Source organism: Oreochromis aureus, linkage group 3, assembly GCF_013358895.1.
Source record: "Oreochromis aureus strain Israel breed Guangdong linkage group 3, ZZ_aureus, whole genome shotgun sequence".
NCBI classification, from domain to species: Eukaryota; Metazoa; Chordata; class Actinopteri; order Cichliformes; family Cichlidae; genus Oreochromis; species Oreochromis aureus.
The window spans coordinates 106,416,493-106,488,581 of NC_052944.1; the positions used below are offsets into that span (position 1 = coordinate 106,416,493).

At 43.0% G+C, this 72,089-nt stretch overlaps 4 protein-coding genes across 5 annotated transcripts in view; 2 read left to right on the forward strand and 2 right to left on the reverse strand.

Moving 5' to 3' along the window:
* Positions 1–13,909: 13,909 nt before the first annotated feature.
* Positions 13,910–17,403, reverse strand: LOC120434925. The gene is made up of 6 exons (XM_039603601.1): positions 17,316–17,403; positions 16,970–17,011; positions 14,794–15,075; positions 14,465–14,707; positions 14,163–14,381; positions 13,910–14,085 (listed from the first exon to the last, which is right to left on the reverse strand). Exons 1-6 carry the CDS (start codon positions 17,401–17,403, stop codon positions 13,994–13,996), a joined length of 966 nt encoding a protein of 321 aa, XP_039459535.1. The 3' UTR covers positions 13,910–13,993.
* A 4,589-nt stretch (positions 17,404–21,992) lies between these two features.
* On the forward strand, positions 21,993–34,099 carry LOC120434928. Its single transcript, XM_039603604.1, has 8 exons — positions 21,993–22,054; positions 27,523–28,065; positions 28,824–29,162; positions 29,418–29,699; positions 32,695–33,036; positions 33,166–33,498; positions 33,613–33,960; positions 34,056–34,099. The coding sequence occupies exons 1-8, from the start codon at positions 22,024–22,026 to the stop codon at positions 34,097–34,099; spliced, it is 2,262 nt and encodes a 753-aa protein (XP_039459538.1). The 5' UTR covers positions 21,993–22,023.
* On the forward strand, positions 24,879–25,451 carry LOC120438667 (uncharacterized protein K02A2.6-like). Its single transcript, XM_039609138.1, has one exon. The coding sequence runs from the start codon at positions 24,879–24,881 to the stop codon at positions 25,395–25,397; it is 519 nt and encodes a 172-aa protein (XP_039465072.1). The 3' UTR covers positions 25,398–25,451.
* Positions 34,100–70,577: 36,478 nt separating the features above from the next.
* The window catches only part of LOC120438625, a 335,811-nt gene continuing 334,299 nt past the window's right edge, over positions 70,578–72,089 (reverse strand). For both annotated transcript variants that reach the window (XM_039609046.1, XM_039609047.1), the window contains one exon: positions 70,578–71,801. In XM_039609046.1, coding sequence (XP_039464980.1) covers positions 71,563–71,801 — 239 coding nt within the window. In that variant the 3' untranslated portion in view covers positions 70,578–71,562. The remainder of the gene's footprint in view (positions 71,802–72,089) is intronic.

Here is a 72,089-nt window from a genome sequence, read left to right on the forward strand (position 1 = left end):
TAGAGTGTTCGGAGTGAAGCTGCTGCAGCGCCCTGATGATCTTCCTCCTTTTATCGTTGCTGTTAAAGCAGAAACAACTGGATGAGAATATAAAGGAGTCTCACTCATGTTTCTGCACTCTCGTCCAAAGACGGTTCGGTACTTGGACCGTCGTTGTTTATTTATTACAGGTTAATGTTCAGTCTCATGTCTCTGAGGTGTATCTTCTTTGCTGATGACACAACTTTATTGTAGTCAGAAACATTTACAGCAGCTTCTGGATCCCATGGAAAGTGAACTGGTGACTGTTAGTAAACTGCTTTGATTGTAACACATGCTATTCACCTCTCTCTTCACTTTCATTAAATATTCACAGAAAAATGTAATAAATGAAGTTTCACAGCAATATTTGTGAAGCGGTGCCAGGAGACCCGAGGCAAACATCAGCTGAATCATTTTACTTTGAAAAACTTGAATGATAAATTTCTTTTGCAATCTTCTGTAATAGGTTTCTTAATTTCTTTGTGGATAAGGTTGCCAGTTTGAGACCCTCCACTTTATCTTCTGTTGGCCCGCCTGTGCATGTTCCCTGTTTAAATTTGCTTATTGCTTTCCAACCAATTGTTCTACCAGAATTAGAGAAGCTTGTGTTAACTGCTAAACCATGTGGTTCTCCGAATGATGTCGTTCATCCCCGTTTTCTGAAAGAGGTGTTTCCTACTGTTGGACCACATATTCTGAACATAATCAATACCAGCCTCTTGTCAGGTCAAGTACCAAGTGAGTTTAAGCATGCAGTTATTCATCCCTTACTTAAGAAGCCAGGCTCAGATATTTCAGTAATGTCAAATTTTAGACCCATTTCTAAACTTCCTTTTCTGAGTAAGATCTTGGAAAAGGTTGTTCACACTCAGCTGATGGATTATCTAAACAATTCTCAAATGTTTGAAGTTTTTCAGTCCGGCTTTAGGCCGTTTCATAGCACAGAGACAGCTCTCATAAAGGTTATGAACGATATCCTGGTAGCGACAGACTGTGGTAAACACGTAGTGCTTATGCTACTAGATATGACTGCTGCATTTGACACAGTGGATCACGACCTGCTGATCTCTCGATTACAGCATTGTGTGGGCATTTCTGGCTTGGCTCTCCTGTGGATAAAATCATATCTGTCAAACAGGAGCTTCTGTGTTAAGTTGGGCTCGTCATCGTCCTCTGTGGCCCCTCTGTCATGGGGTGTACCACAGGGATCTATTCTTGGGCCATTACTGTTTTCATTGTATCTCCTGTCACTGGGTGCGATCTTTCGTAAACATAAAGTTTAATTTCATTTATATGCTGATGGTTGCCAGCTTTATTTTCCTTTCAGTCATTCTGATAGCTCCCCAATAAGACTCCTGCTTGATTGCCTTAGTGATGTTAAGTCATGGATGGCTCAAAACTTTTTAAATTTGAATGAAAGTAAAAAGGAAGCAATTCTGTTTGGCCCAAATCGTTCCTCTGATATCCCTGATGTTGACCTTGCTGCTCTGACCCCTCACCTGAAGAGCTCGATTACCAATCTTGGGTTAAAAATTGACTCTGCACTTACCTTTGATGGCCACGTGAATGGGGTGGTGAAATCATCATTCTATCAACTCAGGCGTCTGTCGAAGGTTAAACCTTTTCTTTCAAGGCGTGACTTGGAGACTGTTATCCACGCTTTTATAACCTCACGCCTGGATTATTGTAACTCCCTTCTAATAGGGGTTGGACCGGGCACTCTGACACGCCTGCAACTAGTACAGTAGCTGCGGCACAGTTTTTATCTGGTAAAAGGAAATTTGAGCACATTACTCCGGTCCTGGCCTCCCTGCACTGGCTTCCAATTGAATTTAGGATTCATTTTAAAGTTCTTTTATTGGTTTTTAAATCTTTAAATGGTCTGGCACCTGCATATATGTCTGATTTGCTGAAGCCCTATGTCCCCACTCGTTCGCTCTGGTCAGCTGAGCAGCTGTTGCTCTCAGTCCCCAAATCACGGCTGAAACTGAGAGGAGACCGAGCGTTCTCTATCCTGGCTCCTAAGCTTTGGAATAATCTTCCTCTTCACATTAGTCGAAATCAGTGCTGGTTTTTAAATCCAGATTGAAAACGCATTTTTATTTACTGGCTTTTGACTCAGTGGTTGACTGACTTGTGTTTACTTGTATTTTATTGTTTTCGCTATGTTTATTATTTTATCGTATTTATTATTCTTATGGTATCTAGTATGTTTCTATTGTTCAGCACTTTGGTCAGCCTTGTGTGTTTTTAAAGTGCTATATAAAGAAACGATGATGATGATGATGATGATAAATTAACATGATAAAGTTGCTGTAGTTTTAGGACACTGACATAGTCGTGTCGTCAGACTCCTGAACACTCAGTGACTAGACTGACACACACACACACACCAAGTTACTTTTGCAAAATACTTAGCATTTTGCACATTTCCATTGCACTGTGTTGTCTTGTTTATTTGCAATTTTTTGCACATTGTACTTTACGTAGTCGTCTGTTTGTCTGTTATATGTCATGCGTAGCACCAGGGTCTCAGAGGAAAGCTGTCTCATTTTACTCTGTACTGTACCACTGCACATGGTTGAAATGACAATAAAGCCACTTGACTTGTATATCTGTACATTGTCCGTACTACATCAGTATATTTGCTTTTGGTATAGTAATATAAACATCTGCATACTTAGCTTATTTGTACATATTCTGTTCATAACTGTTCCCACCTTTCACACTATCCTTATCTGCATATAATCTGCTCTTATTGCACTTACTGCTCTTGCACGTCTGATTAGATGCAAATTATATTTCAGTCCCTGTTTATACATGTGTAATGACAATAAAGTTGACTCCTAATTCTAAAGTCAACAAATTCATCATTTATTCAATTACATGCAATGAAATTCATGGATTTATTAGATGATAATATTAAAAGACATAGTAGACAGTAGCCAGGTAACATCCAGAAGCTGTTTGAAACGAGGGATAAACGAGGGCTCGAGCGACAGGCAGAAGTGAATGGATGGATTTAGTGTTTGAAGCAGAGGTTTTGTTGGTTTGGTGTCTTTCTAACGTGTTTATTGGGAAGACAAACAGATGCCTGACCTGACCTGTGCACTCTGTGTCACTGATGCCTTGAAGAAGATGATGGCGGTTAAAGCACCGTATTAATAAACACTCACAGACGGCTGAAGTCACCACACAGAACAGACTGTGTGAAACAAATCAACAGTGTCAAAATAATGAATGATTAAATACTTAATGGAAAAATTAATTGAAAAAACAGAGCAGAGCAGTGTGATGTTGACTCATGTCATTGCATACTGACCTTGGATGACTTTTGTTTAGCTTCTGTGCCGTTAAAAACATTAACTATGAAATAATAGCCAGAAAATAAAGTTTTTTTTATTGAATGTTTATTGAGCCTTCTGATGAAACATAAAAAACAGAACTTAAAAAATGTAAAAGTCATTTCTCTATTTGAGTTTTAACTTGTATTACATTTGCTGCATCCAGCAGGTTATTGTTTAAAATGTAAAATGACATTGACGATGTAGAAGTGTGAAAAACTCATGCATCAAATATGAGACACTTGGAGTTAAAGGGTTACTATTTTGCTTTTCTACAATCTGCTATTTGCTGACATGTTCAAATAATTTGTTTGTTAGTAAAGAAACAAGTTGATAAATAATGTGTTAATAACCATCATCATCAGAAGTGAGATTAGGATACAGTTTGGTGCATTCTGACTGCTTTCTGTCATCAAACAGGACTGAGGAGGAAAAACAGCTCAGAGAGTTTGAAGGTTCTTCGATGACACAGTAGAAGAAGAGCTGTGAGGCCACAGTAAAGTTTCAGAACTGAACTAAGTCTGTCAGAGCTTCCACAAACACTGATCAACACACTTATTAAACCTCCTGTCATCAAACACTTGTTTTCGCTGAGTTCTCCCTGTATTACCTTTTGGAAACTGAATTTGTTTTTTATAAAACCAAATTTGAGCTGGCACACTGGACTTCTAAAAAACCCCCAAATGTAAAGTTCCTCTTCAGAAATGAAAGTAAAAAACTGTAATTTGGAATCTTAATGGAATACAATCCGTTTTAATTTTATCTTTTTATCCATGGAACCGAAAATTCATGGATAACAACAATATTGAGATCTGAGCATTAAAATATCTTTTTTTTTAAAGAGGTCATGCACACTGCTGGTCCTGGAGAAAACTCAGACGCAGATGAAGGTCCTAGCATGAGTAGTGGTCAGAAGAAAGTAAAACTGGTACACTGGGGACAAACCGAGCCAGTACCACTGTACCTGGTGTGCAGGGAAAAGCTATCAATATACTTTCTGTGACGTTTTTGTTGGTGGTGTGATTTTTCTAATGTGAAACGTGCCGTGGCTCCCAAAGGTTGGGAATCAGTGGTAAATACTTAAAATGCAGTAAATAACTTTAGAGAGGTGCACAGAGATTTCAGTGTTTGAAGATGCTAACAATGTCAAACAAAGCTTTCATCCAATAATTCAGTAATTCATCAGTAATTTGAGGGTTATTGATCGATCAGTGAACAGATCAGGTTCTGATTGAGAAAATCAAGAGTAGTTAAAAATGGTCAATTATACCCTGGACCCCAGAGGGTTAAACGTTTTTTTTCAAGTAGCGCAATAGTTACTTTTCAAGTAATTAATTACTTTTAGAATATTGTAACTCAGTTACTAACTCAGTTACTATAATTAATTACTTTTTCAAAGTAACTTGCCCAACACTGTTAAAGACTATAAAAACATAAATCCTTTAAATCATCAAATATAACTGTCAAAAACGCGAATGTGTCATCAGCATAATTAACTTTGTTTATGGATTTTTTCTTATATTACTTTTAAAGACCATTTTAAAATCAGTACATAGTTTTGAGGCACAGGCAGATTTTAAAGGACCACACATGCCTCTGACACATCGTCAGATATTCATATTCTGAGTTTGAGTCAATGCTTAATGTAAATAAAATAACTTAATTTGTTCTTTGGTGGTCTTTTGCAATTATTGTGCAAATCTATTCCAAATCAGCAAAGAATCAGTCTGCAGGAAATTGTTCTCTCAGTTTGTGGAGCACAACTTAGCTGCAACATTAACTCTTAGTCCTGTTAACTAACTAGCATTCATGCCAAAAAGAAAACAAGTTATTCTTACAGTAACTGAACTTGTGGACCTGAAACTTCAAGTTTAAATGTCTAATAGTTAAATAAAACTTAAAAAGGCCAAACAACAACAGATTTGATGAAGCCGCACTTCCATCTACTCACCTGCAGAAACATTCTGTGCAGACAGCAGCAGCACACACACACCTGTAATGGGAGGTCAGAGGTCACTGAGGGTTACAGGTCACAGAGCATCAGAGGTCAGTGACTGACATAGCCTGAGTATATCATGTTGAAGAACAGTTCCTGTTCCATCAGTGAAATACAGTAAAGAGAGACGACTGAGCTGATTGTAACAGAGGAGGCTGTTACTCTGTGTTCCTGAGAAGCATCACAGCAGACAGCTGTTCTGTGGACACAAACATCTACAGACAGCTCAGAGTAAAACAATGGGCCCAGTTCCTGTGTGCACATACAAACAAACAGGTGTACTACCTTCAGCTCTTACTAGAACTGTGAAAAAGAGTCAGTACAGTCCAAAAGCACCAGTCACAGATGTTGGGATTCTACCTTTAGGAAGTGACAGGACGTAAATGATGGTCACTGAGTTTGACACAGTGGCTGTATCCCAATTCAGGGTCTGCAGCCTTAAAGGCCGCATTTAAGGCCGACACGTCACAGCGCGCTACAAGGCTGTCCCAATTCAAAGGCTGCTCGAAATGCGGCCCTCAAATGCGTCCTTTATTTCCTGAATTTTAAGGCTGTGGCGGTGTAGACTTCATGGCCCAACATATCCCACAATTCATAGCGCGGCAGTCACTGTGGATAATTTTGCGCAGACGGCAGAAGCGGAGCGGTCAAGAGTAAACTGTTAAACGTAAGTACTGAATATGATGTCACTTATTTATGTGCGAATGTTTAATAATGAGGAACATTAAAACATTACTGTTGGCAACATGTCGGCAAAGTTATGTGACATTAGCGATGTTTGTACTTTCAGCGTTTACTTGGTTTTAAAGCCTTTAAAATATAATAATACAATAGCTGACTTTAATCTTACAGAGAATGTGATGATTTTATGGATAATTAAAGTCAGTCATATATCCACAAACACAACAAGCTGAAAGTCAGTGATGCTGCTCGGTTTGCAGTCCTGAATATGACGGCACAAGCAGGATTCACTGCACTGTTAATGTTAGCTATGTTATATTGCTGCCTCTGTTCGGTGGTGTCGAGCCAAACGGACTTTAACGTGTGTTTGAACGAGCTGACGGTTCACTCGTTAAGCTGAAAGAAAGATGCTTTAATCACAGGAGTCACACATGTGTCCACTGGACCATCTGGGAACTCTTCTTGTTTAGCACTCGTAATAACACAAACACTAAATCCTCCTTCTCTTGTGCTGTTTTGTAGCAGTGTGTACACCTGAGACTGTCACCTGTCTGTCTGTCCTGCACTCTCTCTCTGTTTCTTTCTCTCTGATTGTGGAATAAAAGTATGAACATGTATTTATAAGTTACACTTGTGTTTGAATCCTGCAGCTTATCACACATTTGATTTCCATGTGTGACAACTGCAAGTGTCCAGAGTGAGGACAGACTGAGGGACCCACTGCTGCACATCATCTGTGAGGCTTTGCACCCCTGATGATCCACCAGGACCAACTCAGCAGTGTGTGAGGAAGAGGAGGAGGAAGAGCCAGCAGCAGCTGACAGATGGAGAGAATAGACAGACTGTTCCCTGTTTGTGAAGGACTGCTAGGAAAGTTTAACATAACTAACTGTCTGTCCTGAATCAGTCTTATTAGGTAATGTTCAAATAATGTTATCATCCCAGTGTTTTCAGTGTGGGAGAAAGTACTCAGGGCCTTCAGGTTACACACTATGAAAGGCAGCAACAAGTTTAATATTCAGAAACCTAAAGTATGTATCAGCAGCAGAATGGAGCTAAAAATAAATGTTTGTTTCAGTTCTATGAAGCTTTGAGTATTTTGGATTAGTAGCACTGCTGTGTTTGTTGCATCATATTGTTGTAATTGTTTAGATGCTTTATATATTCTGAGGTAAGTTGATCTATAGTGTTACATCATATTCTATAAGGATGTTATGTGTTTGTAGACTTTCTGCCCAGTTTGACCCATTTAGCAGAAGTCAGCCTGTTTAAGGCTCTGATATCTATTCTGTATGACTTAAAGCAGTTATGACATGGTCTGATTTTCTCACTCAATAAGGGAATATTTAATATATCAGTCTGATCTTCATTCTATCAGAAACAGTTATCACAGCTCGTACATTTTCTTTTTACACATATATGTAAGCATTGAGCCAAATTTAGTAATGCCAACATATTAAACGAACAATATTTGTCTCTTATATATAATACATCTGTATATACACTGTCAGAGATACTTGAGTGTCTTTGAGTGAAGATTTAAGGTGATAGGAAATATAAATAACTGGAACTTGAATCTTTACTGAAGCTCAGTATTTGACACAGAGTTCACTCACATGTGCTGTACCAGTGTACCTGCACATGTGATGTGACAATAGAAGTGATTTGATTTGAGAGTTCAAACTCACTGCTGTAATAACTTATGATTAATATAATAACTATAATATTGGCCATATCATATTTACACTGACTTTAGTCTCATGAACAACATTAGCTAATTGTTATTTACTAGCTAATCTTAAATGACTGTTCAGTACAGATATGAAGGCCAGCAATCATGTTTTACAGTCCTGTGGTCTCAGCCTCAGATACTTATTAAATCACACAAAGCTCGTGTAGAAATAAACACACGAACAAAATATGTTCTCCTTCATTTCTGTCAAACAAAGCTGTATGAAACGTTTCCAGCGGTTGGTGTCATGGTTGCTAGGCAACCTGGGCAGCGCCACGGAGGCTAGACCGTCCCATTTCACAAGCCTCTCACTTCCGGCCTCAGCGGTCTTTGAGTACGCGGCCCTTGAGGATCGTTGAGGCTGCGTACTTTAAGGCTGCAGACCCTGAATTGGGATACAGCCAGTGTCCGTGTCCTCGTCCTGTCATGATGAAATACTCCCACACAGACTGAAACCATCAGCTGGGTCATGTTATCCACATAAACTCTGACATTACATCCTTTATGATGACTGACTCGCTCTGAATCACATATTTGAATCGAGCAGCTGCTGTAAACAGGGCAATGTGACAGTCAGAGGTCAAAGGTCAGACTCTGCTGCAGTGAGAGTGAAAGAATGAAGGTGGGACTCACCGAGCAGGAGCAGAGAGGCAGCTGCAGCCTTCATGCTGTCTGGATGCTGACTGACTGTGTCAGACGCCTTCAGCTTCCCTTTCATCACTTCCCTTTGATCCCATTGGGTATCCCTGTGTGCTGTTGGTGGAGCCTCACAGTACTGCATGTATCAGAGAGTTTAGCAAAGGCCGGATCATTGCGGTTTGTTTTCAGCCTGACAGGAACACAAACCTGACTCTGTAACTCTTTGTGTATTTGCTCAGTGTCAGTGTTTTCTTTTTTCATTTATTTTAATCACTTTATATTGTTATACTCTTGGTTTTCCCCATTTTATAATGATTTTCATGAATGAATGCTTGTCACAGAGTTCCTCAGGGTTCTGTGCTGGGACCAGTAACTTTCCACATTGTACATACTTCCTTCAGGCAGTATTATTAGAAAACACTGCATTTGTTCATTGCTATGCAGATGATACCCAGCTTTACTGATCCAAAAGCCAGATGACACAAATCCACTAGTTCATTATACAAACATTTTCTAAAGACATAAAGACCTGGTTTGTGATTCATTTCTTTCTTAATAAATTCATGAAATATTAAAAAGTCGATGGGGTGGGTGTAGTTTTCTCTGTGGTGGGGTCGGGTGGACTGTCCCGGGCTCTGTGGGGCTGGGCGGCGCTGCTGCACTGGGCCCCGGTCCGGATGGGCCTGGGCCCCCTTTCCTGGCGGGTTGCAGAGTATGGGGTGCCTACTGGGGTCAGCGGGGAGCTGGCCCCAGGAGGGGTCACTGCCCTCCCTTCCTTCCCTCCCCATCTCCAGCTGCCTCCCTCTTCTCGCTCCACCACAGTCACCCACACATGCAGGGCCTTGGGGTAGGGGTGTGTCACCAGGGTGCAGGGAGGCATCCCCCTCTGTCCCCTTCTGGCTGCCTCTGCCTCAATTTTATCCCACAACTTAGACATTCACATTACTCACACTCTCATTACACATACATATAGGATCTTGGGGTGGGCACGTCACACAGAATCCAAATTACCATCAGGGTGTACACCTCACCCCTGGCGTCGTTGCCCACCTCTCAATTTTAAATACACGTAGACATTGAGGGCTAGCAGGAGGGGCTATGCGCCTACCTGCTGCTCTGGCAGGTAGCTCCATGCCCTCCTGGGTTTTAAATGCACCTTAGAACACACCTACATCAACACTACATATGAGCGGGTGGAGGGAGGTTTGAGTCTTCACACACCCCGTTCTCTGCGGCCTGCTGGAGCGGGGGCTAGGAGGAGGAGTTGGCCGTCCGACTGGGGTCTGGAATGTGGGGCCTCCCTGCTGCTGCGGAGTCGGGCGGTCTGCTTCTCCCCACCGCAGGAAAAGGGTAACACCACCTGGGTCTGGGTGCAGTTTCCCCTCCAGGGCAAGGGTACCCGGACCCGGTTCTTAGAGTACGCTTGGGGAGAGTGATTGTGTGTACAGCGTCTCTTTATGTCTGTCTCCGCGTTGGTTGAGTGTGGAATAATTGCCTATGAGAGCATGAGGGTGGGAATGGATGTTTGTATCTGTGTGTGCCTGTATGTCTGTGTCTATATGTCAGGTTGGGTATCAGACGCCACCTCTCTGGGGACATCTCAGGCCCTCCAAGGTTTGAGGCCTATCTCCCCCCACCACTTCCCCTGCCGGTGGTGGACGCCCTCAGACATCGGTGCGTTGGTGGTTCTCTGTGTCCGGGGGTGGGCGCCCAGGTACACACCGGCTCACTCCTTGGCGGCTGCTTATCGGGGCCTGGAGCCTGGGGCTCGCTCGGGCCACGCCGGAGGCGGGTGCCCTCGGCCTCTCGGCCCGGGCTCGGTCACTCAGGCACAGCTGGCTGCCGGCGGAGCTCACGGGCACGCCACTGCAACCCCCTTGGCTTCTGCTCGCGGCTGCTGAGTGACCCCTCATCTGGGACTCTCCTCAGCTCTTTCTGGGATAGTGGCGGCGGCTGCCCTCTGTTGGTCTTCCTTGGTCTCTTGTGTTCTCTGGGGCCTCTGGATGTCTGGAGTTTTGATCTCCTCCATACCTGCTTCATGCCCTGGAGGACGGGGCAGTGGCCCCCACACCCTCTAGCAGATCATTACATGAAGGAACCTTTTAAAACAAGCGCGTTCATGCTCACAAGTGTACACACAGGTGATCACACACAAACTACACCCTTTTGGCTCCTACCTCAAAGCACACTGTGCGCTGTCGATCTTACGTGCTGCACAATAATGTTTAATATTTAGTATTTACTGTCATATTCCATAGATCATTGTGATGTTGTTTATTACTCTCGTTTTCTTCTGCTTGCTTTCTCTTTCTTTCTCAACAGGTGATCCAGATGATCGATATATGTATTTTTTTGTCTGCTTATTCTGTTGGTTTTGGTTTTTGCCCTTTTTCCCCGTCCCTCTTCCCCGCTGTTTTTCTTTCCTCTTTCTTTCTCCCTTTCTTTCCCCAGTTAAGTCTGTCCCGTATTCAGCAAGTGAAAATAAAATAAACAATAAAGGTGAATCAAATGGACCATTACGGCAAGGCTGGGATGGTCAATTTGGTAAAGTAAATCCGTTGGGCATCTTTCTTCGCCTTTAGACAATAATTCTGATGGCAAAAGAACCAAAGCGGGACAGGTTAAAAAAAAAAAAAAAAAAAAAAAAAAAAAGAAAAGCAAGGAGAAGCATAGTGTTATAGGGTCCTAGTACGGCATGGCGGTGGAGTACCCTCATTGGCTGATGGCTGCGCACATAGTGACATTCCCCCACGCTGACCAGGGACATTTACAATAGCCCGATGGCCAATTATGTTCCTCCCCTTTTCCTTCTTTGGGTCAGGTTAAAACCTGCCTCATCCACAAAGATCATTTCATGGGGAACAGGCCGTCCTTCAATCTCAAAGATTCTCTGCAAAACACATAACACAGTAGAGTCAATCGGTACCCTGAACCAAAGTTCAAGAGTGCTGAGATGGCAGCATAAACTGCCATGCTGTGATGGTACACAATACCTTATACAGTATCAAAACTCATACCTGAACATATTCCACACGTTGGTTTTTCACTCTGTCAGAGTTTCATTCGAAAGGGACTCGGTATGCCTGTTTCATCCGGAATTGATTCTTTCGGAGGATGCGGTCAATTGTGGAGAGGCTGATGGCATTTATGCAGTGGCGGTCCTAGCCTGTTTGGCGCCCTGGGCGAACACTCCCTCTGGCCCCCCCCACACACACACACACACACAGACAAAACATATTAAGGACTGTACATTAACATAAAACTGTTGTACACACACACACATATATGAAGAGAGAGAGAGTATGCATTGTATGCAAATGGCTACCAAACAGCCATCATAATTCGTCATACAATGACAACAGGACAAATCGACAATTGACAATGACTAATTAATATTAAAATCTGTAACATAATGTATTGTTTGGAGTATTTTTACCATTTCTTCTTGGAGCAACTGTAACCCACATAATTTCCTTAGGGATTAATAAAGTATTCTGATTCTGATTGTTTCAGGATGACCTGCCATTATCCAATGACACATCTGCTTACCTGTATCTTTGCTTGTTTCTTCTCCTCTTCTTTTCTCTTTTTTCTAAACTGAGCACCTGATGGCTTTGAACTTTTCTTGTCCATCTTCCATTGGTTTTTATTTTGCACTCCAGTATGAACACCCATCCCTCAACCCGAGGATCACCACAACATAATCTAACACACCTACTCCTTAGTTCACAGATTCACTTTGTCTAGGGTTTATTTCTGAGATTTCACACAACTCAGGATTCAAATCATGAATACATAATGGGTTTGGATTTACAACATTATAAATGAAATGTGCTCTATTTGGAAGCAGCCGGCCCCTCCCCTTTCAACGTGTTGTGTGTGAGACTTTAAATCATCAAACTGTAAATTTTAAATTGTTATTGATCCCTTTACCCCTGGTCCTAAAGTGTATATTTATTTTCTTACTCTTCTTATATTTATTGTTTGTTTACTTGCACTGCTGTAACTGGAGCCCCGTCGTCTCGTCTCTCTATATACTGGACTGTATGTAGCGGAGATGACAATAAAGTTTACTTTGACTTCAGCAGCGAGCAGGCGCACCGAGGGCTCTCGCGCTCACTTTTTGCATACGGAATTTCGAAAAAACATCGGTGCAAATTATAACTCTGTATCATAATGTCTGCTGTTTTCATGTTTGTTGGTTTGTTTTTATTTTGTTTTATTTTGCGAGTTGGTTATTAGATGCTGCTCCAGCCGGTCAGAGAATCCCCCGCCGCCCTGCCCTCGCCTCCCTGTGCCGCAAGCAGCAGGCGCACCTCGCAAACGGAGGGCGCCCTTACTCCCAGCAAATGGGCGATAGAAAACCGATCGGTGCCTATGCCATTCCCACTATGCGCTGGCTGATGTCGGGGCAGCATGAGTACGAGCATTTTTTTTGCCCGTGATGCCGCCACCACCACGATGCCGCCCCGGGCAACCGCCCGTGTCGCCCGTATCTAAAACCGCTACTGGCTGTCAGACTCCACAATAAAGACTTTTGCAGCTGATCAAACACACAAACCCACACATGTGCAATAAGACTGCTCTATGTGCAATTCTTCTTCTGACGAAGTTGTATTTTTGTATTTTCCTACTCAGTTGTATATAGTATTGTATTTCTATTTTATTCTATTGTATATATTATTCTATTTTATTCTATTGTATATATTATTCTATTCTATTTTATTCTATTGTATATAGTATTTTATTTTATTGTATTTTATTGCATTCCAGTGTTTTCTCATTTCTGCTACATAACTTTGCACTTTTGCTGTAACAAAACAAATTTCCCACCTGTGGGACTAATAAAGGTCATCTTATCTTAAAAAAAAAAAAAAAAAAAAAAAAAATATTAAAAAGTCATCATTATCTGAAACTGTTCAAAGGTTCCTGATCAACAGTTCCTGCTGCAGTTTCAGATCCTCTCTCTGCTCACAGGAGAATCAAACCACTGAAGGAGATGGCTGAACTTTGACCTCTGACTCCTCTCAGCATGTTTGCTCTGCACCTTATAAATGAGCATCTTATAATAAGATGATATAATAAAATATCTCATTGTAATAATGTCAGATGTTTGTGTTGTTGATGTTAAAGCTGCAGTTATAGACCATGAGAGCAGAAGTGTTGTGTTCAGGTATGACGGAGCTGTTTTCATAAGATTTAAATAGAAGTGAGCGTCCAGCCAATGAGATTAGTTCTGCTCTGTGTGCTCTCTCCTGGTTGGTCTGTGGATGTTTCAATGCGGTTGCAATTATAGGTTTTAGTGTGTTATGAGTGCAGTTTCCTGATGATGTTCCCCTTTAGTCCTGTGCAGCTCGTCTCAATCACACGTTTTTGATGTCTGAATCTTTTATTGTGGTTGGATCCAGTTAAAGCACAAAGACATCACAGAAACAAACAGGTGTGAATATAAATTAGTCGGATTTATGTTTTTACACTTTGATTCAATACTTCAGAAATCAATTTGACAGCTTATTGATTGATCAGTGAACAGAGTTTACAGCTTTGGACACTTTCAGATTCCTCAGAGGATCTATCAGCTTAGAAGACATGCTCAGTGGTGACATCAGCAACAATGTCATCATACTCCGCGTCACGCAGGGGCGTCTCCATGGAGACAGCATGTTTGTTACCTGCGGGCAGAGTGGAGAAATCAGGACGGTGTTGATGTGATCAAAGTGTTTATGTGAGAATCTGCCTGAGTTTGTACCTGAGCTCCTGCTGCAGCAGATGGACAGGAGCAGGATGGTGCAGATGCAGTACGGGCAGAAGGCCAACAGGTGGCAGATGACTCTGATCCAAGACACAGAGGGAGAAGAAGGAAGAGGAGGAGGAGGAGGGGAGGAAGAATTGTTTGGAAGAAGCAAAGTGGAAAGGGAAGAATTGGTCTCAGAAGAGACGGATGTTTTAAGAGACGTTATAGGAGACCCTGCAGGAGAAATGATGAAACAGGTAAATGAGTTAGCTGAGCAGGCCAGGTCTTTAAACAGGAAGTGATGTCATTGTACTGACCTCTGACCCTCAGAAAGCTCTGAGGAGATTCTCCAAACGTATCAGTAGCACACCAGTAGAGACCTTCATCAGAGTACTGGGCTCTTCTGATGTTGTACTCCGATGTAGATCCAGGTCCAACGAGGCGTCCATTCATGAAGAAATAAGATGGAACTGTGTCACCGTTCTTCTTCTTGCATTGTAGAATGACACCAGTTCCTGGTCTCACAGGAAGTACAGGGATCTCCAAGATCACACCTTTTTCTGAATAACAATAAAACAGAGTAATGTTTGAGACACAGTTCAGAGCAGAGTCACACAGAGACAGAGACACAGCTGGAACATCTCACTTTCTGTACTGGACACGCTGATGGTAACTTCATCACTTTTCTCTCCAGATAAGCTTTCACACCAGAAGTTTCCACTGTAGGACGAGTTACGATCCAGAAGACACAAACTGTCAATCATCACAAAGTCTTCAGCTGCTCCACAGTCCTCAGTGAGTCCTCCTCTGGTCCTCCTCACCGTCCATCCGTCAACTTCCTGTCCATCGTCATCATCAACGCAGCCCAAAGACACAGATGTGGGTCCACTGAAGAACTGCTGAAAGTTTGGACTGGCAGACAGATAGACTGGAGGACAGAAAGAGGAAATTGTTAGAACAAAGATCGCCAGCAACACATGGAGTTACAACTGTAAAGGAGGAGAAAGCAGATTCAGGGTGGGCATTAATCATGAGACCTTCAGGACCAGAAACCAGGACTAGAATCCTGATGGGGCCCAAGCTAACCTCTGCTAATAAAATACAAAAATATGAAAAGTCTGCTTAAGAGTCCAATTTCAGATCCTTGGGCGATAGGGCTCATGTGGACATAGTGCTTTGATTGGGAGAAACATTTTAAGAGAATCAATGTCTTTACCTGAATAATTTAACATGCATTAAAACATTCATCAAAAGTGGTTTCCTTCTTGACAACCTCACTCTTTCTAAAACCCACCGTCAAAATAAAAATAACATTGCTTCAGATTTTATTCATTATTTTTTTAAGCAAAACTGAGTTTCTGTTACTTGTTTTAAAAGTAAAATGGAAAGCAGCGCCTTTAGCTTTCAGGCCCCCGAGTGGTCGGGAAACACGAAGGTGCTCCCAGACCAGCCGAGATATAGAATCTCTGCAGCATGTCCTTGGTCTTCCCTGAGACCTCTTTCAGTGGGACATGCCCGAAACACCTAGCTCCAGTAGGCTTCTTTAACAGATTCCCAGACATCCTCAACTGGTTAATTTGACATGGAGGAATAGCAGCTCTACTGGATGGATGAATAGCAGATTGACGAACTCCTCATCCTATCTCTGGCTAACTCTGACAGCCACACCTTGGAGAAAACTCATTTCCGTCGTTTGCATCCACAATCTTATTCTTTCGGTCAAAGCCAGAGTTTGTGAGAATGGGTGAGGGTAGGGATGCAGATCGACTGATAAATCAACGGCTCTCTCTTCACCATGACGGACCGGCATCCGTCAGCATCTGCATCACTGCAGTCGCACTAATTCATACAGGAAAGTTGAATGAAAAAAGGATTTTCTTTATTTTTGTGTCTGAGAATTTTATGTTTATGTTTCATGTACAGTACAATTCAGGAACTGTCACTATGTGTCTTTGCAATGTGATATTTTTATAAAGTATCTTGAAAAGTATTTGATATATGAAGTTAAAAATCATTATAAAAGGTCCGTGTTATGTGACATGGAATGACTGACCGTCCTTTTCACAATTATTACTGTTTATGTCATAATAAAAGACCCGTGCCTGCGTAAAATTATTAACAAAATGTTTGCTTATTTTAATCATCTCTGTCTTAACACTGTTGATATTTATAAATTTGGACTTTTTCCTACGAACCATTTATTATACAGACGTCATAATACAAAAAGTAAAAGCGAGGATGTTTTATGCTTAACCCTTATTACCAAAAATATCAGATTATATTGTGAATAAGGGTGGATGTGTTGTTCTTTAATGCATCTGTGAACCATCCTGATACGTGGAAACAAGGGTGATGACAGACGGATATTTGCTCTGGTAAATTATACTCTCTACAAAATCTACAACTTAGTGTAAGTCTGTGACTACAGGGTCAATGAGGGACCTCTTTAAAGGGCTTTCCTTAAGATTAAGACCGGCAAACAGCAATTCGATTATTTTAAAGACTGTAAGGCAGTAAAAATGTATTAATGGAAAAATTACAGCTGGTGGAGAACATTGTGCATAAGGCCATATTTAAAAAGATTTATAACTTATATGAAGAACTGGAATTTTAGGACACTTCCAAAAGAATGAATAACTCCGTAAAAATAAGTAAACATGTAACTGTATTGTCCAGTAGAGTGGGATTACTACTGTTAGACAAACCTTTAGAAGTAAGTATTGGCTCAGTGTATATAAAACGCACTCTGTTCTGTCACAGAGGAATGACTGCAGACTGTCTCTGCACCTGAAATCATAAATATAAACTTAGAAAAGACTCACCTGCAGAAACAGTCAGTGCAGACAGCAGCAGCACACACACGCCTGCAACAGGAGGGCAGAGGTCACTAAAGGTCAGAGGTCACTGAGGGTCAGAGGTCAATGAAAGCTCAGTTAGGGTTCAGAAATGATGCTGTTTTAGGATGTTTATGTTCCTCGACTGAAGGAAAACCAGAACCAAGAACCTCATCCCGACTCTGAGCAGAACGGGTACATGATCTGAGCTCATGTACCTGCAGGCTGCAGATACTCAGGTGATACATCAGTGGAAGTTACCCTGATGCACTCATGCAGACGTGCTGTCTGAGCGCGTGTTGGATGAAGCTGTAAGGAATACATGTTCACTCACCCCGGAGCAGACAGACGGACGCAGTCTTCATGTCTGAGTGATAACTGAGAGTCTGAAGCCTGAGCAGCAGAGACGCTTTCAGCTTCATCACTTCCCTGTTACACATTCAACACGTCCCTCTGCTCCAACACTTTCACTACCCGTCTGACTGAGCTCAGTCAAAATGCGCCCGTTACTGCAGAAATCAGTCATCAAGTGAAGAATCTCTCTGTTACACCAACATCACAAGTTCATTATTAAATGATCTTTTTTCCATGTAATCCTGCATCTTAATCATAACAAGTGACCTCCTCCTGGTGTGTGGGTACAGATCCTGTTCTGCCAAATGGAGACATTATTTCACTCTTAGCTCAGAGATCAATTCAATTCAGCTTTATTTACACAGCACCGAATCACAACAACAGTCACCTCAAGGCGCTTTATATTGTAAGGTAGCTCCTACAATAATACATACAGAGAAAAACCAAACAATCATATGACCCCCTATGAGCAAGCACGTTGGTGACAGTGGGAAGAAAAAACTCAATTTTAACAGGAAGAAACTTCCAGCAGAACCAGGCTCAGGGAGGGGCGGCCACGACCGGTTGGGGTGAGATCACATTTTAAAGTGTCCATCATAAAACTTGCTGACAGTGTTTTAAGTCACAGATCTGAAAGAAACCTACAAAACAGCAGCATATCCATGTGACCTCACCTGTGCTTCATCATAGTCACAGTCAGAGAGAACGACAGGATCACTGAATCAGCAGAAATGTCTGGAAACTCACCTTAATCACTCCAGAACCTTTCCACCTTTAACTTCACCATCGCCCTGAACTGGGCTGGAATATTAAAGGAGATAAAATAAAAACCTACAATAACCTGGTTGCATTCAGGTGAAGACCCCTAAAGGTGCTTCTCAAACTCTGTAGAAGCACCTTTAGATTTTTGGCCATGTTGTTTGCAGGAACATTGCAGCTCTATGAGCGCCCTCATCAGGTCACCCCACAGATTTCAGATGGATCCATCTAAAACTTTCACCTTCTTCTGGTGTTTTCTGCTTTTGTTGATCTGGATGTCTGCTCTGGGTCACTGTTGGACTGACAGGTTAGCTGAAGGTTTGTAGTATTTGGACATGTTCAGATATTCGGTGTGGATTTAAATATATGTCCATTTGCTCTGCGGTGTCAGATTTTGGTCCTGCACAGTGCTGCGACTCTCAGTTTGTATTTTTATCCTGCACGTCTCTACATGATGCTCCTGAAACTGTTTCTGTTTCTTTTCCTGCTTCATCTTTTTCCTTTAAAGGTGTCGGGATGGCGAGCCGTGACTTATGATGGGAACTGATGAACTTTCAGTCTGTGTTGGTCGGGTCTGATTTAGAGGCGGTCATTGACTGCCTTTAGCATTAGCTGTAGCATCGTTTCGGTAAGCTGCGCATAAAGTCTTCTTCCAAATGTTCTCTGTGGGGTTCGGGTCTGTGGTGGTGAATCTCCCTGACCCACACTTTCACAGTTGGAAGCCTGGTGATGGCATCTTGGACTAGCCTGGACCACCAGAAAAGCAGAAATCCTCACATGGAACAAAACATTCATGTATTCAGGTGATCAGCTGACCTGCTTAAGAAATGAAAAGCCACTCACTGCATCAGTTAGGGTTATATATATATGTATAACCCTAACTGATGCTTTTCATTTCATTGAATCCAGGTGTGACTGTTTGGGCCAATGAGTGTACCTCTGGTTTGCTAACTTTGAGTTCTTCCACTAAAACCATGGTTTGGCTTCTGATTCAGAGTCTGAGTTTGACTCAGAGGTTGATGTTTACTGACTTCCACAGCTGCATACGTGCATGTGGTCAGAGAAGGCCAGGGTTTGGTGATGGCCTGTAAGTTTGGCACACCTTTCCTTTGGAGGCTCTTCTCCTCAGATCATTTGAGCTCAGCCAGGCTGGATGGACACCATCAGTACACATCGTTGACTCTCAGATATCTGCAGGAACAGGTCCAGATTATAGGGGGACCATCCAGGACTCTTACTGAATTTTTCTGGAAGTCTCTCCTGTGTTTCATGGTCTCACTGATATGGTCTCACAACACCTGTGCAGCATGTGTTTGACTCTGAGGATGGTATTAGTGAAGTCACAGTGACTCAGTCATGCTTCTTTGGGAATTGTGCCAAAGTCAGACCTGGAGTTCAGGATTTAGCTGTCATGACTTAGGAGTGCTTCAGGTGTCCTTTGGAGAGGATTGGCTTCCAGCTGGTGACACCGCCATAAAGGTCTGGTTGGAGGGGTTGGAGGGGTGCTGCACTGATGGTGATGTTCTCCCAGGGTTCACAGGCTGATGACTTGGAGAGTCCAGCCTGATCCTAGTGTGCCTGCTTGTGATCTTGTTTTTAAATGGAGCCATCTAAGAGGTTGAGGTTGGGGGTGACACTCTATGAGCAGGGGTGATTTTAGCCCATTTTTGGGGGTGCTTCAGCGCCCTTTCTGCCAGATCGATGGTGGCTGAGACGCAGCGGAGCGGAGGTGGAAGTGCCTGGCTTAAAACAGGACATATTACCTGCATATAACCTTCAGTTACTCTTTATAAATTTAGGTAGGAGTCAGACCATGTTTCTTTTTAGCTGAAAAACATTACACCCAGGTAACCTGCAGTGTTGGAAACGTGTTTTCCGACGATGTTTGCTACCCTACAATCCGTCCTACTCTGTAGTAAAATCAGCTACATTTCATTTTCCTGTGAAATGTATATAGCATATTTAAAATCTAAAACTTAAAATTGTCCGTAGCCTACTGTTGTTACCACTGTCCTGTTTGAAATGCAATGAGAGAAGCTGCTTATTTTGGCATATGTGCCGATATCAAACCCAGGAGCCACATTCAGGTAAAAGTGTAAAATCAAATGATCCGTCAATAAAGGATAATGTTGGATCAGTGTTTCAATATTTATATCTTTTATTAGATGTACATGTGGTTTGGTTATTTGCCTTTTGGTTGAAAGTACACTGAGAGAGGACTTTTTTTCATTAGTGATCTTAATAGTCTTTTTTTTTCATATTAATGTAATTTTTCATCCAATTGAATACAATCTATTTGTGTATGATTGTCAGTCCAAAGAGGGAGAGAGGAAAGAGGGGAACGTGAGGAGAAAGTACAAGGTCAGGAAGAACCAGGTAAGAAAACAGACAGGGAAACGTGACAGGCAAAACAGAAACTGGTAAACTGCTTGAGAGACTTGACCACCAAAATGTGATAGACAGATTTTCCAACCTCAAGGTGAGGCGACATAGGTTAAAATAAAATAAAAAATCTGCAGAGCCATAGTAGTATCTGCAGTAAAGCTCTTTTTATACATTGTACCATCGGCAAAGTTGCCTCCATTTTTATAATGTTTTTATTAATATTTTGTACATTTGTACATTTCAAGGACTCAGTTTTTGGAGTGTATTTTTATATATCTGTATTATATTATACAAACACATTAAAAGTGAATCTCTCTCCAAAAAATTCACTCAGTTTACTTTTTACTCACTATGATCATCATTCATCATTTCCCCAGTAATTAAGGTTAGGATATGTATTTTTTAATTCCAATCCATTCTTCGTTTGCAGCATCTAAATAAGCTTTATCAGATTTGATGGTTTTGTTACAGACTTTAGTGTTTTGCTTTTCTTTCACAACTGTGGGGATTAAATTGTGTTAAAATGTACAAAAGAGTGATGTCATGTGTTAGGTTTATATTATTGATTGTCATCTATGCTTAGAAATATATAATCATTTGTACATTGAAAGAATGTCTCATCCTAGGAGGTCTGTAACAACTCTGTACAGCATGAAGAGGGGAGTGCGTTCACTCCTCTTCAGAGTGTTCTGGCATAGATCACACGCTTCCCAGGGTCATGAGAGAGGTCGTATATGATATATGGTATAGTAAACACACGTATATCTGGTTAGGTGTAAGAGCCTTTGTTTAGGTGGACCACTGAACCCCCCCCCCACACACACACACACACGCACACACACACACTATGCACAGACTGGTATTCTTTGGTCACATGTATACTTATGTAAGACGTCATATGTTAATGAATCTATGCATATTCATGTAACCTCAATAGAAGAGCAGTGTTACGAGGGAGCAGACGAGAGCGACTGGGGTCAAGCGAAGGAACGGCGCTGGCACGGTTCTCTCCCTCCTGCACGAGTAACACAAAGAGCTCTGGGGACTTGCGTCTTGCTTTTGCTGTTGTAGTAAAATTGTCTCACTCCAGCAGTGGGCCTGTGCTAGACAGACCCATCATCATGTTTTGTGACGAGGACCCAGGCACAGAGAGATTTGATGAATTCAAGAATCTTATGATTTAATAAAGAAATCTGCAGACTTTCACAGAGATGGTAAAATTATGATGACTGATAATGGAGACAGGCTGTAGGCACAGAAGAAGGGAGTGTCTGAGCTGTGACCTCACGCCTGAAATCCACATAAATTATCTATAAAACCAGAATGAAAGTGTCACAGGACACAGAAACAAACATGAGCCACGATTCCCGCCCCCTGTTTTATTTCTGATTGATTATATGGAAATGCCCCAGCTGTGGAATGGAAAGTGAAAGTAAAGTGACATCTATGCAGCAGTCTCTGGGAGTGTCTGCAGAGGCACGGGCTGCTCACAGAGATGCTGGTTCAGTGAGCAGGATCAGCTCCAGCAGGACTTGTAACCGAAGATGATGATTATGCTGCTGCTCCTCATACCTGGTAAGAAAGTTGTTCTGATCCTGTTTGAATGCATGCTCATGTTTAAAGCTAGGATGATGTGATGTGTGCAGTCTGCTGAGTGAACCTACCTCTCTGCAGCTCTCATGCAGGGCAGACACTACAAATAATGAAGCATCATTTTGGTTTCAGTCCATCCATCTGTTTAAAGCATCAGTGTTTCAGGGTGAAGCAGGAAACTGACACTTAGATGCAGGCTCAGAGGCAAACAAACACAATTTGTGCTTGAGACGGAGACGGAATCATGAATTTCTAATAACGTTTGATAACAATGTGAGCTACAGAAATCTAAAAATCTAAATAGAACCTTTGTTATCCCACGAATGAGAAACTTGGGTATTACCACACAAAGTAGTCCTATATGCAGCTTTGATCCGAAGCCCAGTGAAATTTTGCAAAGGTATAAATTCGAATAAAGCTGAATGAAACCATCATGGAATATGTTGCGCAGCTGCATCATCTCGCAAAGGATTGTAACTATGGCAACACGTTACAACAGATGTTGAGAGATAGGATTGTCTTCAGAATTAAGCATGAACGCATTCAGAGGCATCTCTTGTCAGAAATAGACCTTACTTTTGACAAGGCCCTGTCAATTGCAGTAGCCATGGAGACTACAAATAAAAGTGCACAGGATCTGCAGACCTCAGGGGCGACAACAAAATTTTTCAGCCTCACCAAAGGACAACAGGAGAGTCGTACCTTTAATGGAGAAAGCAAAGAGTGTTATTGTTGCAAAGGAACCAAGCACACAGTGGCAGACTGTGCGTACAATCAAGGAAAATGTCATGCTTGTGGTAAAGTGGGACACATAGCCAGAGCTTGTAGAAGCAAGACTAAACTGAACCAGAAATAGTATGCATCGACATATGTAAAGAGTGACAAAAAGCAGAGTTCACACTACCATACTCTCAATGTGGGTGAGAAAGCAGATAACAGCAAAACTGATAGCTCTGAAGATGACTCTTTCACTTTGAACTGTGTCAAGGGCACAAAAGAAAACTCTTCAAGTTAGGGTCTGGCAGTGTGGTACACTTGAGAAAAGTAGATCCCTACACTGTGGATATGCAAACTGATGGGAAAAAGGTGAACTTTGAAATAGACATATGTTGCCTAACAGTCATGAACGAAGCGACATTCAGAGAAACAAGCAAAGACACCAAGCCCTCCAGCCTGCAGCCCATCAAAATCAAACTGGAAACTTATACAGGGGATCCTGTTAAGGTGATAAGGTCAAATATAAGCAGCAGGAAAAATATCTGCCCCCGGTGGTCGAAGGGGATGACCCCAGCTTGCTAGGTCGAGCTTGGCTCGAAATTAAATTGGACTGGAGTGAAGTGAAAAACCATCGTAACAATAGAAAGCTGCACCAGGTCAAAGCAACAGAAAAAACACTACAGCAAGTGTTAAGTAAACATGAGGATGTATTCAAAAAGGAGTTGGGCACCCTGAAAGGTATGAAAGCTGCTATTCATGTGAAAAGTGTTGCCACCGCACGCTTCTTCCGTCCATGTTCTGTCCCCTTTGCTATGCGAGCAAAAGTCAATGAGGAAATAAAAGAAGGCATCATCTCGCCAGTGAAATATGCTGAATGGGCAGCACCAGTAATGCCACTTCTGAAGCCCACAGGGACCATAAGACTGTGTGCGGATTACAAGCTTACTGTAAATACAGTGGCTTCACTGGAGCGGTATCCAATACCCAGAATGGAGGACCTGTTTGCCACACTATCTGGGGGTAAGCAGTTCTCAAAACTAGACATGAGCCACGCTTACCAGCAAATCCTCTTGGATGACGAATCGAAAAAGTATATCACAGTAAACACATCCAGGGGGCTGTTCACGTATAACAGACTGCCTTTTGGAGTGGCCTCTGCTCCAGCAATATTCCAGAGGACCACGGAAAGCCTTTTGAAGGGGATACCTCAGGTAGCCGTGTATTTAGATGACATCTTAGTGACTGGGGTGGATGAGGTAAGCCATCTACAGAACCTGGATGAGGTGCTGACCCGGTTGGAGGAGGCCGGGTTGAGGTTAAAGAGGTGCAAGTGTGCCTTCATGCAAGAGAAAGGGGCACATAGTAGATGCCCAGGGGCTCCACCCAGTGGAAAAGAAAGTTAAAGCAATCATGGACGCACCTACCCCCACAAATGTCACTGAATCAAAAGCATACTTAGGGTTGCTAAAAGACTACAACAAATTCCTTCCAAACCTGGCAACCCTGTTGGCACCCCTACATGAACCTTTGAGACATGAGGTACGCTGGACATGGCAAAAGAGACAAGAGGAAGCATTCCAGAAATCCAAGAACCTGTTGAACTCAGCGGAGGTGTTAGTTCATTATTCTGCTGACCGTGAGTTGGTTCTCTCATGTGATGCATCCCCATACGGCGTAGGCACCGTATTGTCACATAAGATGGAGGATGGTAGCGAGAGACCTTTGGGGTTCATGTCATGCACACTCTCTCCTGCTGAGAAAAAGTATTGTCAGTTTGACAAAGAAGGCTTAGCTGTGATATTTGGCATCGAGAAATCTCACAAATACTTGTATGGCCGAGTTTTCACGATTTACACAGATCATAAACCTCCGATCTCACTGTTCAATGAAAAGAAGCCTATACCTCAGATGGGCTCACCAAGAGTACAAAGATGGGCCGTGACATTGAGTGCTTACGAGTACAACATCAGGTACAAGCCAGGAAAACACCATGAAAACACGGATGCACTCAGCCGTTTGCCGGCACCAGACTCATACAGGCAGATCGAAGATGAAAGGCTTAGCAAGGTCTTATGTATGGTGGCCAGGGATGGATGAGACCATTGAAAGAGAAGTGCAGGCATGTGAGGAATGTCATAAACACCACAAGTCACCACCCACAGCACCATTACACCCGTGGGAGTGGCCGGAGTCACCATGGTCCAGGATCCATGTGGACTATGCGGGGCCTTTCCTTGGGAAGATGTTTCTAATCATTGTGGATGCTCATTCCAAGTGGATGGACGTTTACCCTGTGAAATTCTCTACATCACAGGTGACTATAGAGAAACTGCGACAGAGTTTCAGTGTGTTTGGACCACCTAAAATGTTAGTTTCAGACAATGGAACATGTTTCACAAGTGCTGAATTTGAGTCATTCATGAAGCAGAATGGAATTGACCATGTGAGGTCAGCACCTTTCCACTCTTCTTCAAATGGGCTGGCTGAGAGGGCGGTCCAGACCTTTAAGGAGGGGATGAAGAAAGTCAAAGGTGATACCTTGCAAACCAGACTGTCCAGATTCCTGTTCAGTTATCACATCACACTGCATGCCACTACTGGTTTATAACCTGCAGACTTGATGATGTCACGGAAGCTCAGATCAGTTTTGGACTTGCTCATGCCTGATGTGAAAACAAAGCACAAACAACTGAAACAGAAAGAAAATCATGACACCAAGAAAAGACTAAGAAGTTTCACACTTGGAGACAAGGTGTTCATCAGAAACTAGTCCTTTGGCCCAAAGTGGATTCCCGCAGTCATTGTGAGAGCATCGGGTCCAGTGTCTTACATTGTTACCATTGGATCAGGTCAAACTGTGAAGCGGCACGTGGATCAGGTGAGAGCAAGAGTGGCTGACACTGTTCCCAGTACACTGGACAGGGAGGTGGAGCCATTTCATGACACAGAAGCAGTTCCTGAGCGCTGCTTGCCATCAGAGTTAGACACATCGCCGCAACCGCCATCATCGCAGTTGCCTCATGCTCCGGAGACTCCCACTCCAGGAAACTCCTCAGTGGCACTAGTGTTGCGACATTCTCAGAGAGAGAGATGTCCACCAGAGACTTTAAAGGACTTTGTTAGATAGAGTGAGATCTTCCAGAAATAGACCAACAATGCGCTTTGATCTCACAGGAAGGACGTTCCTTCCTAGTTAGCAAAAAACAAAAACAAACCCAAAACCCATTAAAACATATGTAGAGTTGTATGGCTACCCTAGTTATATGTTGATTGCTTGTTAAGCATTCTTTAGATAAGCAGTTATTTATTAGTCAAGGGAGTTGTTGACTTAAGGGGGGAGGAGATGTGGTATCGCTAGAAATTAGTTGTTTATATAAATATTATTGGCATGCATAATAGTTATTATATATAGAGATACATACATCCTAAGTTCCTGTTATTCATATCAAGAAACAGATAGAATGAGTGTGTTGTTACAATGGTAATGCCAGGAGAGGCAGTATATTATTACATTACATTAATGTTGTAAGAAAGTGGAAGAAGTGAGTGTCCTGTAGGAGGCAGTGAAACGGACACTGATGCTCTGAACATGTACTGAAAAGAAGGTTCAGTAAACAAGTTGCAACGATACTCCTGTGTAAGGTTCACTTATTTCATTGTTATTTTTTGAAGATGCAACAAGTACTTAGCGGCAAAACTTGTGCTGGCAAGTTTGGCTCAGATGTGTCTTGTAGCTGACAACAAGTTTTGCACACATCCATGGGGGGATTTTTTCCCACTTCTCTTTGCAGATCCTCTCCAAGTCAATAATGTTTCATGGCTGATGTTTGACCACTTGAGCCTTCAGCTCCCTCCACAGATTCTCTGTGGGATTAAGTTCTGGAGACTGACTCTGCCACTCCAAGACCTTAATATGCTTCTTTTTGAGCCAATCCTTCGTTGCCTTGGCAGTGTGTTTTGGATCACTGTAATTCAGCAATGCACACCCATCACTCACTTTTACTTTGTGGACCAGAGGAAGCAGATGATTAACTTCTGAGAGAGGAACTGTGGTACTGCATGAGGAAGTCTGTGTGGGTGGTGCAGGACATCTACGAGGACAGAGAGAGGTGTGTGGGAGGAGCGACAGGTGGTTTTAAGGTGGGGTGGGATCATATCAGTTATCTGCTCTGAGCTCCTTCTTCTCTGCAGAGGTGATGGACAGAATGACAGATGAGGTCGGGCAGGAGTCTGTGTGGACTCTGATGTTTGCAGACGACACTGTGATCTGTAGAGAGAGTAGGGAGCAGGTGGAGGAGAGCATGGAGAGGTGGAGGTATGCTGTGGAGAGAATAGGAATGAAAGTTAGTAGAAGCAAGACAAAATACATGTGTGTGGATGAGAGAGAGAGACGGGTGGGGAGGTGATCATGAAGGAGCAGAAATACCTGAGGTTAACCATCAGAACAGAGATAAAGAAGACAGCACAGGCAGGGTGGAGTAGGTGGAGTCCATCAGAGGGACAGCTTAGACTCAGACAGGCTGACACATTTGCACATGTGCCGAGGACGTCTGCTTCTACTGAGTCGGTCACTTCTGTTGACTCAGTCGGCTCCTCTTTACCTGTTTAGTTCATCTGTGAACCATCAGGAAACACTTTGAAACTTTACCTGGTGGTGTGAAGCATTTGGGTCCCGAGTCTCTCAGCTAGTTGCAAAATCACAGCACCCACCTGCTTTATATTTTTCTCCTCAGTTTCCCAGCATGCCTCAGGTATGGAGGTGAAGGTGTATGATGGGGTGGAGTCTGTCCTGCTGCCCTGTCAGTTACCAGCTGATGTTTCCAGTGACTTCTTAGCAGCAGTGTGGGACCGTGAGGAGCTCAAGGACCCAACAGTCCACGTGCGTCTGCAGAGTGGTGATGATTTTAAAGATCAGAACGTTCGTTACACCAACCGAACATCACTGAGAGCCGACGCTCTGCAGACTGGAGACCTCAGCCTCACTCTGAGGAACCCCACAGTCTCTGACAGTGGAAACTACACCTGCAACACCCGAGTATTTAGAGGAAATCAGAGCCAGATCGATATCCAACTGAAGGTGACAGGTCAGTGCTGCAGACAGAGATCACGTCCTCATGAATACTGTTATAATTTCAGTAAAATTTATGTTTGTGCTACAGAACCTCCTGCAGTCTGGCCCATAGTTCTCTCAGTTGTCCTGGTTTCTGTGGTTCTCCTGGCTGCTGGCTTTGGTGTCTTCATGTATCATAGATATAAAATGATGAAGAGCAGAAAAGGTATATAAGTGTATATGACTGTGTGTGTGTTCCTCAATAAATAAAAGCAACAGCAATCGTCTCCCCATCACAACATGAACATGACACCCACAGTCACAGTGATATAGACAGAGACTTGGTTATAATAGAAACAAGTGTTGGTACCCTGGAGACTGATGCTGCTCAAGGAAGCAGCACAAAGAGGAGGACCCAATACTTAAACTACTCACAGGATAGCTGTTACCCCCCATTCTAGTGCATCTACTGGTGACCATCTGTAGGTCAATATGATTGAACTATAATTTCATATAAAATACAATAAAGTTCCCTTTAGTTCCAGGGCAGTCAAGGTCTTAATCACAGGCTGCAGAAGACCTCAAAATGTATTCCTCCAGCTCAGATGGAGTTATAGAGCTAACAATGTTTGATGGCACTCCCACATGCCTTACCCACCTGATCAGTGCTATACGTTTTATACACACCAGGTCATATTAACTCAATATACAAATGAACTAACATGATGATTTGACTCCACAGCAGCTGGTAAATAAAAGAAGCTGCTCATGTAGAATCACAGATCCTCATCAAAACCAGCTCCCACTCCCATTCAGGGGAAACATGAGTCTGTCCAGCTGTTTCCAGCTGTGTCAGAGTGAATGCTGCACACACGCAGTTCAGCTCCAAGTCAGAGACACACTGAAAACTGATGGTTACATAGCAGAGGAGATGATGGAGGACCTCACTCACTGATGTCATGTTCTGCTCTGTTCTTCTCTCAGTCTATCCAGTGGAGATGGTTGAGGTGAAACAGGGGGAGGAGTCTGTCCAGCTGTGCTTTCAGATCACAGAAGAAAAAAATGTTCCTCTGGACGTCAAAGTGGAGTGGAGACATCAAAACACGATGGTCCATGTGTATAAGAATGGTGGTAATCAGTCTCTATTAAAGGACCAGAATCACAGAGACCGCACAGAGATGAATGAAGATCCTCTGAGAAATAAAGACTTCAGTCTGAAACTGAAAGACCCCCAACTTAGTGATCGTGGAGTCTACACCTGCACTGTCTATGACAGAAATGCAGACATCCTGCTACAGAAAGTAGTGACTCTTAGTGTCAGAGGTGAGTGTAACAGCTGTTTGTCCACAGTGTGAATCCCAGATGTGTAAACCTTTGAGTGTGTCCAGCTGTTTCCAGCCATGTGAGAATAAAAGCTGTACATCTGTTTGTGCAGCCTCACACATCAGCACACAAGCAGTTCAGCTCCAAGTCAGAGAAACACTGAAAACAGGAGCTGCTGGTTACACAGCAGAGGAGATGATGGAGGATCAACCTCACTGATGTCTGTTTGTCTGTAAACCTCTGTTCTCCTCTTAGTTCCCGAGGTGATGGAAGTAGTTAAAGGGATGCAGTCTGTCATTCTGCCATTTACAACTGAAGTCCTGAAGCTTCAGGATGTCACCGTGGAATGGAAACACAAAGACAAGAAAGTCCACGTGCGTCAGAATGGCCGTAACCAGTCTCACGATCAGGAGGTGAATCAAGAGCCACTAACAAATGGAAACCTGCAACACACTGATGATGGTACCTACACCTGCACTGTCTACAGTGAGGGTGAAGAAATCCTGCTACAGAAAGTCGTGTCGATCACAGTCAGAGGTGAGAATAAATGTGTCAGAGTCCAGAAAGTAGCAAAAAGTAAAGCAGCTGTTTGTGCAGCCTCACGGATCAGACTCAGAATACTAATATCCCTGTTGAAGTTACCGTATTTTGCAGATCATAAGGTGCATTAAGCAATACAATACAGTCACTGTCAAACTTCATTCAACTCATTCAGAGTATCTCTCAACATTGTTAACATTGCATAAAATACTGCCTATCCCAGCTGTCATAGGGCGAGAGGCAGGGTACACCCTGGACAGGTCGCCAGTCTGTCACAGGGCTTAGCACCAACCGACCAATAAAGATGAGTGTGATCTGGGCATGCTTGATGCCAAAATCGCCCAACTGCTTAACTCCGACACTGAAGATGAAGAATTTGAAGGATTTGTGGAAGCAGAATGAACTGAAAAAGCTCCAGCACCCCCTGCGACCCTGAAAAGGATAAGCGGAAGTGGATGGATAGATGGTCTCATTGCTGTTACTTAGCTGTTTAGTGATGATTACATCCTTCGTAAAAGCTCGGATGACATTTGAGACTGATGTCTTAGCCCAAGCATCTGTGATCCATTGGTGTAACTCACCCGTCCATCCAGCCCTTTGGGTTAGTCTTGAAGAATGCGGGGAACTTTTCTTTTGGCAAAGACTTCCTCTTGAAAATGACCATGGGTGGTAATTTTGGCCATTAGAATGGCAACCGCGAACTACAGTGAAGGATGGCTTCTCCTTCCCTGTGGTGAGCATAGACACCGTACTGGTCCCTGTTTTCTTGACAGTACAGTAAATGGGGATTTCAAAGGTGAGGCGACCTCATCCATGTTGGTGATGTGATCGTCTTTTTAGTGATCTTATTCTTGCAGTAGGTGCGAAAAATGTCCAGCTTTTCTTTGTAATCCGTAAGCAATTGTTTCGAGATGGTAGTTCTTGTGCAGATTGAGAGATTTTGCCTTTTCATAAAACAGAAGCACCAAGAAGGTCTTCCTTGAAAGACGTTGATCTATGTCACGCACTACTGTTGTTGCCTTGAGTCAAATAGAGACCATAGAGATGCTTCTACCTGCTGTTCTTTGTTCAATAACCCACTGTTCAATTATGTCCTCTATCTGTGGCTGTCGCACCTTCTTCCCTCTAAAATGTTATTTGGTCTTCTTTATTGGCGCACGCCATCTTCTTGCTTCCTCCACTTCCGTACCATTGATTCATTGATACTGAATTCTCTCACAGCTGCTCTATTTCCATGTTCTAGAGCGTAACTTATTGCCTTGATGTTGAAATCTGCTTTGTAAGCATATCTCTTAGCAGGTGCCATTTTGGGCTCCTTATACACACACAATATGGTAATATTATGTTGAAGTACAGTTAATATTAGTCTGCGAGGCTCTAATAATAAGCCGTAATTCTACAAGAATCCATCAAGTGGTGAGGTTTTGTAGCTTATCCGTGGGAACACCAAGGCGTTCCCAGGCCAGCCAAGAGACATGATCTCTCCCGCGTGTCCTGGGTCTGCTTAGGGGCCTCCTCCTGCTGGGATATGCTCAGACGCCTCACCCAGGAGGCATCCTCGTCAGATGTCCAAACCACATCAACTGGTTCCTTTCGATATTGAAGAGTCCCTCTCAAATGACCGAGCTCCTCATCCTAATTCTAAAAGAGAACCTAAAGACCCTTCAAAGAAAACAAATTTCTGCCACTTGTATCCGTGACCTCATTCTTTTGGTCACCACCCAGACCTCTTGACCGTAGAGGAGGGTAGGAATATCGATTAACCAGTAAATCCACAGCTTCAAGTTTACGGTCAGCTTGCTCTTTAGCACATGTCTCTTTCACTCCAGACTTCACCCCAATCTAGCTAACAAGCTTGCCCTCCACCTTCCTCTCACTCGTGATAAAGATTCTGACATATTTGAATTGCTCCACTTGGGATAGTAACTATTCTCTGACTCAGAGTGGGCACTCAACCCTTTTCCAGCTGAGAGCCACGGTTTTGGACTTGGAAGTGTTAAATCTCATTGTTTGCCAGAACCACTAATCCTGCCAGTTTCTGTCAGCTGCATCTGAATTCTCACAAGCTAACCAAACCCAATAAGTTTCCTTCTTAAGCCTGATGATGGTGATCCGGCTAACCACCAGGTGATGATCAGCTTACTCAGCACCTCTCTTTATCCAAGTGTCTAAGACGCACAGCCACAGATCTGTTGATAAAATTACAAAATCAATCCTTGACGTGTGATCTAGAGTGACCTGATGCCATGTCTACTTATGAACACACTTATGCTTGAATAAGGACAAGCTGTGGTTAGCAAGTCCAATAACAGAACTTCACTCGCATTCAGATCTGTTAGGCCATTTGTCTCAATCACACACCTCCAGGTCACACTGTCAATGCCCATGTGGGTGTTGAGTTGCTCCAGCAGCAGAAAAATGGAGTCCCTGGATGAGACACTTTCCAGCACCCCACTAGACCCCAAGTGTTTGGGACATAGGCACAAATGACAGTCATGGCCCATTTCCCAACCTAAAGGCACAGTGAGGCAATCCTCTCATTTGCCTGGGTAAACCCCAACAAACAGGCAGTTAACTGGGTGGGTACGATTATACCCACTCCTGCCCATCGCCTCTTATTGGAGGACAACTCCAGAGTGGAACAGAGTGCAGCCCCTCTCCAGGGGACTGGTTCCAGAGCGAGCCTGAGTTATGCTGAGGTATTGGAACACCAGGACCACAGCCTCTGACTACCACCCTAGTGCAGTCAGCTTCTTTCATCTCATGGTCTGGGGTTGTCCAACTCTTTTTATTTGAGACTCTTTCATTGATGCCTGCCATTGTAGACATTTAAAAACAATTCAGACTGCAGTACTTACAGTGAGCTTGCAGGGTGTGTGCTTGCCCAGCCTGGCAGTTAATAAACTATGACAGTAAGAACTATGAATGGCTTTCATTGATGTCTCATTGTGTTTCTCTGTGCACCTCATGTTCTACTCTGTTCTGATCTCAGTCTACCCGGTGGAAATGGTGACTGCGACACAAGGAGAGAAGTCTATCCTGCTGCCTTTTAAAGTCACAGATCACCTTCCTCAGGATGTCAAAGTTGAGTGGAGACTCATTAACCCTGAAGACCGGATGGTCTACGTGTATGAAAGGAGTAAAAATGAGTCTCCCTCATGGGACCATGTATACAGAGGTCGTGCAGAGATGACTGAAGATCCACTGACAACTAAAGACCTCAGTCTGACCCTGAAAGATCTCCGCCTCACTGACAGTGGAGTCTACACCTGCACCGTCTACAACAAGGATGGACACATGCTGCTACAGAAAGTAGTGACTCTCAGTGTCAGAGGTGAGTGTAACAGCTGTTTGCCCACATTAACTAAAAACAGGAGTAAAGGGTTTGGGTTAGAGAATATGGAGGATGACACTCACTCACTGATGCCTGCACACCTAATTTTGACCTCTGTTTTCATCTCAGACTATCCACTGGAGATGGTGGAAGTGACACAGGGAGAGGCGTCTGTCCTGCTGCCCTTTAAAATCACAGAAGACCTCCTTCAGGACATCAAAGTAGAGTGGAAACATCAAAATATCATCGTCCATGTGTATCAGAATAGCCAAAACCAGTCTCTCTTAATGGACGAGGATTATAAAGGCCGCACAGAGATGAACGAAGGGCCTCTGAATAATAAAGACCTCAGTCTGACCCTGAAAGGCCTCCAACTTAGTGACCGTGGTGGCTACACCTGCACCGTCTACAACAAGGATGGCAGCATCCTGCTACAGAAAGTAGTGACACTCAGTGTCAGAGGTGAGAGTAACAGCTGTTTGTCTACAATAACTTAAAACAGGAGTAAATAGCTGCTGGTTACACAGCAGAGGAGATGATGGATGATGATGGTCTGTCTGTCTGTTCTCCTCTCAGGATACCAGACAGAGATGGTGGAGGTGATGGAGGGAGAGGGGTCTGTCCTAATCCCTTTTAAAATCACAGCTGACCTTCCACGTGACATCAAAGCAGAGTGGAGACTCACTCACCCTGAAGAAAAGATGGTCCATGTGTATGAGAGTGGAAACAACCTCTCAGATGAAGACGACCAGGAGCAGGTTTACAGTAGCCGCACAGAGATGAATGAAGATCCTGTGACTACTAAAGACCTCAGTCTGACCCTGAAAGACCTCCACCTCACTGACAGTGGAGTCTACACCTGCACCGTCTACAACAAGTATGGATACAAGCTGCTACAGAAATCAGTGACTCTCAGTGTCAAAGGTGAGAGTAACATCTGTTTGTCCAAAGTAAGTGAGAATGAAATCACTGTTATCTGTCTTTCAGTGTGATCCTGATGTGCTCTGTTCTCTCCTCAGATAGAAAGTCTGACATTAAGGTTGAAGATGGGGGACACATCTGACACAGGTCAGTAAACACATCATAAACCCACTCAGAGTCCTGTGCAGTTTGCAGGAGTTGGGCTCCTATGACTTCCATATGTAAAAAGATCAGCAGCCCCAGGTCTGGTTATTGGCCACGCCCTGACCCCACAAATACATCATGTCTGACCACCTTATTTAGACGATAACCTGCCAGGACAGTGGACCTTCATTCTCCACCATTAGATTTTACATGATGTTACTGTGAACCAGCAAAGCCAGTAGCAATGTTGTTTCATAAGTGTCAAAGCTGCATCACACAGATTCTTCTCCTGGTTCCTTCAGACAAAGTTCTGATAAACTGGCTCCTGTTGTTAATCCAATGATCTGCTTTACAAACACAACTGGATCAAATTCTGATTCCTAAAGTTTTCTCATCTTTCTCTAAAAACTGTTTCCTGTTGTTTGTTTGGGGAAAATGCAGTTTGCCTCACTGATGTCATGTGATGAGCGCCGAGTCGCAGTAACACACTTTTACCACTAGGACAGAATCACTGCACAGCTCTGCCATGTTCATGAAGCCTGGCAGCTCTGATCACTGTCACTGATTGGTTCCTGTGGACCTGATGATCAATATTTACAATCTTTTAGAAAAAAAAACATGTTCAGAGTCACATGATATGTTCAAGTGTCTGATGTAGAAATAAGTTGATCAGGACTCTGAGCTGAGACTCAATCTGTTTGTCTGCTCTTCAGGAGAAAAAAACAAGCAACCAGAGGAATCCACCATTGATCGAGCTTCCTCTGAGTCATGCCCTCTTCCTCCCTCCTTCTCTCTGTTCCTCTTGTTTTTCATCTGTTGTTAAAGTTGGTGTGAAATGTTCAGTGTGGAGGTGACGGACATGATGTGAATATTACAGTATTACACTACAAATCCTTCCTAAAAGTATGATGTAAATAAACAAACTCGAGTGCAAGTGTAACACAATAAGATGGAGCATAAGTAGAAGGCACTATGGGTCACCACGTGCTGTTTGTATGTGTGCGTTTTTGTTACAAAACACATTTAAAAATGTCTGCAGCCCCCGTAGACTACTAAAGACTCATCTCCATGACAACAGCGTGTCCACCACTGCAGCTCTCCTCTGATAAACCCTGAGCTCCACCTGAGTCTCCATCCTGAGGACCTCCTTCAGCCTCCTCATGTCGATCCGAACTAAAACAAACACATCAGTGAACCCTGAGCTGGATTCATTTATTAGAAGCAGCTGACCCAACATAATACTAACATAAATGATCCTAAAGTAATCCTGTAACAGACATTACTGCTGCAGGCTGATTATACAGAACCTCAAACACACTCTGATCTGATCTATTTAAAATTATGAAAACTTCTTGTGGGTCAAAGGTCAAAGCTGCTGACTGTCAGGAACCATCAGAGTTTCAGAGAAGATCAGCTTTTAATAAACAGCAGAGAAGAATATTATGCTCATGCATGTACTTGTTTATATCTGTGTGCTGAAGCCTGTGGTCTGAGTGTGTTGTTCCTATCAGTGTGACATGAACTGTAATCTGAATGTGTTGTAACGGTTCAGTCGAACAAACTTACTCCACATATTTATATATTTATTTATTTTAGTATCAAAGTGTTGAACTGTGAGGTGAAAGGAAAACTTTAACATCAGTCCTTCTCTGTGTAAAGCTGACCTGGAAGGATGACATGTTTCTATAAATGACTCTGTGATTCTTGCTGTTGTGATGTTTGGTTGTTTGACTCTCTGCAAACGCAAAGACAACCTGTTTGTGTAAATCAGTGTATCAGATTTCCACAACAATGCGTTATTAGAAATAAGATGATTAGAGTTACCTCACTGTGAGGATTTATTCAAAGACATGATGACTCTGTGTGCTGCTCCACTTTACCGTCTGCTTCAACTTCACATTAAACAATAGACATTCAGAAACGTTCACCTTCTGAAACTCTGTTCATTTATACTCTCAGTACTTGGTTTGGGGTCCAGTACAGTACAGGGCTCCAGATTGCTCTCGTCCACTGAAGCAAGAGAGCACTACTTCCTGAAGACAACTTCCCTTACAAAAGGACATTCTGCCTAGTTACCACTAGGTGGTAGTAACACTTCTATAATCAGTCCACTCTATGACACTTTCCTCACATGAAAATGCTTCTGCACCTGAAGGCCACAGGAGGGCGCACCTGTGATCAGGTGACCAGCTTCACAGCAGTGATGATGCTCATAGAATTCATCTCTGTCAGAATAGAAACGTTGAAGGAAACAAAGGAACATGAATGATAATTACTGAGATAAAAGCTTGATACTGGTTGTGTCAGCATAGCACAGCAGCTCAGTGCTAACATGATTTTATAATCCCAGTGTGTGTGTAATTTTAAATTCAACCATCCATTACATGAAAAGATGATTTGGGGTTTTATATGTTTTGTATGTTTTATATGTTATCAATGCTGCATTAACTGTGGGAGGGAAGCAGTGCAGACATCAGCCCAGCGGTCATCCATCAGGCTCACCGACCAATCACAGCTGACTAAAGCTCTGTCAGTGATGAAACTGAGAATGTATGAGAATAATAAGTGGAATACCTCAGATTTAGGACCCATCATCATAAATAAAACGAGTCATACACAGAAAGTGCAGAGTTGTGTTTGTGCCACAAAACAACACAGCTGACATTTCAGAGATCACCTAAATCATAAACTGGACCCATAATCTGATCCCACACAGCAGATGATGATGATGATGAAGGGACCAGCTCTTCACCCTCACATCTTGATTTTGTGGTTGATCTGATTTTAACATCACTCATAAAGATGTCACGCTGCAGCAGCTGAGATTTGTGAGTGATGCTCTCTCACAGCTGTTTCTGGGTTTAAGTTAAAGATTCATTTAAAAACTCCACACAGACACACGTGAACACTTCAGAGAACAAATAGTCTCTCAGACCCCAGACTGGGCTTGAGCTCAGCACCAGGACTTGTCCACTCAGCAGCTCAACACACCTGCACATTGGTACCACAGGTGTGATGGAGCTCAGGTCTCTAAATGTTTTAGAATAAAGAGTTCAGTAGGAAAAATCAGGCTAGATTGCTGATTCTTCCACTAAAACGGGACATGTATCTCCTGAGGACCTTCAGTCCACCACACTGAGACTCATCGTACACACACAGGCTCTGTTCCAGGAAGACGGTCTGAGTAAAACTCTGAGTTAGTTCATCAGATGAAGGACACTCTGGCTTTTCTGTTATAGACATATCTATAGGGACCAGAAAGAGAGAGCAGATTTCTCCTGTTTTGGCTTCCCTTCATTGGCTTCCTGTTAAATCCAGAATTGAATTCAAATGTGCTCCTCACATACAAGGTCTTAAATAATCAGGCCCAATCATATCTTAATGACCTTGTAGTACCATATCACCCTATTAGAGCACTTCGCTCTCACACTGCAGGCCTACTTGTTGTCCCTAGAGTATTTAAAAGTAGAATGGGAGGCAGAGCCTTCAGTTTTCAGGCCCCTCTTCTGTGGAACCAGCTTCCAGTTTGGATTCAGGAGACAGACACTATCTCTACTTTCAAGATTAGGCTTCAAACTTTCCTTTTTGCTAAAGCATATAGTTAGGGCTGGACCAGGTGACCAGGAGGGAGATAAGTTGGGGCCGAAGGCGCAAAATATGCACTTCCTGTGTGCTGTGATGAAGAAACAGCTGATGATGTTCCTCCTTCACCACTAAACAGCTCAACTGTGTCTCTGTGACACTTACAGAGACACAAACAGAGCAGAGTCAAGACGTGATGTCTTTGGAAAAACAGGAATGTTACATCCAACCTCTGGAAACATCTGCACAGAGACACAGCTGGAACATCTGACTGTCTGTACCTGAAACACTGATGGACACTTCATCGCTCTGCTGTCCAGATGAGTTCTCACAGAAGTAACTTCCATCAGAGGAGACGGAGCGATCCAGAACACAGTAGGAACCAAGAACCCTCCCAAAGCCTGCAGCTGCTCCACAGTCCTCAGTGAGTCCTCCTCTGGTCCTCTTCACTGTCCATCCATCAGCTGTCTGTCCATCATCAACACAACTCAGATACACTGAAGAAGATCCTCTGAAGAACTGCTGAAGGTTTGGACTGACAGACAGAGACACTGGAGGACACACACACACACACACACACACACACACACACACACACACACACACACACACACACACACACACACACACAGAGTAAATGTATTTGTGTTCTTGTTGGAGTCTCACTGATTGTTTCACTTCCATCAACTCACCTGCAGAAACAGTCGGTGCAGACAGCAGCAGCACACACACACCTGCAACATGAGGACAGAGGTCACTAAAGGTCAGAGGTCACTGTAAGTGTGATCCAAAGTTCTAGTTGTTTGGACAGGTTACCTCTGGCAGGGTCTTGCAAGGGAAATTGGTATTTGCATGAGCCATTCTTCTTTCAGGCTCAGTCAGGTTGTATGATAAGTGTTGGTTGTTAGCTTATTGTGCAGTTTGTATGTTTTTATATCAAGCTAGAAACTGAATAATTTGGTCTTTAAACTGCAGCAGTTTGTCCCTCCTGATGATGAACAGGGTCTGTCAGTGTCAGGATGTTTGGAGCTTCGCCTTTTTCACACCATGTGCCTCGGGACTTAACGACTGTCTTCTGTAACCATATGTGGTCTGATATATCCTGACTGAGCCGCTGTGGTTACTAAATGTTTCCACTGTAAAATAATTTCGATTAGACTCGATCGTTGAACATTTAGAATCAAAGAAACTTCACAAACCAACGTGTTTCAGCGGTACGACCCTGTTACAGTACTAGCCTCACATTTACTGAGCTCTTTAGAAAGATCCATTCTTTCAGTGATGTTTCTAAATGCAGTCTGCATGGCAGCTGCTGGATTTTACACACCTGTGCTTATAAGACTAGAAACAGGTGATTTCAGTGATTAATAGTTGTGGCCCACAGTTTCTCAGTTTCGACATTTTGGGTATTTTCTAATAAACTCAGCCTTTGAATGATGCAGTTGACTCTGAAGATGGTCTGGTGTCCTGTCCAGGGTGAATTCCTAAATGTGTGTTTTCCTCTGTGAGTGTGTGTTGGAGCTCAGATGATATCATGAATCAATAAGTAGATGAACGTTTGACTCACAAGGAGCAGAGAGGCAGACGGGGTCTGAATGGCGGCTGAATGTTTGAAGCCTGAGCAGCAGAGACGTCTTCAGCTTCACCACTTCCCTGTTAACACTTTCACTGTCTGAGCAAACGCTCCACTGATGAGAAGCACGCCCACACAGCGCCTGGTAGGTTTTGATACGTTTTTGTGTCCATATATGTAATCATCATTTAAAAGCTGCATTGTGTATTTAATCAGGTTTTATTTGTCTAATATTGCATTTGTTTAATGATTGGAATCAATAAGTGTGACAAACATGCACAGAGGGAGGGAGTCTACTGTGCAGAGTTGTTCATAGTTGGAGTAAGAGCGTGCTATTGTAGTTCATTAACAATATTAGTCGTGCGATAATTTACAACAGCCCTATAATGTGCATCAGCCCACTGGGCCCCGTACCCCAGATGTCCTGCCCGCCATGAACCAAAGAAAGCTGCTGACAGGAGAAGAAGAGCCGCAAACAGAGAATCCTCAGACAGGACTGACTCACAGACGCCGTCTGCTGGTTGTTGCATAAATTTATGTATGTATGTCTCAGTGTTTCATAAACACTCAAATACATGATGGACTTCACGTAACATGTTATGTTTACCATGATTATGTGGCTTTTGTCAAAGATCTTTGGCTCTGAGTGTGGTTTCTGTTTCTGTCTGTTCAGCTTTTACTTTAAATGATTATGTCCTGTTATATCTGAGCTGTGAGGCTCACCAGCTGCTGAATGTGAGCATCTGAATGCAGCACTCGTAAAAACAGGAAGGTTTCAGGTGAGTTTTATTCATAAAGTCATAAAAAGCTTCAAGTTTCTTCATGTAACAATTTAAAATCAGACAAAGGCCCATACAGAGAAGACTTTACAGGAAACATTAGATTAGCAAGCAGAGCGGGTTAATATAGCATAACAAAGTAATCACGTGACATGACGGTTTAATCATGTGACACCAACAGAGCTGAAGTTTGAACTTTGACCTCTGCTCCAGTGCAGATATGTCAGTATTACTGATGTCACAGCTCCATCAGTGAGACGTCACACAGGTTTGATGTGGACGCTCTGTCAGCTCAACAATCACATTTAACATTTAAACTCTGATCACAGCTTCATCTATGAGAAACATCAGAGCGCCTGTTTAACAGCCACGAGTCATCACGTTCATCACTGCACTGGGTTCAAATGGAGGGAAACCAGTAAACATGAAGACATTTACTGGTTGCCATGGTGAATCCTGGTATCAGAGCTCCTCTGACGATGTCTTTCTTTAATGAACTCAGAGCCGCCTCTGATCAGGATTACTGGAACATCGAACATGAAGACAGCGTGATGAAGAGGAGCAGAGTGAAGGATGAAGGTCGTCCATCAGGCTGAGCTCACCAGCTGGTTTCACCTCTGACCTCTGCTGGCACTCATGGTGGACACATGACCTGCTCTCAGTGATGAATACACAACACCTGGATCAGCCGACTGCTCTGTAACACAAAGAGCACATGGTCATCTGCCTTTAACAGTTTCACATGCATTCCTCTGGCGCCCTCTACAGACGGCAGTAGAAACTGCTGCTGAGCTGTTTCTACAGTTTCAGTAGGATGTCACATGATGTTGAAGTGTGTGTCAGTGACTCAGTGGGCAGCTGTTACTGACCCACAGTCACTGTGAACACTTTACAGAGCTCCCACAGATCTAAGTGCTGACTCACCTGTTCAACATGCCAGAGGAAGCTCTTCTATCTGAAGAAGATTTTTTTAATCACACATGCTGATATCATCTTTAAATTTAAACCAGAATTCACTTTGTGAAGGGATCTTCAGAAGATCAGGACACCAATGCTCATGTATGTTCCTCTACATCACAGATATGAAAGGTTTTCCCACTAGATCACAGATCTATGTCTGATGGTATTGGTGCAGTTTCTAACAGAGCTTAAACATGTTTTTCAGGTCATAATTTAATAAAACGCTGGAACACAGTTAAAGCACCACATTTAGACCCACCTGTGTGCACTTCAAAGGCCTGACCCTCTTTTCTACAGAGGCCACATCAGAGCAGTAATATACTGGTTTACAGGGTCAGAGCGAGAGGAAGGATATTAATACAACTCTGAGCCTGTAGATGAAAACGTGGTTGTTGTGTTACCTGTCCTCCTGCCAGCCTTTCTCTGAGGTTTGATGGCCACCTGACCTCAGGGGGACCTGAAGACCTGAAGATATGAATGAAGTGATGCTGCTGGATCAGACACAGGAAACGTCTCAGTCCTGAGAGACCTGAATCAGCTGAACATGTCTCTGAAACACGTCTGAAACGCTCTGTGAGAACCATGAAGCTGTTTTCGATAGAAACCCCACAAAGAACAGATCCAGACTGGGGGACAAAATGGTTTCAGGACATTTCTCAAATAAAAATGATTTTATCTTCATCTGTTGTTCTTCATAAAGCCAATATATAGTCTGTCCCATCATGAGAGTTAATCCACAGAAAAACTGATAAAGGACTGCAGAGTGGTCTATAGAGCTTGTAAAGAAAAGTATCTGGACTTCTTTAGATTTCGTGAAGAGGTGTTGCTTCTTTAATTCTAAGAGCAATTGTTGGAGAGTCCCAGATTTTTCTTTTGTTTTCTGCTTTTCTTTCCAAGTTCCTTAGACTTCCTGTGCTCTGGGGGCGGAGCTCTCGGGCTCTCGACCATGCAGGTCATGGTTAAATATCCTCCACCTCTCAGACATGATTATCCTCTTATATCACAGCAAGTGATTAACAGACACGCTGGTCCACAGTGTGGATTCCACACTTTGCCTCTCCTTAGTGTGAAATGGACACACTCACTTTAGCTGAAGTACCAGCAGGGGGCGATGATTTATTCACAGCCAACCAGTTGCTACTGACCGAGGGAGGTACAAAGTACAGTCCAGGCACCTTCTCTGCCAGGTGAGATCGAGATGTTTGTCATTTCACACTCTGCTGTGATACAGAGTTGGTAAGGTAACTACACGCTCATAAAACTCATCCCAGAGGCCAAAGACATGAAGAGGCAGAAAAGCCTGACAGTGTACACGGGTCTGCACATCAGAGGAGACGAAGCGAACTACAACACAGTAGGAACCATGAACCATCTCAAAACCTGCAGCTGCTCCACAGTCCTCAGTGAGTCCTCCTCTGGTCCTCTTCACTGTCCATCCATCAGCTGTCTGTCCATCATCATCAACACAGCTCAGAGACACAGAAGAAGCAGAAGAAGATCCACTGAAGACCTGCTGAAGGTTTGGACTGACAGACAAAGACACCCACTCTGGATGGAGCAGCTCTCATTTCTAGAAATATGGACCAATTTATTAAACCCCCCCAAAATATAACTATCCAGAGTTGGGACCAGGAAGCAGAGTTGCAGTCTTTCACGCCTCTCTGCAGCTTCTCTCCTCCTGCTATCCCCCAAAAACCCATCTCCATTGAGACTGTGTCAGCTCCCAAACAGACAAAAAACAAACCAAAAACCAGCAATAAAAAACTTAAACATAAAAAATCACAAAGAAAAAAACAATACAGTATCCACATCTGAACCAAAGAGTAAAACAATGAAATGTGGATTATTAGATATTAGGTCTCTCTCTTTATTACCTTGGCCTCTAGTAACACTGTGAGGAACCTTGGAGTCATTTTTGACCAGGACATGTCCTTCAATGCACATATTAAACAAATATGTAAGACTGCTTTCTTCCATTTGAGCAACATCTCTAAAATTAGAAATATCCTGTCTAAGAGTGATGCTGAAAAACTAGTTCATGCATTTATTACTTCCAGGCTGGACTACTGTAATTCATTATTATCAGGATGTCCTAAAAACTCGCTGAAAAGTCTTCAGCTATTCCAAAATGCTGCAGCAAGAGTCCTGACAGGGACTAGAAAGAGAGAGCATATTTCTCCTGTTTTGGCTTCCCTTCATTCCTGTTAAATCCAGAATTCAAAATCCTGCTCCTCACATACAAGGTCTTAAATAATCACTACTTCATGTGGTAGAAATGTGAAACATCACCCCATCAAAGCAGTTGTAGCCAGTGCATGAGGTGATGGTGGAGTACGGCATGGGTAGAAGAACCAGTGTTCTGGAGAGTACTGCCACCAAGTGAGTCACACAAACCAAAGGATATGATGAAGAGATGAAGATAAATCATCATCTCTTGAGTAAAAGCTTTTTTTTTCTTTCTGATGCTGCATATTTTAAATGTAATTAATGAATATAGCTCCAATTTTTGCCACTAGGGGCATTATCACACCAGCATGATGACCTGATGTGTTACCAGCAGGAAGCATGCTACCATTTTATGACTTCTGTCATTTGCAAGTTAAGTAATAAAATCATATATTACTATGATTCAGATGCCAAAACGTTGTATTGTGTGTGTGAAAAATGTTTTAATATATATACACACAGCAGGTAAAATACATATTAAACAACAACTGGCTAAGGAAATATTTCTAAAGGTGCTGTTGTCATGAAATTCTCACGAGTTTCTCGTAACAAACCATCTAATCCACACAGAAAAAGAAATCACAGATTTCCATAAATTAAGTGTATTAGTGAGAAGTAACAAAGAGAAAAAGTATTTAAGATGCTCACTATAATATTTATTTAATACTTCTCACAAAAGCGTTTGTTGGTGATGACAGCTGGTCATCCTGTCCATTTGGTGATCTGAATATCAGTGCAGGAACTTTAAAGCAAGTCTTTAAATTGACTGTGACCCAAAGTTCTGAGCCGTTTGTAGTCTGGTTGTTGCATTTTGTGCAGCTCAGAGGGATGAAAGAGATGATTAGTCCAAGCTGTCAAACAGAGCATTACAATAATAATCTAAATCTAAATCTAAATGATCAGCACTGATGATGTCTGTGACATCTGATAATCTGAAGTTAGAGCCCAAATGACAGAACGAATATTTGACTCACCGAAGAGCAGAGTGACACATGCAGTTTTCATGGTGTCTGGAGGGAGACTGAACATCAGTCTAAGCAGCGCAGGCGCCTTTAGCTTCAACACTTTCCAGTTTTTTTTTCCACTTTCACGGCGTCACTGAATATGGTACATGTTCCCACCCATTAACTCATCAACATTAGCTATGAATACCTTTGGACTTTTAAAAGCAGCTCTTAAACCGGTTTCCGGTTGCGCCGTAAGATGGCTGCACCGACGAGAGCTCCCAGTCATCTCAGCAAAAATGTAATTATTTATTTTGTTCTGCTTTCTATTACTGTGCGCACAGCGCGATCATACACTCGGTATGACAGACAAACGCTTCTGGAGCTACGTTCGTCAGCCAGTTCGGACTTTACAGCAGGTTTCGACTCCGTGGGACGCTCTGCTGCTGCCTGGGATCCTTTGTTTACTCACGCGACGTCGAGGGAAAACAAAGAGGGGAAACGCGCCGGAGTTTTGTGCCGAACGCGACAGAGAAACAGCAAGCCACCTCTCCCCAGCATCCTGCTCGCGAATCTCCAGTCTCTGGACAACAAACTTGACGAGCTGCGTGCACGGATTAAACACCAACAAGACATCAGGAACTGCTGCGTTCTGGCCTTCACAGAGACATGGCTGGAGCCCAGCGTCCCCGACTGCGCCATCACGCCGGATGGATTCACTGTTTACCGGGGAGACCGAACGAAGGACTCAGGCAAGAAAAGGGGAGGAGGGGTGTGCTTTATGGTTAACTCCTTGTGGGCTAGAGATGTGTGTATCTTAAAAACTTACTGCTCTCAGAGCCTCGAGCTGCTGACCATTAAAGTCAGGCCTTTTTACCTCCCGAGGGAGTTCAGCTCAGTTCTCCTCTCAGCTGTTTACATTCCTCCACACACTGATAAAGCTACTGCTATGGACGAACTGTATGACATCATCACTGGACTTGAGAACAAAAATCCAGAAGCTGCCTTTATTGTGCTGGGAGACTTCAACAGAGCCAACATGAAGAAGGTTCTCCCCAAATACTATCAGCACATCTCCTTCCCCACAAGAGGTGATCAAACACTGGACCATTGTTACACTCCATTCAAAGAGTGCTACAAACCCCTCCCCCGCCCAGCTTTTGGTAAGGCAGACCATTGTTCCATTCTGCTGCTGCCTGCATACAGACAAAGACTAAAACAGGAAAAACCAGCTTCCAGGGTTATTTACAAATGGGACAGTGAGGCTGAGGAGGTCCTGCAGGACTGCTTTGAGACAACTGACTGGCAGATATTTGCGGATGCAGCTGATGGCAACATCAATGAACTCACAGACTCTGTCATTGGATATATTGGAAAGTGCATGGATGATATCATCACAAAAACCACTGTCCGCATATACCCAAATCAGAAACCCTGGGTAAATAAAGACGTTTGCGCCAAGCTAAAAGTGCGGACCTCTGCCTTTAACTCCGGGGATGCTGATGCATATAAAGCAGCCAGGTATGACCTCCGAAAGTCCATAAAAAGGCCAGAAAGGACTACAGGGACAAAATGGAGTCCAGCTACCACAGCTTTGACACCAGGCGACTGTGGAATGGACTGCGCTGCATCACTGACTACAAGAAGGTCAACACAGTCAGTGTTCAGCCCACTGCATCTCTCGCAGACGAGCTTAACAACTTCTATGCTCGTTTTGATGCAGACAACAGAGAGCAGATCCTCTACCCTCAGGAGGACAGTGAGGCTGCAACTTTAACTCTGAAAACAGAAGCTGTGAGATGGACCTTTAAAAGGTCAATCCTCACAAAGCTCCAGGACCGGACGGCATCCCAGGCCGGCTACTCAGAGTGTGTGCAGGCGAGCTGGCAGAGGTGTTCACCAACATCTTCAACCTCTCCCTGAGGCAGTCAGTGGTCCCCACGTCCCTCAAAGCATCCACCAGCATTCCCGTTCCCAAAAAAACAGTGGTCTCCTGTCTGAATGACTACCGTCCTGTTGCACTGACATCCGTCATCATGAAGTGCCTGGAGCGGCTGGTCAAAGGTCACATCTGCTCCTCCCTCCCTGACACACTGGACCCTCTTCAGTTTGCCTATCGGACAAACAGAGCCACAGAGGATGCCATCGCCCTGGCAACACACACCACCCTCACTCACCTGGAGAAAGGGAATACATATGCAAGAATGCTCTTCATCGACTACAGCTCGGCATTTAACACCATCATCCCCTCAAAACTTGCCACGAAGCTCGTCGACCTTGGGCTGGGAACACCGATCTGCAGATGGATTCTAAACTTCCTCACAAACAGGCCCCAGGTGGTGAGAGTTGGTAAGCACACTTCCTCATCACTCATCCTATACACAGGAACGCCACAGGGTTGTGTGCTTAGCCCCCTCCTATATTCCCTGTTCACACACGACTGTGTTGCTAAACATGAGTCCAACATCATCATCAAGTTTGCTGATGACACAACCATCATAGGCCTCATCACAGGTAATGATGAGACGGCCTATAGAGAGGAGGTGATGGCACTGTACAGTGGTGCCTGGAAAATAACCTGACTCTCAACATCAGCAAAACTAGAGAAATGATAGTGGACTACCGAAAGCGACCAGTCAGGGAACACCAACCCATCCACATCAACGGTGTCAAGGTCGAAAGGGTCAGCAGCTTCAAGTTCCTTGGAGTCAACATCACTGAGGACTTCTCCTGGACCCTTCACACAGACACTGCTATCAGGAAAGCTCGCCAGCGGCTTTACTTCCTGAGGAGGCTGAGGAAGTTTGGCATGAACGCCAGCATCATCTCAAATTTCTACAGGTGTGCAATTGAGAGCTTGCTGACGAGCTGCATCACAGTTTGGTACGGAAGCTGCTCTGCTAGCAGCCGTAAATCACTACAGAGGGTGGTGAAGGCAGCAGAGCACATCACTGGCACGAGGCTTCCTGCCATTCAGAACATTTATCTCCAGCGATGCCTCCGTAAAGCACACAGCATCATCAAGGACCACAGCCACCCAGCACATCAGCTGTTCTCCTTGTTACCATCTGGCAGACGTTACAGGAGTCTATCTGCTCAGACTACAAGACTTAAAAACAGTTTCCACCATCAAGCCATACGACACCTCAACCACAACACTTAAACACACACAACACAGGACTCAGAAGCTACCCTGCAGCTTCACAAGTACTCTGATTAATCTGCACTGGTCACTTCACTTTATTGTTATTGTAATTTATATTTAAAAAGTGCAATACTGTAAATTTCTGCTGCTCATTCCTGTGCAATATCCCATCTGCCCTCCCGTCATATTTCTTTTCAAGATTTTCTTATTTAATCACTAGTGTACATATATTTATATTTATAGATACATATATATTTAGTCATCTTTTCTCTTTTACCATGTCTCTCTAATATTTTGCTCTTTACTATTTTTCTATTTTTTATTTTATTTTATTATATTATATTTTATTATATTTTTTCCTACTGTATCATGCTGCTGAGTGACCGCTGCTCGTCAAACACATTTCATTGCGATGTTGACCCTGTGCTAACTTGCATATGACAAATAAAACTGAAACTGAAACTGAACTGAAACTAAAATGTATTTAACAATATTTGTGTAGGCAGAGTAAGTGTGACAGGGTCTTTTATGTGAAACTATGTTCTGTTTGCAATTCTGACACTTTCACATAGGATGCAGCACGCGCAGAGCTGCACTCTGAAACTCCATTTTGGTGCGGCACACACACACACACACACACACACACACACACACACACACACACACACACACACACACACCAGTCTGTGTCAGCTGTCCCTTTACTCTTACCTACTTTAATACTCCTGCGGCATCATCTATCTGTGAGAGCTATGAATCTGGATAATGCTGATCCTGAGAGGAGTGACAATATCTATACTTGAAGAGTAGAAGTACAAATATGTGTGCTAAAAATACTTCAGTAAAAGTTGAAGTACTGATGACATTTCTGTATTCAAGTAGAATAAAAAAATAACTACTGAAATGTACTCAAAGTAAGAAAGTAAATGTAGTTCTTTGGAAGTTTCTAGCAGCTGTTTTTGTGTGAAGCCAACTGAACCTTGTGCTACTCTAATGCAATACAATAATAGTACATAGGAATAAACACTTTATTTCATTTTTATTTGATAGTAATGAATGTAGTCAGCTTAAATCTGTCATGTAGAACATGAAAAACAAGGAAAATTTAAAAATGTGTACATGTTGGGTTAAATATTTCACCACTGTGATAAAGTCTACTCTCCACTGCTGTGTAATCAATTATTGTAAATGTAAATGTTATCAGGAAATGATCAGACAGCAGAGGGTTTTCAGGAAACACTGTTAAATGTTCAGTTTCTATGCCATATGTTAAAACAAGATCTAGAGTGTGATTTAAGTGGTGGGTGGGTTCTTTTACATTTTTAGAGAAGCCAATGGAGTCTAATAACAGATTAAATGGTAAATGGACTGGTTCTTATATAGCGCTTTTCTACTCTTCTGAGCACTCGAAGCGCTTTACACTACTTGTGCATTCACCCATTCGCACAAGCACATTTGTCTAAGTGCTTCTTTTTAGCTAACATTCACACACATTCATACTCCGATGGAAGCAATTTGGGGTTAGTATCTTGCCCAAGGCAGGGCTCTAGACTAACTTTTTGACATGGGCGCACCAGTACGCCTAACTTAAAAAATTTAGGCGTACCGGCACGAAAGTGTGGCGTACCGGCACAAAAGTTAGGCGCACTCAAATTTTTCAACCGCTTCGCTTAACACTGCAGTTTTACATGAGCACCTTCTTTGGGGGGAAGTCCATACAGACAATATTCATTTCTAAATTATTAACTAACAATGTTGTGCTTAAAGTGCTTTGTCAATATTGTAGAAAATGTTAAACTTAATCATAATCTTGGCCTCCTCTGACGACCTGTTTGCTGTTGCATGCTGCTGAAAGGCAGTGGGGAGAGGGGACACTTGGGCAGTGCATTTATTGCAGCATGAAGTGTGTTTTCTGGATACTTTGCTGTTTTTTCAGCATTCAAAGATTGATGGCACTGTGTCAGAGCTGGCTATGAATTTCAGACGGATCAGGCCTTAACTTAACACAAAGTTATCAATAGTTCTTTTCATCTTTTCTTATTACCCACAGCTACATCCACTTCTGTCGGGCCTAGGCTGCTCACTAGGGCTGAGTATCATCACTGATTTCTATAATCCATTCGATTCCGGTTCTCAAAGTCCTGATTCGATTCAGTTTAGCCTCAGACAGTCAGAAATATTATAATTCAGATCATTTATCAGTACTGATACACATGAGACTTCATCAGAATTGTGAACATCACAGCAGATGCCTTTGTGTCAAAGTAACTGAGAATAAAACACAGAAAAACATGAAGGAGATTTTCCTGGTCTGGCTTTTTATAGCAGATAACCTTAAAATATTCTGGAGTATTCTGCAATCTTGCATAATTTTAAGAAGTTTAAATTTCTTCAGTATTGAACAGCAGAAATTAGGCTTTCTTGTCGGACGTCATTTACATGAAAAAAGAAAAAGACAGCGCTGTAAACAACGGTAGACTGGTGGGTAATAAGCGAATGAATAATCCAGAAAACAGAGATTTGAGACAGGAAACTGTTCTTGAAGCACACACAGGGAGCTGTGCAGGAAGTGTAATTTTTATCGTGGTGGAAGCAAAACAGCAAAAGTCAGAGGGAATTCATGACGGCATTGATCAAATGTGAAGCGCAGTTTGCTGCTTCTTTTTGGGCGAATTTTGGTTGGAGAGACAAAACCTGCAGCTCAGAATCAGCGCAAAAAGACGTAAACACAGCGCGGACCCGACGCATCAGAATCGCTAAGCTCAGACAGCGTGTCCGTCTGCGGGCCGTCCGGTGAGAAAGCCGAGAAAGACAAAGCTGATTCTGATGCGTCGGGTCGCTCTGTGTTTACGTCTTTATGTGGAATCCGTTAATGAATTGATATCGCCTTATTAAAGCTACTCACCTCCCTCTTCTACCTGCACTTTCCACTGGACCACGGCCAATCAGAGAGGTCCCGCCCCTGACTATCTCTGATTGGTTTAGTCCACGATAGGGCATAATGTGTGTCTGTTGTTGACCACATGGAGAGTTGCAGAGATTTTTTTTTTTGTTACCCAAACAGGTGCGACCAAATGTTGGTAACAGTTGGTCGCACCGGTGCGACCAAATGGTTTTTTTTAGTCGCACGACGGAAAAATTTGGTCGCATTTGCGACCAAATTGATCGCACTCTAGAGCCCTGTAAGGATAATTGGCATGCAGACTGGGGGAAGCCAGGAATCGAACCACCAGCCTTCCGATCAGTAGGTGACCTGCTCTACCACGTGAGCTACAGCCAGCCCAAATGCCATGTTGAGGCTGTCATTTTTAGCATCTACATGGATGTTAAAATCACCCACAATAATTATTTGATCTGAGCTGAGCTTTAATGTGTTAATCTGAAGAGTTGGGAGCTTTATGTAACTCTCAGTCATTTGCGTTGAGTTTTAGATTCCTCAGCTCAAACTGGTGGTACTGACTAGACTAACTGAAGGTACATTGATAGCTCTGTATTAGGGCTGCCACGATTAGTCGACTAGTCACGATTACGTCGACTATCAAAATCGTCGACGACTGATTTAATAGTCGACGCGTCGTTTGAAGCTTTGTAAGATCACAAAAGACTCAGGAATAAGTTGTAGGATTTAAGAGTGTAATAATGGACTGAAACAGAAGATGGCAGCACTGCATGTACAAGGATGCCAGCTGCTGTTAAACCCCGAAGAAGAAGAAGAAGAAGAAGAAGCTGTGTCCCAGAATTCATAGCGCAGCCCAGCTCAGTTTCCAACAATGGCGGCAGCTAGTTAGTTTTAATATTACTCTTATTATTCTTTCTGGGTCACAAAATAAACGTTTAACATATTTTCAGGCAAGAATGTAGCTGTGTAAACCTGAAATATCTGCTCAGTTTATCAAGACACCACATATTTTCAAAAGCGCTCCGACGTTTTCGGAGACGTCTGTTACCCACTAGCTCGATAGCTAGCCGGGGGCAAGGCTCACTAGAGCCCGTGAGAACAGCGGACTCCCGGCAAATCATTTTCAAACCCACCGCCGTCTTTCGCTACTCAGGTTAAACATATAGAAGTCACTTAGATAACTAAAAATTGTTATTGTTTGGCTTTTTTTAGTATTTTATTTGTTCCTGAGTAAATTGGTTTGGCTGAGATTAAAGTTATAGTTTTACACAGCTGAATAAACAACTGATTATCAGAAGTGTGAGATGCTCAAGAATATACTCCGGTGTCCTGTTATATTTTAGATAGCAAGGAGCAGACGGCTGAGTTTATTAAACTTCACCGAAACAATCTGCAAATTTCATTAAAATTTAATAAACTACCATCTTGTCTTTATTTTTAGTTAGCACATACCTTAAACACTTAAAGCTGTAAGCTAATGATAGTTATATAAGAGCAGATGCGTGCTGGTGCAATAAGCTGTACGTTTTACGTCCAATGGATGCATGATCTGATTAGTCGACTAATCGCAAAAATAATCGGTGACTAGTCGACTATCAAAATAATCGTTTGTGGCAGCCCTACTCTGTATGTAGTGAGTCTCTGCTTGATTCAGAGGAGGGAGGAGAGGTGAGTGGTGTTACCGAATTCATTTGCTTTTTGAGTTTTGTTAAATTTGACATATACTGGAGGTCACTGTAAATAAATTGCTCATCTCTGGGAACAAAATCTCTGCTTACTGACCACGGTGCTTGGTGCTCGAGTCAGAGCTGCAAGTCAGAGCGAGGTATCACAGGCAGTATGGTATAATATTTGTTTGTTTAGCTCCATCAGCCTTTCACAGCTGAGGGACATACATTGCTCTTTCCAAACATATTGTTTTAACATTTTAAATGTTTCACCTGTGCACATTGTTTTAATCAGTATAAGATTGTGTTTTTCTCATCTCCTTATGGTCACTTCAGACCTCCACACAAAAAAGAAATTCTGGTTTCAATCTCAGAATTAATTTAGTGGTGTTTCATGACATCTGACCAACATTTTAAGTCATTTAAGTTTAAATTAGTTCTCTTTTATTTTAGTACAAAGAAAATGTTTCAGGTTAGTTTGTGTATTCATCCAAAGAACTGCACACGCAAAGTTATTTTTAATCCTGCTTCAGCCTCAGCAGCTCTGAGAGGTGACCACAGAGACAAACAGACACATCTCTCACTTTGTGCTTGTTTCCACAAATATCACCACAGCTGTGAGATCGCCAGACAGTCAACATTTGATGACACACTGAGATGGTTCAGCTGAGGCTTTGTGGTCTGCTGATGTACTTTATCAAACCACACTGAGATGATCAACTTTATTATCAGGCCTTCTTATTAAGCTTCAAAGTTAAGTTCATATAGAAGTGTCTTGATGCATGCTCAGTCATCCAGATAAGTAAATCGGCTCTTGCGAGGTGCTGAAAGGCCCGAATCAGCTGACGACTCTCGCAAGGACGAGCATCCAGGTCAGAGGTCGCTCAGCATCCACCATCCAAAAGAACGACTTCCATAAACAAACCCCAATCTTATGAACAGTACCTTTGTGTAACCCATATCAACTACTCCCTGTCACATGACTCAAGCCAGCTGATTTGAGGCCCCTCTCCTGATTGGCTCCTTCCACGTCGCGGCAACGATGAATACGGCCGTGGAGGGATACTTCCGGGTTCGACTCCTGCTGTGGCTGTAAGCTTATGTCGTGTGGAACCGCGTTGGAAAACAAAGCGTTTTTCTCCCCTAAACCCGTCTATAAAATTGTATCACCTCAGTGGTAAGTGTTCTTAACATCTACCAATAACAACCTTTTGTCAGTAACCAGGCGATCATTTTCGCGATTAAAAAAGAAATGCCTTTGTTCGGCGGTGTTCCCACCGCGAGCAGAACTCCGGTTCAAAAACCGCTGTTTTTGAACACTTTTATTTACTTAAGCACTTTAATGGGCTTACTTTGAAACAAAGTGCAATTAAATGATTATTGTTATGTGTTGCCTTGAATTCGGCTATGCTGTCTGTTAGACAGTTGTTTTCCTTTATTGCTATTTTTGTATTTGTTTGTAGCGTAAGCCACTGGAATGTATAGATTAAGCTACGTAGCCAAGATGATTACTAATTTAACTGTTGTACATTTGTGATTGATGATGATGATTTGCATTGTTGCACAGACTTGCAGAAAAATGTAATTGTTTGCCGGTAAACTGAATCGAACTTGATATGCTAATGAACATTTTTCTGACCTACAGGTCAGGTTTTTTTCCCCCCTTTAAACTGATCTTCTTCATATTGAAGTGGCGAGAAAGAACCATTCTTTGTTCTTTTCCCCCAATTTGCCGTCTTTGGATTACGGACACATATCCCCACTGTATGAAGCTGGACCCTAAGGAGGAATTCCTTAAAAAGTGAACTTTAAAAAGAAACTTTAACAAAGGACCAAAAAGGACTCTTAACAAAAAGGACCCCTGCACAGAAAAATCCCATTGATTTATTATTCAATTGTTGGCATTTATTTGTGTTGTGTGTTGTATTAATTATTTTTGTTCAATTTCCCCTTTCCCCCATTTATTCAATATATTTTTGGTACAAGATATTGCAGTCTTTGGTCTCGTCATTCACACCCTCTAGGCTCCATAAAGAACCATTTCTTCTGCGCGTCAGTCAGTAAACTCATCCATTGCAATAAAACTAGCTCTTAAATAACTTTGCGTTACATTTGCACAATGACTGAAACCAGCACCACTGAAGGAACAACGGGCTGTGAGGACAGTTCATGATCATTAATATGCAAACTGTCTTGTACAAATGATTAAAGACCAGCTAAGACTGAAGAAGTCACTTGGATCAGTGATGAAACGTTTCTCCCACTGTCCACATGAACAGAATCAACCTTTTTGGATACATATAGAAGGCAATTACATCTCCAAAAAACCGAAGGCTGGGTAAAATCTCATTTTTAATGCTGCTGATATATTTGAGGCTTTGCTCCAGAATGACATCAGAGTCTGTTTCAGTGAGTCACCATAAACCAGTCAGGCATAAGATTATGACTACTGACACCTAACACTGATTATCTCTACATCATGGAACCTGTTAGTGTCATGGTCGGGCGGCCTCCGCCAGCAGCGTGTCCCCCTGTTTCTTCCTGTCCATCAGCTCCACAGTCTGGGATGATCAACTCACCTGTGGGTAACTGCATGATCAGCTGCTCTCATTGTAAACAGGAAACAGTAGGTAGAAAAGCCTTTTCTCCATCTGTGTTTGTGTGAACTCATTATCTTTCCTTTACATTGATAAGATGACTTTAGCTTTGTTCGCTTTAGTCTTGACTTTAGTTCTTTCCAGTGTCTCTTGAGTTTATCTGTGTTTCTAGTACTTGGTGTCTTGTAGAATGTAGAATGAAGAAGCTGGTGTTTAAATGAGGTTTTCCCTGAATATGTCCTGATTGCATTGATGTGACTCACCTCTCATCACCTCTCTGCAGCTGACCAAGGCCTGAAGTTCAAGCTGTCTTACAGTTTTCACATTCATACTCATCATAAACAGGCGTGTTCATCACAGCAGTTGGTAAACAGCAGAATAATCTCTGTGAATCTGGATTAACATCAGGGATTATTTGTCTTTGGTCACTTTGTTTATCAGGCCTCTCGACATTAATATGCTCATTACTTACACCTTCATTCTTGCTGCACTGGTACCATCCAATGGAGGCTCTACTCTTTATTCACCCGTTGCCATGGTGACCCCTAGGCGAGTCTACATGTGTGTCACAGTATCAGATCCTCAGTAGAGTCAGTCAGGTGTTACAGGTAACAGAGAAATACTCATATTGTCAATAGTGTGTGTTTCTATGGTAACTGTAGAACAGAGTAAACGTCTCTGTGTTACATGTCAGTATGTTGTAACTAAACAGGCTCTCCTTTCCTGCAACATACTTCCTGATTGATCAGGAAATATTCAGTAGTATTATAATATATTATATATCATATTCAATACTCTATAATATAATATCCAAATTTGAGTGAGTTATGTTTGTCAATTGTTATGTCCCTAGCTGGGCCTCCTGAAATTGCCCTTGTGTGGGCGTGGTGTTTTTCTCCGCCTCCTCCTTTCTTGCTCCACCCCTCTGTCTCTCTCTCGCTTCTTCTCTCTCCCCAGGACACAGCTGATGCTCATTGGCCTCGTTTACCACCTGGGCCCAGTCAGCAATCACCTCTCTGAGGTTATATAAGCTGGGGATGGACTGGATGTGGGAGGGTGGCTATCTCTGGTGTCTCCGCGTTGCGTGTTATGTGTGTGTGATTGTCCTGCCTACGGTGTGGAGTGGTAGGAGCAGTGGGAGAGGCTTCTGGTGGATTTTCCTCTGTGGTGGATAGTGTGTGTTTCCAGCCTAAGTGTGGGAAAGGCCTGCTGTGTGTGTGACTAGCCCCATTATATTTATTATAATAAAGACTTATTTTGTGTTAAATACCATCTGCCTGGCGTTCTTTTCATTTCACCCGGATCCAACTGTTACTGCCCCCCCACCCTCATCGCCTAGCTTTTATGTGGAGACGTAACAAAGTGGGGGCTCGTCCAGGATCGGAATGAATGGAGTTGAGCTAATTACGATTGTGTACAGGTGTTTGTGTGTTGTGTGAGGGTCATTTGACTAGCTGCTGCTCTCCCTGGCTAGAACAGGGGAGTGTCTAGCTGAGCGTTTGCTCTTCCTTCGAACACTCATTTTTTTGTTTTGCCTTTGTTATTTTCGGAGCAAACCCGGGTGGGGATTAATTCTCTGTTGGGGGTTAGGCTTTTCGGTGCCTTTGGCACTCGATGATTTGCCTTTAAAGTGGCCTCGAGCCTGGTACGCTCCAGAAGCTAGGTGAGGCTAGATTCTGAGTAGGCAGGACTGGGGAGAGGGTTGGTAGTATTTTAGTTAATGGTTGACTTCACACAACACATTTTGTTTTGCCTGTTCTTTTGTTTGTGTAGTAAAGGTGTTGTGTGGCCCTTGGGTGGTTAACTTATGTGTTTTGCGGGCCGTTTTGGTTTCATGGCCACTTTTGATATTGCTGGGTTTACGGCAAAGCCGTCGCTCGCTGTCCTGGATGTTTGTAGGAAGAGGGATCTGTAGGAGGTGGCAACATATTATGGGATCAGTGTCTCCACTGGTCTACGCAAAGCGGAGCTGAAGGCCGCTCTGGTGTCTGGGCTGTTGGAGAAGGGGGTGGTTGCAATGCAAGAACCCCCGAGCACACCCGGTCCGGCTGGACCAAGTGCAGCGCCTCATGTTCCAAGCCAGGTCGTAGAACCATCAGTGTCTACACCTGTGGGCCAGGGGCTGCCCGAGGGCGGGCCAATGACGCTGCCCCGTTTTGATCCGCTCTCCACCCAGTCATCAGAGGGTTCTAAGCAGGATGCTAGGCTCAAAGTCCGTCTGGCTCGTCTCCAGCTGGAAAAGGAGGAGCTTGAGAGAGAGTTCCAGCTGAAAAGGGAGATAGAGCTTAGGCGTTTGGAGGCGGAACTGGCTAGGGCTAGGGAGGTCGAGCTAAAGAAGGTGGAGGCGGAGACGAAGGTCAAGCTGCGACAGCTGGAACTCCAGCAGGCCGCCTCCCCTCCTGTGGCGGCCTCGCTGTCACAGACCGAGGCACAGTTTGATGTAGGCAGGAATAGTCATCTGGTCCCTGTTTTTCGTGACACTGAGGTAGAGATTTATTTTGAATCATTTGAACGGATAGCAACAGCCTTCCGTTGGCCGCGGGATGCATGGGCCATCCTGCTGCAGTGCAAGCTGGTGGGCAAGGCACAGGAGGTTTGTTCCTCTTTGTCCGCTGAGTGCAGTTTGGATTACGACAAACTAAAAAGTGCTATCCTGTTAGCCTACGAACTAGTCCCCGAGGCTTAAAGGCAGCGATTTCGGGGGTTGAAAAAGGTGCAGGGTCAATCCTTCCTGGATTTCGCGAGGGAAAAAAGTGTCCTCGTTGACCAATGGTGTATGGCCTGTAAAGCTAAAGACCTGGTTCCGGTACGGGAGTTAATTCTCATTGAGGAATTTAAAAACTGCATCTCTGAGCGGATGGCAGTATATCTGAACGAACAGAAAGTCTCCACGTTGCAGCAGGCCGCGACACTGGCAGACGAGTTCGCACTCGTCCATAAAGCCAGTGTCATTAAGCAAGAGCGACGCGACACACTAGCGAAGGCTAGCGGTGCTAGTGGTGAGCAAGGCCCAAGGGGGGAGGTGCCTGTGCCACGTCCCAGGTCAGACCGGAAATGTTTTTACTATTTTAAATCTGGCCATCTAATAGCGGACTGTGAAGCCTACAGGCGAAGGCAGCCAGCCTCAACACCACATAAGTCAAAAGGGATAGGGGTGATTAAAACCGCTTCCCCTGTTAACAGACCCCTTAGCACTGAGACTGAGAATGTTTTAAACCCTTCATTTTCAAAGGAGCGGTGTCACTCTCTGGTGAGCCTAAAGATGAGCGTACTGTGACCATTTTACGTGACACAGGTGGCTCACAGTCCCTCATACTGGCCAGTGCACTTGCCTTTGATGAAAAGACTGCCAGTGGCACTGATGTTATTGTTAGAGGCGTTGGAATGACTTATGTGCCCGCCCCCCTCCATTGAATTTGGGTGCAGAGTGACCTAGTAAGTGGTGTTTTTCCTGTGGCTGTGTGTCCTTGTTTCCCGATTGATGGCGTGGATTTCATAATTGGCAATGACATCGCAGGCGGGAAGGTTTATCCTACCCCAGAGGTCACGAAGACCCCTGACCCAAGTCCTTTGTCAGACGCTTTAGGCCGGCAGCACCCGGATGTATTTCCTGTGGGTGTTCTTACCCGGTCACACGCCCATCGGCAGGAAGAAGTGGTTGACTTGTCAGAGTCAGTGGTCGGCTCTATTTTGGAAAAGGATGTGATGCGCTCCTTGGAGGAGGTGGGTCTTGATGCCAAGAAACTGGCTCAAGAAGTAGCTGAGCCTGCTCCTGAACCTGCAGCCCCTCCTCTCCTCACGCGGGAGGCCCTTATGATCGCTCAGAAAAAGGACCCATCGTTAGCCAAATGTTTTGCCGCCGTAGATAAGAGTGATGGTCCGACAGGAGACAGGAAGCAGACATTTGTTGTTTGTGATGGATTGTTGATGCGCAGGTGGACCTCAAAGCCAGGGGAGGACTGGAGTGTAGCCCAACAGATAGTGGTCCCGGCTAGTTTACATCAGCACGTGCTACAATTAGCCCATGATCATTCATGGTCAGGACATTTGGGGATAACTAAAACATATGACCGTATTTTGCAGCACTTGGCCGGCAACGAAGGCAGATGTTGCAAAGTATTGTAATACTTGTCACACGTGTCAACTGGTGGGCAAACCAAACCAAACTGTGCCCCCCGCCCCACTATGTCCAATACCTGCTGTTGGTGAGCCATTTGAACACGTTTTGGTCGATTGTGTTGGTCCTTTGCCAAGAACACGGGCAGGTAATCAGTTTTTATTGACCATAATGTGCTTGTCCACGCGGTTCCCTGAAGCAATTCCTCTGCAGAGGATCACCACTGCAAACATTACTAAGGCGCTAATCAAATTTTTTTATCACCTTTGGTCTCCCAAAAACAGTGCAAACGGACCAGGGAACTAATTTCCTATCCTGAGCATTTAAACAGACTTTAATCTCCCTTGGCATTTCTCATTCCGTGTCTAGTGCTTACCACCCAGAGTTGCAGGGTGCACTTGAGCGTTGGCACCAAACACTTAAGGCCATGCTGAAAAAGTACTGCCATGACACGGGCAGAAGTTGGGATGAGGGTGTCCCCTTTGTGCTGTTTGCGATACGCGATGCCAAGCAGGAGTCCTTAGGGTTCAGCCCGGCTACCCTTGTGTTTGGCCGCGATGTGCGGGGCCCACTAAAGGTGTTGAAAGAGAAGTTCCTTAGTGGGGGTGTTCCAAAAACTAACGTGGATGATGTAGTGATATACACGGACACATGGGAAGAGCATGTGGCCATCCTACAAGCAGTGTTTTAGCGACTGGCCGATGCCTCGTTAACTCTAAATCTCGCTAAGTGCGAGTTTGCCAAAGCGACAGTCACGTATCTGGGAAAGCAGGTGGGTTTCGGGCGGGTTCGCCCGGTGTAGGCAAAAGTCGAGGCTATCCTCAGCTACCCGGCCCCAGCCACTAGGCGGGCGTTAAAGCGGTTCCTGGGCATGACTGGATACTATCGCTGTTTTTGCAAGAACTTTGCAGTAGTTGTGGCCCCTTTGACAAAGCTATGTAGCCCCAAAATCCCTTTTGAGTGGTCAGGGGAATGCCAGCATGCATTCGAGTCTGCAAAATCTCTCCTTTGCAGCGCCCCAGTCTTGGCAGCCCCCAACTTCTCTCAGCCTTTCAAACTGGAAGTTGACGCCAGTGCCACCGGAGCTGGTGCGGTGCTACTACAGGACGACGCAGAGGGTGTGTGTCACCCAGTCTGCTACTACTCTGTAAAGTTCAAGCGCCATCAGCTAAACTATTCCACCATAGAGAAAGAAGCTCTAGCGCTGCTGATGGCCTTGCAGCACTTTACTGTGTATGTGGGCTCTAGCTCCTTTCCAGTATCTGTGTATACAGATCACAATCCCCTTACGTTTCTCCAACATATGTACAACCACAACCAGCGGCTAATGCGCTGGGCTTTGCTGGTACAAGATTATGACCTGGTTATCCAACACAAGAAAGGGAGTGAAAACCTGGTGGCTGATGCACTCTCACGCAGTACATAGTGATGAGTTTCTTCTGTGTTTTGTATAGTGTGAATATAAGGTGGGGGGAATGTTACATCCTGTGATGTAGGTGTGGTGTGGTGTGGTCTTCTCCCTCTCCTCCTCCTTCTTTCTTGCCCCTCCCCTTGTCTCTCTCCGCCCCTGCCTTCTCCGTTAGGACACACCTGCTGCTCATCTGCCCTCGTTACCACCAATTACCCTGAGAGGTGATATAAGCTGGAGGAGAGCAGTGTGGAGGGGGGAGAGGCTTCTGGTGGATTTTCCTCTGTGGTGGATAGTGTGTGTTTCCAGCTTAGGTGTGGGAAAGGCCTGCTGTGTGTGTGACTAGCCCCACTGTGCGTGGCTTGCCGTGAGTAGCTCATCTGGGCAGTTTTTTTGCTTGAGTGTCGGCGGCCTCCATTACTTTGTTTGGCCTGCCTAGTTTTTGCTAATAGCAGCGTTGCTGTCTTTTTCTGTTGAAGCCTTATAGTTGTTTTCTTTGTTGAAGTGGCCACCATTCTCTTTGGGTTGACCTGTTTGAGTTATAATTAAAGCAGCTCTCTTTCTCTTTCTGTTGTTACCATTTACATGATTATTGAGTTAACTGATCATAATAAAGACTTATTTTGTGTTAAAAACCATCTGCCTGGCGTTCCTTTCATTTCACCCGGATCCAACTGTTACTGCCCCCCTCGCTCATCGCCTAGCTTTTATGTGGGGACGTAACATCAATATTGTGTTAGTAACATATTAATGTCGGTCCACCATCAGCATTAATATGATTAACTAAAACTGATTTGGCTGCAGTTTTTAATAAATCTGGTTTTCAGCCCTGAAAAATGATAAAGATGGAAAATCATTTTAGAAAGTGACAATCAGGCCCACCTCTGTGACCTGAAGCTATAAACATTCATGTTGGAGGTCACACTGTTATTGCAGTATTAGTGATTTATGTATTTTAATATTATTGCAGTGTTACTTATTTAACATGTTTGAATAGTATTACAGTTTTAATCTACTGTATTCTAATATTATTGCTGTGTTAGTGATTTCATATCTGAGTCTCTGTGCTTCAATAATGAGCATCAATCACAAAAATTCAGGATCACTGGACTAATTTTTTTCTGTTGGCAGTGAAGAATTTTGTAAAACCTTTATTGCTCTGCAAACATTACCATCTGATCCTGAAACACCAGCAGTGTACCAGCTGACCTCAGATCAGATCTGACCACAGATTATGTTTGAATTCACTTTTTATATTTAATATTTATTACAGCAGCAAGTCTGCAGCCGAGAGAATAAAAGCCTTTAAACGTGTAATGAGTGATCTGATTATAACCCCTCAAACGATTCTAATCATGGATCAGTCGGAACTCTGTGCTTCAAACACATGAAACTTTATTAACACAGCAGCGCTTTTCATTACAGCTGTTTTCCTCTCGCACTCACTCTGCTGCTTTATCTGCACTACCTCACTCTGCACTCTGTAATACTGCTGCTATATGAGTTTATATGTTGTAGTGCGTTGATGCTCTCCTTTTGTGTTGTAATTTAATTCTATTTGTTTTATATTTATTTGTATTATTTTATTTACATTTTATTTTGTTGCTATTTCCAGCATGTCAGGTTGCTGTTTTTAAATAAAGTTTTATAAAAAAAAGTTTTATAAATAATAAAGCTTTATAAATAAAGTTTGCTGTGACTTTTGGCTAACAGTACTATATTAGTACTAATGTAGGTGTGATTAGATGATGCTCACCAGCTGTGATGACCAGCCTCCTCTGACACCACACCTAAGCCGCTGCTCCACCCCTCCCCTTCCGCTGAGCCACAAACCACACCCCTCCACAAACAGATAACCATAAAGTGTGACGTTGTTAAGGAGTGTTGCCATGGTCAGCAGTGGACTGCCGCCTCCTTTTGGATCTTTAATAACCCAGTTTAAAGCCCCGAGGTCCTCGGGCTGAGTCGGGGGATTGCAGCAGTTTGAGGTTAACTGCTGACTTCATGTGTGTCTCATTTACACCTGTTCTATTTCATGATTCCTCTAATCCTGCTGCCACTAGTGCAACATTAATGGTGCCACTGATAACTGAGATCTCAGTTGGTCTATCTTTAAACTCCCCCTGTGTGTCTGATTTAATGTTTCCTCTGTGACACATTTATACTGCCGGTGTTACAGTAGGCTCTTTAATGCACACTCAGCAGCTATGTTTATGTTTATTAGCACCTCTAAACAGGCCGTAGTTCTGACAGAGTATACCCCACAAGGGCGTAGATTTGGTTTTGGCATTGGTGGGGACGGGTGTTTCAACCACCGAACCCCGCCCTGTTTCTTTTTTTTTCCTTTTCGTCTTTGCTTCTTGATAAAAAAGGAGAAATATACTTGCCTACATATGCTATTCTACATGCTTTTAAACCATTTAAAATTACAATTCATAGTTTTATATGTGAATTATATAATGTTAAATTACTATTAAACAAATGACTGACTGAGTATTTTAGACTTTAGTTTACTTCAGCCATATTACATATAAATCAGGTATCATACAAAATTAAAAATAGCTTCAAATAGAGTCAAGACAATTAAAGAATATGACTTTAAGGACTTAAATGTGGGATGGAGCGATTTCGCAGGTCTTTCCTCCCCACTGCTGTCAGACTCCACAACAAAGACTTTTGCAGCTGCTCAAACACACACATGTGCAATAAGACGTTGCAAGTTGTATTTTTACACAGTTGCATATAACATTTGTATTCTATTTTTATCCTAATGTATATTTTATTCTACTATTTTATTCTATTCGGTACAGTTGTGTACAGTATATTATTCTTATTGTATTCTAATTTTTGCTATATAACTTTGCACTGTCCACTTTCTGCTGTGACAAAACGAAAGGTAATCTTATCTTATCTTGACACGATTACTTCAGTTATAGTACACCAACGTCTCTTATACATTAGCACTAAGGGAACACTAAATGAACTGGTGGTTTTTGTCCATAAAACTCATCTAAGATGACCACAAAATTATTATTCTGTGCTTGATGTGCCTCACCTTTGGCCCTGGCTTTTCCCCTCTGACTGCACTAGGACATATTGCCTCTTGATAAAATAACACATTGATTCGTGCCATATAAAAAGTGAGACATGTCAATTCAGACTCTTTGTCAAATCTACACTAATCAATCAATTTATATCAGCAGCCTAACAATTGCAGTGCAAACTGCACTACAAGGTGGAATATTTGCAAAATCATAACTATCACATGATATTTTGTCTCAAAAACTAACCCCATGAATATGTCAGCGTCACGAGGATGAAATTATTGTGTCACCAACATTTTAACCTTAGACGTATAATTTTAACAGCCTCTTTAAATTAATATCCTGGCTTGCTCGAGGCTGCTGTTTTCTCTGACAGTTTCAATCAAAATTAGAAATGTTGCTCTGAGACTGAGAGAACTAATAGAGCTGCATGTTGTGCAGTTAGTGTCCAAAACACGTTATTAATGGTTACATACAATTTTAGACTGATGTGGGCCAAAGCCTAGCATAGCCTGTAACGTTATTATGATGGACACATTTCATGAGTGAACTTGGCTTTAAGTGACTTACAGGTTTCTTTGAAAAATACTTTCTTATATGCATGTTCTTCCTCCTTGCTACCGTCCTCCTCCCAGCGCAGGTTTGCCGCTGCTGAAACTAAACAGAGCTCCCTGAAAGGCACAGCCAGTCACATTGGCCATATTTGTCACATGAGGACGGACTCCAGTAGAGAACGTAATTTAACTCTTTCTGCACCGCTGGGTGACTGAGACGCTGACAGATCTTTTTTTCTTTCTTTCTATCGGGTTTGGGTTTTTTTTACAAGAAGCGATCAAATTATTGGTGGGGACGATTCAATAATCGCTGGATATTGGTGGGGACATGTCCCCTCCGTCCATGCCAAATCTATGCCCTTCTATATACATATATTTTAGTCATCTTGTGTGAATGTGTGTGATTGTGACTTTTTAATGCACCTGATAGTGGAGCAAATTTCCTGATTTAATTGTAAGTTCTACATCAATGACAATAAAGGCACATTACTTTTTTGGTAGTAAAATGAAAATATTATTTAACATATTTGCAATAATTAGTGGGTATCTGTATTTGTACCTTGTATCTATACATTGTATGAATGCGCCTTGTTGGCATGCCCAAAATGCAAACCGAAAAGGTTCATAATTCTGCACCACAAACCAATGATTGACATCAATGTGGCTATGAATTTTATATGCCATTTATCTAAATACACAAATAAAAGATGGCTTATTATGACTGCATCATCAAATACCGCTTAAGCAGTTAATTAATGTGTATATAAAGCTACATATCAAGAAAGTCAGCTGCTGGTCATTCACTAAAGATAAGCCGAACCCTAACCTCAGAGCCTCCAGTGTACAGTGTAGACTCTCCAATCCCACAGACAGCAGCTTCACTCCAGAATCCCACAGGTCATTGTTATTCAGGTCCAGTTCTCTTAGCTTAGTCGACCGTGAGCTGATGACTGATAACATAGCTCCACAACTTCTTTCTGACAGATTGCAGCCACTTAGCCTGGAGAACAGATAAAGACACACAGTGAAACTGAATCTATGACAGACAGTGTAAAACGCTGTTAGGTTATTTCAGTTAAAGTTTCATGAGGAAAAAAAGATGGTAGTTGAGTAGTGCTTTTATGGTGCTATTTCACAGGATAATCTCAGCTATAATTCAAATATTAAACTTAAAGTAAGCTTTATACTAAATCTAAAGCCATAATTAATGTTAGCATGTAGTTATATGAAGATCTGCTGACTGAGAATTACTAGTTGATAACAGCCCTGTGTCACAGTTATTCGTGCACTCACAGAGCTCTGTGGGAGGCTTTTACAACTGGCAACAGCCTCAGAAGAGCCTCCTCTGATGCAGAGTATTTCTTCAGGTCAAACACATCCAGATCTTTTTCTGATGACAGTAAGATGAAGACCAGAGCTTACCACTGAGCAGAAGACAGTTTATCTGTGGAGAGACTTCCTGAACTCAGGGACTGTTGGATCTCCTCCACCAGAGAACGATCATTTAGCTCATTCAGACAGTGGAACAGATTGATGCATCTGTCTGGAGACAGATTCTCACTGAGCTTCTTCTTGATGTATTGGACTGTTTTCTGATTGTTCTCTGTGCCACTGTCTTTTGTCATTAACAGGTCCTGCAGTTTATCCTGATTGGTCTGCAGTGATAGACCCAGGAGGAAGCGAAGGAATAAGTCCAGGTGTCCATTTGAACTCTGCAAGGCCCTGTCAATGGAAATCCTGTGGATCTTCTTTGAAGATGTCTTACTTAAAAGCAGTCGAAGGTTTTTTAGTGATGGTTGTGGTAAAGGCATGACATTTATGTTGCTGTTATTAAGCGACATCCTTACATAAAGAGCAGCCAGAAACTCCTGAACACTCAGATGGACAAAGCTGAACATCTCATCTTTCCCTTTCCTTCCTCGCTCTTCTTTGAAGATCTCTGTGAACACTCCTGAGCATACTGAGGCTTCACTAACATCAGTGCTGCTCTCTCTCAGATCTTTTTCATAGAAGATCAGGTTGCCCTTGTCCAGTTGCTGAAAGGCAAGTTTTGCTAATGACATAATGTATTCAATGCTTTTCTGTGGGCCATACTTTTCTTTTGTCCGATCAATCTGAAACACCAGGAACTCTGCGTACATCTCAGTCAGGGTCTTGGGCAGCTGTCCTCCTCTGGTTTTCAGCACATCTTCTAGAACTGTAGCAGTGATCCAGCAGAAGACTGGGATATGGCACATGATGTGGAGGCTTCCTGTTGTCTTGATGTGGGAGATGATTTTGACAGCTTGCTCCTTACCTTTGAATCTCTTCCTGAAGTACTCCTCCTTCTGTGGGTCAGTGAACCCTCTGACCTCTGTTGTGCTGCTGATAAACTCTCGAGGGATCTGATTGGCTGCTGCAGGCCGTGTGGTTATCCAGATGTGAGCAGAGCGTAGTAATTTTCCATTGATGAGTTTTCTCAACAAGACATCTGTTTTAGTTGACTTTGTTACATCGACAGAGCGAATATCTTCAGAATGAAAGTCGAGATGAAGGCGACTCTCATCCAGCCCATCAAACACAAACAGAAGTTTGAATTTACTTTTGTCATAGTTGGTGATTCCCGATGACTGAATATCTTTAAAGATGTAATTAAGAGCCTCCTCTGTGATGCCTACAGTTTCTGGGATACATTCATGAATGAGCTCTGCCAAACTGAACTTTTCTCCCTTCAGTGGATTCAGCTGACGGAAGGTGAAGGGGAAAACCAGATGCACATCTTGATTGGATCTTTGTTCAGCCCAGTCCAACACAAACTTTTGAATAAGGAACGTTTTTCCAATTCCTGTGATTCCATTGGTCATCACTGTTTTAATTGGTCTGTATTCTCCAGAAGGATGTTTGAATATGTCTGTGGGTTTAACGACTTTCTCTGTTTCTTCCGGCTTCCATGCCTTTTCAATCTGCCGGACCTCATGCTGTATGTTGATATGTATGTCATACCCAGCTGTGATGTATAGTTCTGTGTAGATATCAGCCAGACGCTGTATATCTTCTGCCCACCCTTCTTGTGCACACATAAACTTGTCCTGGAAGTTTGATCGAAGCATCTGTTGGTAATGCGTGATGGGTTGAGGCTCTGGTACTGGAACCATCACATCTGTGTCAAACAGGGTGATAAACATATTGTGTGCAACTCATATTGCTGTCATGTCATTCTCTAAAATGCAACACTATGACTGTACGACTGGACATGTATTGGCTATCTGCAGCTGACCATTTTTTCTGGAGTGATTTTATGCACGTCTATTAGTGGTCTGCATCTTTTGAACTCAAATGAGTAAATGTGAATGGTAGGAATCTCGCTTGATCATCATGAACTTGAGGGATCACAATGTCTAGCGAGCCATTGTGATTCCATATCAGCTGCTTGGTGAACTGGAGAAAGAGCAGGACAACCCCTGAAAATGGGAAGCATTTAGCACAGGCGTATGGCACTCCTGTCGCATATCAGTACATGTAGACAGATTTGCTGTGTCTGCCAGGACATTTTCAAGAATGTGATGGAGATCACAGGAGAGAAGCTATCGTTAAAGAACTGCACTAACTGAGGCTGTAATGGTATACTGTAGTAACCTACATAATTATAAAGATAATAGGAACACTGGAAAAAAAAACATTTTTAAGTAAACTTGGAGGATACCAGGTTTAGAGCTGTGCACCTCAAAGGGCTCAGGAATTTTGTATATGTTCCTTTACGGTGGACAGTGGAGTTCAACATTATAAGTGACTATAAAATGGAGCTGGAATGAATGAACAGCTGACTCACCGAGGAGCAGAGATACAGATGCAGACTTCTGATGAGCAGAGATGCCCTCAGAGTCACGCTAACATCCCTGTTACCATATGCAGCCCATCAAAAAGACTGTACAACGAGGTCTTAGTGGTCTCATCAAGTCCTCCTTTAGTCTTCTTTCCATTTGTTGCCGTTTGGGGGCTTTGTACTCACTGGTCACTGGTCTGTGATTGTTTCCACCAGGTCCTCAGCTGGTTTCATTAGCAGTGAGTTCATATTAATCAGTTTTCTTGGAGATTGTTCCTGATGAGCAGTTCTCTGTCGTACAGTAGTTTGTTTCTTCAGGTTTGAGCCTGTGTCAGGTTAATCCCGTCTGTTCTTTGTTGCCGATGAAATAACTGCAGTAAACTCCGGCACTGTAAGGAAGTCAAGTCATCTGGATAAGCTTGATCCTGTAGTTACTAATGGTGTTTTGAGAGTGGGTGGAAGACTGAGTAAAGCAGATTTGCCTGAGGAAACAAAACATCCTGCAATTTTGCCAAAAGAAAGCCATGTTTCAAAGCTTATTCTTCAGCACATTCATGAAAAGGTTGGTCACAGAGGAAGAAATCACATGCTTTCAACCCTTCGCCGTCAATGCTGGATCCCTCATGCTAATTCGGCAGATAGAAAAATAATCAAAGACTGTATAGTGTGTCAAAGACAACGGCAAAGTTGTGCAGAAAATTTCTGATCTTCCTATTGATAGAATAAAGAGAGGCAGGAGTCTGGTTAAGAGGTATGGAGTTCTTTTCACATGCCTAACCTGACGTGCAGTTCACCTTGAGTTGGCACATTCTCTTGATACAGGCTCCTGCATTAATGCCATCAGGAGATTCATCTGCCGCAGAGGACAGGTCAAAGAAATCCGGTCAGACAATGGAACCAACTTTGTCAGCTCAAATCATGAGTTAAAACAAGCTATGTTAGAGCTAAACCAAAGTAAAATCCAAAAAGAATTAGCACAGGATGGCATAAAGTGGACCTTTAACCCACCTTATGGGGCCCATCATGGTGGAGTATGGGAGCGCTTGGTGCAAGAAATAAAGATAATATTATACTCTATCACAAATCAGCAAGTACTAGATGATGAAACCTTGCATACAGTTTTGTGTGAAGTGGAGGCTATAGTGAATGACCACCCAATCACACCTTCTTCTGATGATCACAATGATGTAGAAGCTCTTACTCCAAATCACTTGCTCCAGTTAAAAGGCAAACCTGTGCTGCCACCAAGGTTTATTCAAAAAAGAGGATCTGTATCTGCGAAGACGATGGAAACAAGCCCAGTATATTGTGGATCTATTCTGGAAAAGGTGGGTGAAAGAATACCTTCCTATGTTGCAGGAACGACAGAAATGGAACAAGATTCGTAGGAACTGAAGCGAGATCGATCAACTGCAGACCAGACAACAAACGACGGAGGCTTCCAGAAAAGTGCAATGAAACGATGAGTTTATTAGCAGCGGAGAAGACATATCAGGATATGTCCTCTGACAAAAATACATGTTGAGAACACTTTTAAAGCAGTGGGGTATCCGCCCCCCATGGCGTCAACACAAAACAGAAGTTCATCGTGTACAGTCAATGGTATATCTGGTACATCTTCAATAGCTATAAACAGACATATAACAGACATATAACTTCCCCTTTCTGCAACACCTTCCATGCACAATCATAGTCTTAAGCCTTCAGAGTGTCTGAGGACTAGTTATAGCCTCCCGTCATCTGCTACTAAGTAGGTAAAAGGGCAGCCAGTTACAAAAAGGTCAAAGACACTTGGGCCTGCGCTCAGGCCTGTTGCTAGATTAATATGTGTATTGTAAGCATGCATGCAATTAACCTGCTATATTCTCATCCTCCCTCAACATGTATCACCTGGACACTCTCACCAGTGAAGCTTAAAACCCTCTTGGATGGAACATCAACTCTAAACAAGCACAGCTATGCATTGTGTATAGAATGATCATAAATAAACCTGTGAATAGAAAGGTTAATGTGATGACAAACATATTCAATGCAATAAGAACCCTGTAAACAATATTACTGTTAAAATAATACTGTAAAACATGTTATCAATGCATTCATCATAAGGCAGATTATATGATAGCAATACAAGAATCTCTGAATCCCAACAGAACTTTTGCATTGGTGATGTTGTGCTTATTGTTGATGGAGCTGCACCAAGAAGTTCTTGGCCCATTGGCCGCATCACTGAAACCATGACCGATGCACACGGAGTAGTTTGCCGTGTTAGACACGAACAAATGAGCTGGAGAGGCCAATAAACTAAATATGTCTCCTGGTGGAGGCCATCTAGATGAAATAATGAATCCAACTGAGCCAAGTTCTGGAACCTCTCTCTCTACATTTACACTGACACTCACTTGGCTCTACACTCCATTATGCAACATACACCTTTTTTGAATACACTCAAAGCAAACATCTGAACAACAGAGACTTGAAATCATAGAACACTGACCTTTCCTTTTGTTTGTTTTTAAAGAAGACATATGGACTACAGAAGAAAATTATTGGTATTGCATTTTGTGATGGCCACTTAGACAGAAGTAATTCCTGTTACACAGGAATTAGGAGCCAGAATGTTGCGGTCATTTTTGTTGAATGTTTATAAAATGCAATTTGTATTCATTTTAGTTTTTTCTTTAAAGTTGTAAGAATATACTGACATAGTTTTGTTGCATAAATTTGTAATTAATTGTTGGAAAAGGTTTCGGAAAGTGATTGGTTTATTAGCTTATGGACCCTCCCATTAATCCAGGGATTAGGAGCACCCTGGATGGGTGTGGTAAAGATGGTTTTTGTTTGCCAAATGTCTGCCAAATGTCAGAGAGGAAAGGAGGGTTAGAAAATGATTTTTTGACCACTTCTATAGTTGTTAAAGCAAATTAAGTTACTTTCTATTTAATTTGAAGTTTTAAGAAGTTATTTGGCTGATTTTTGTTTATAATTTTCCACAAAATAAACAGCATATTATTTTTAAACAATGGAGTCAGAAGTGCGTTCTGAAACAAACCTCCCGTTGCCACCCATGGCCTTTTCTTGCACTGTTTTGGTGTTTGGAACATAAAAGGCTGTGACAACATGACACATGTCCTGATTCGTGTTTGAGGTAAGAGACAAACGACTGGAGGTCCATTGTGTGTCAAGAATAGTGATTTTATTATACGCATATATGTGCGGGAAAGAAGAGCATTATTACACCACCAGCGCCATCTCCCTCCGAACGAGAGATACACAGTCATATTTATAACAGTTAATGACGATGATCATGCGTCAAAGCAGTTGGATTTACTGGAAATCCACGTATCAATTCCCGTAATCCAAGAACATTCCAGTACATTGGACCCTTAGAGACCCTTCACTCCCCGCCAAATGTTTCCTGTTATTGCTTCCACAGTTACGTACGCTGGACAGATCACCAAGCAATCTTGAGCAAAACAATTCTAGAAACTGTGTGTGTATGTGTGCAGGCCCCACCATGTGTCTTGAACTCAGTAAACCTCCTACTAGTCATTTGTTACCAGGCAGACTCCACTGCAGCAGGTTTCTGCCTCTATGGTGTTTGTACCTGATATGAGATGTGTTGTATTGTGAACATATATGCAATCCTTTAATAGCTTGGGTCACCTTAACCTCACGCTGCCTGTAGCTTCAGACCCTTAATTAACCTAACCAAGCTTCAACTCTCTAATAAACACAAAATGGAATATAGATAACATGAGTACAGTTAAACCTGCAATGAAAGATTATTATGCAATTATTATGTAATTATGGTCCCCCCTGAAATACAAACTGTAATATAACATCAAGAGATTCATATTAATGCTTTGATGAAATGATAATGATAAATGATGCAACTGTAAAAATACTGGTTATGAATAGTAACAGTAAAACAATTTCCTAATCTCCACACACAGGAGACAGGATGGAAGAACTAGACTAACTTGGAAGACAACAGGAGGAGACGCACATGATGGGCTGGGAGAATGTACAGAGGCACAGCAATAAACCCAAACCTAACTAATCCATACTGACAGTAAAAATTAGAACTTTTCTCCAATATAGCAAAAGAGGAACCAAGATACAGTAATACTGCAGATGCTGGTACCCTGACACACAGTCTGCAGCTTAGAAGGCATGCTCAGTGGTGACATCATCAGTGTCATCATCAGTGACATCATCACCATCTTCAGCCAGTCCCTGACCTCCTCCATCACGCTGGCTCATCTCCATGGAGACGGCCGGTTTGTTTGGTGTCTTCCTGCTCCAAGAGATGGACAGCAGCAGACCAGTGGAGATGCAGTACGGACAGAAGACCACTAGATGGCAGAAGAGCCTCAGCACAGACTCAGAGGGGAGAGGAGGACCTGAAAGAGGAGGACACAGAGGAGGAGTCAGGAGGTCTTTATGAGTCAAATGACTCCATACAGTACTTTGAATCCTGCATGATGTAGACATAGAGCTGCCTGTTATAACCGCACAGAGCCTTGTGCATTTTGCTGTAAGTAAATTTGCACTGAAGGCCAGCCTTGTATCTACAGCTCTGACCTTTGACCCTCAGGTGTACATGTTTGTAGGTCAGATCTGACCCAAACCTGTGGGTGTTGCAGGCCAAGGTTACATTGTTAGAACTGTGGTTTTATGGTCTTTGTAGT

Coding starts and splice junctions, on each gene's coding strand:
- LOC120434925 (XM_039603601.1), bottom strand. CDS start 17,403: ATGAAGCTGAAAGCGTCTCTGCTGCTCAGGCTTCAGACTCTCAGTTAT. Junction 15,076..16,969: donor TGCACTGACTGTTTCTGCAG/GTGAGTCTTTTC, acceptor TCTGTCCTCCAG/TCTATCTGTCTGCCAGTCCA. Junction 14,086..14,162: donor CTGCTGCAGCAGGAGCTCAG/GTACAAACTCAG, acceptor CTCTGCCCGCAG/GTAACAAACATGCTGTCTCC.
- LOC120434928 (XM_039603604.1), top strand. CDS start 22,024: ATGATGATTATGCTGCTGCTCCTCATACCTG. Junction 29,163..29,417: donor AGTGACTCTTAGTGTCAGAG/GTGAGTGTAACA, acceptor TTCTCCTCTTAG/TTCCCGAGGTGATGGAAGTA. Junction 33,499..33,612: donor AGTGACACTCAGTGTCAGAG/GTGAGAGTAACA, acceptor TTCTCCTCTCAG/GATACCAGACAGAGATGGTG.
- LOC120438667 (XM_039609138.1), top strand. CDS start 24,879: ATGGATGAGACCATTGAAAGAGAAGTGCAGGCATGTGAGGAATGTCAT.